Source organism: Blennius ocellaris (assembly GCF_963422515.1).
Source record: "Blennius ocellaris genome assembly, chromosome: 22".
NCBI classification, from domain to species: domain Eukaryota; kingdom Metazoa; phylum Chordata; class Actinopteri; order Blenniiformes; family Blenniidae; genus Blennius; species Blennius ocellaris.
This window is the reverse complement of record NC_137671.1, coordinates 5,541,363-5,612,475: the sequence shown is the minus strand read 5'-3', so window position 1 is coordinate 5,612,475 and position 71,113 is coordinate 5,541,363. Positions and strand designations below refer to the sequence as shown.

The window sequence follows — 71,113 nt, the reverse complement described above, 5'->3', positions numbered from 1 at the left end:
AACAACCCGCCGCGAAGTTATCTCGTCAGGTAATTGAAGCCAAACTTCTGGGTCGCTGGCTCTGTTTGCCTCCGACTTCTCCACCGCAAAAACAAAACAACCCGGCGAGGCAAACGGGGTGGGGGGGGGGGGGGGGGGGGGGGGGGGGGAGAACTGAACCTCGACGCCTGCAGAGGAATCCCGGGGACGCGCTCGCAACAAAGAAAGGCTGCTTTTCACATTAACGGCGAGAGCGAGATAATACGCCGGCAAACATCCTGGCTGTGCGGCTAATGGCTGAGCAAACGCTTTAATGATTCCAGCAAACCCCCCCCCAACCTGCGTCGTCGCATCAGCTGGAGCAGACGTGCGCCGAATTTAACAGAACAAAGATGTATTTCTAAATGCTCAACATAAATGAATAAGATGACTCAACCTCGGCTGCAGCTGCACACTGTTGTTCATGCTGACGTGACGTCGAATGATTTAATTTATGTGGTTGACACAAGGAATAAACATTTATTGTTTTGTGGTCAAATCTCAATCCAAAGCAGCCCCAAAGTGGTTTTATCCCAATGGACCAAAAAAATAACATTTTGATTGTTTATAGTATAATTAAAGAGTGAAATCAAAAGGCAATTCTCTTGTAAATACATATAATTGTAACCTATCAAATAACAATCAATCCTGTCAAAAGTAGAATTATATAATTATAGCTTAATAAAAACCCAAAGGTTCTGGAAACTATATATCTTGTTTATTGAGGGAAGCTGAGTTAAGAAATTTATAAAAAAAAAGAGCCAAAAATTGTATTAATAGAATTTATAGAAATTATTTTCTATTCATTCTATTTATCTTTTTTTTGGTTGTTGTTTTTTTTTAATTCATGTTATTTAAAAAAAAAGATAAATCCCAAAATCTTTTGGACAGACAAAAAAAACGTTTCTCCAAAAAATGTTTTAAGCACAAAAATGTATGTAATATAAAATCCTATTAATGTGCATTATTGAAAAGACAGTAGCAGGACTGGATTTTTAAAAATATATTTTCCTTTAATAACACCACTCCAAGATGAGAAAACACGTCCTGTTGCTTCATATAACAACATTTTGAATTCAATAAACTAAAATGTGTTTGGCACCGCTGGTATGAGAATGTTGAAGTGCGTCATCACTCTTTACAAAAGCTCACCGGCTGCCACTTTCCACTTCAAAACCTCCTCATTCGTCTCTTGTTTGTCGAGCTAAAATAAGATCCTGTAAAGGAACAGATGACCAGTTCAGCACGAGTTAAACAAAAGCTTCATAACGCGTCCGCACCGGAAACAACTCCGCCGACTCCCCGCCGGGTGAAGTTATTAGGTGGCAAATTTCCAGTTGCACAGACTTCAACCACGCGGTTTTTTTAATTCTTAGAGCCAACACACACACACACACACACACACACACACACACACACACACACACACACACACTGCTTCAAGTGGCTCAAGCGGAGGTCGATTCTCCGTCCCATGTCTCCTGCTCGGCGGGGGGTCGTGGGAGCCGCCGCCAGCGCCCTGAAGTGTTTTTGTGGTTATTAACGTGGGCTCTGCTGACTAGAGGCTCAAAACACGGACTGATGTTGTAACGGTGACAACAGAAACATTTTGTTCTGTCCTGCTGGTTCAAGTCCAAGGTGAAATGAGAACCGTTTGTCGGAACCAAATTCGTCGACACAACAAGCAGGGGGCGCTGCAGGAATGGTCTGGCATCTCGTCACGGGCAACGTGACGTTAGCGTTGGGGAACTTGGCGCAAACGCGCCTCATGGAGGCTTGAGCTTCTTAAAGTCTGAAGCTCTGTTGCCACGACGATGTGTCAAGTGAAATCCAGCTCGCTTTGTGGTTTTTGTTTCTGAAAAGTTTGGCATTTACACAGCAATGTTTTGAAAATGACTTGAACTGTCGAAACACTGAAAACAATGTAGTTTCAATGTTGAGCCACTAGTGGGTGCTGTTGGTTTTTTGTTTTTTTTTGGTATCGAAACCTACTGAGCATGTGCAGACGAACTATTTGCTACGATCATGGTGCGCAGGAGCAGGAGCAGGAGCAGGGTAACAGAAAAATTGCTTTTCCACGGAGACGGATGACTTTTGCGTCGTTGAATCGCCCAAAATCGAATAGAGTGAAGTGACACACCAACATACAGTCTCGCCTCGTGAACTAAAGGCTGGTTTGATGAGGAAAAAGACGGACGCGTCCATGCATGACGGGCTTAAAGGGATCAGCCAACGTCGACAGTTCCTGTATGTTTGCTGTCATTTTTGCCACGTTGCTCAGTTCTGTGTCGGTATTTTCTCTCGCCGTTTGCTTTATATTTCACACCTATTGCTGTAGCCAGACACACACACACACACACACACACACACACACACACACACACACACACACACACACACACACACACACACACACACACACACACACTGCAGCGATCCCTCACTCTCCCACGCACCAGCAGCAGCAGCAGGGAATCACCAGGGGAGAGGACGACGAAGAGCACACGGCCGTATCTCCCCGTCGAAACCGGCCAATCCGTCATCACATTTTTGCCATTTATGGCCTCCGCCCGCTCCGCCCACGGAAACCGACACGTGGACGTTTTCCGCCGTGGGTCAGGGCGCACGTTCTGCCCCCCGGCGGCGCACCGCCACGACGGGGGAAAAAACTAAACAAAGGAAAGCGGCGTTTAAAGGGGAGGGTAAAAGAAACGGCGCAGGCCGCGAGCACCGGCGGCAGCCTGGTCGCGCATCTGGAGGCGGAGCGCTGCGTGTGCTCGTTCGCCACTTTTCACGTGGCAGACAGGACGATCGTTATCAACTTGATCTAAAACCGTGGACAGGAACAGACGCAGACACGCCGGGACAAGTTCAACTCAGCTTAGGGTAGCAACCCGGAACCAAGAAGACGGTCTGAGTCCATCAAAAACTAAAGATTACCATCATTTTTTGTGAATATAAATACTTGGGGGGGGGGGGTCATCATTTATTGCGTTTAAAGGCGACTCTTTGAGGAAAGACCGAATTCCGAAACGAAGGAACAAAAATAGTGCGAAGTCACTTGTGTAAACGAGGCCTGACGCGCTTTGTCTGGGACTCGAGGATTTCCTGCTGAATTGAACTCGACTGCAACAATCACAATAAGTTAATCCGTCGGCGCATGTTGAAAACAATAGTTAACTCGGTTTGATCTTCCATGCTTAAATCGTTTTTTTGGGACCAAACTGGAGAGATTTTGCTCAGAATCAGATTGTGATGTGACGCCAACAGGAGGGTAATTTACGGTGAAATTAGGGGGGGAGGGGGATTTTCCACAGACGTGACTGTGGGCAGTTTTGTTTATCCTGGCAGGAGTTGTTAAATTGTGCACTTTGTCATTTATGGGCATTTTGTTGCAAGTATAATTATTATACTTTTTTTATTAAATTTTTTTGGTGCTTTTCTGTCGTCAACATTCTGACCCGCTGCTGAACAGGTTCAACATGATGTTGAATCAACAACTTGAAACACAATCCTTCATCAACCCGAGATGTTTAGTTTTTGTGTTTTTTGTTGTTGTTTTTTCAGTCGATGACTGGATTCATGTGGGAACTTCCTGTCTGACTCCAGCTCCTCTGAACTGCTTGATGCTAATTCCGTCCGAATGGCACAGATCCTCCTTCACTGACCATCTGAGATGAGAACAAGACGAACCTTTTCTGACAGCGAGTCAACAACATCGCCGAGGATAAAAATAAAGTTGATCAAATCAATAATCTTTTTTGGGGGGATTTTTGGACTTTTAGTTTCTGTTCATTTAAGAATAAAGAAGTTTTTTTTTGTTCACACGGCATCGACTTGACCGTAACAGTCGGGAACCTTTTGACCGCCATTTTCACGTTTTCTCTTGAAAACGTTACACCCTAAAATGCATGCGATCCATGGCCCCTCTTTCTCTCGGCCTTGTGCGAACTTGTGCACCTCTGGCCCACAAGGACTCCGTCCAAACTGTTAAACTTTGCGCGTGCATTTCTTTTCTTTCCCGCCCCCCACCTCCCTGTGTTCCCAGCTGGCTTCTGGGTCATTTTTATCCTGAGAAAAGCATCTGGGTGGTGGTGCTGTGGTGGAGCCAGATTACAGACCTCGGCGCTCCAAACCATGGGAGGAGACCTGCTGCACCACAGGCTATAGAAAGACGGCAAGACCGCACGTCTGTCATCAGAATGCGAACACTGCCTCGGGGGGAAGAAAGACTCGAACCCAACACAGAAATGACATTTGCTCTCAGGACATGAAGAAATCAGCTGATCTTCAACTTTCATACAAATCCATGCGTCCATTATTATTCTCTTCTGGGTGGTGTCCCTTCTAAACGTCCCCTTTGAGCACCTGCCACAGTCCTCTGGTCCCCGGTTTGAAAGGCACCGGTGGGTACTGTGCTGCCTGACCCCAAATCCCATTGAGCCGTGGGGCTGTTATGCAACACTGGAGCCGCTCCTGAATGCCAAGTGCGTCCCCTGCAATGGAAGCCCGGAGGAGAATGTGGGGCTGCAAAGTAGGATGAGACTGCATATTCATGAAGCTTGATCCGGAGATGCATCCCTGTGACTGGGACACACTTTGGATTTGTTCTCGTTTAATGAAAAAAGACTTGTGGGAAAAAAAACGCAACTGTGTCCTTCAATTCCTATGAATTAAATTAAACTTATTTTTTTTAAAACTCAAAACATCTGATGTCTGTAATTCCTCCTCTCATCTCAAAATGGATCAGACAGTTAATGACCTTCCTTCAAGGTGCGACTCTGTTAAAATATGAACCTTCGTGGCGGTGAAAAGACGCAGTTTACCTGAAAACACCTGCAGAGCGACTTACCGGTGAGCAGCTGGAAGCAGCGATGATCCTCGGTGGTGATGGTCTGATCAGGTGAGGAGGAATGAGGAGGTGGAAGTTGCCCCGGTCCCCAGATAGGGTAAGAAAGAAAGAAAAACGCTTTGCGCACAGCTGCGCACCACTGGATGGAGGAAGAGGAGGACCCGAGCTGGAGGCGCGCAGGGCGGATGAGAGGACGGATCCTGTCCGGGAGGAAGCGAGCAGCTCCGACTGGGAGTGAATGAGGCTCTAAAACAGAGAGTCAGTGGAAAGATACGGAGAGCAGCTGCTGGAGTTTCTGCCTCTGACCGGACTGCTGCCGCTGCAAGATTCACAGAGGCGAGACAGCGACACCCAGTGGCCTTCGGGGAGAACGCAGGCTTTTTCAAACCTGTGGCTCTTCAGTGTCTCCACGTTGCTTTCAAAATATGATTTTGTAAAGAAACTTTGTGTCTTAATTGTCTTTGTTTCATTTGATTGAACGTTGATTTTCAAAACTTGGTGTCACAACAAAGGTTTGCTAAAGATGGGTCTGAAATGAGTAAAACCACTCAAAGGAAAGTATGGGGGATAAGAAAGGATCGGGAAAGGGAGAAAATGTGAAAAATATGTATTTATAAGAAAGGGAAAATATGAAAATATAATTTTAAATGAACAAAGAAAACTGGAAATAAAATTTAATAAGAAAAAGGAAAAACATGTTATGATAAAAATTTAAATAGAAAAAGAAAAGAAAACGGTGCAAACCACTGATTTATATCTAAACAGGAATGAATTATTCTGTACCAAAAATCCCCCAGTCAATCATTGATTAGATTGACAGCTGTGGAAATATTTCACATTATAATATTTGAGTATAGAGTGAGAATAGAAAATATGTTTGTGCATTTAGTGTAGTTTTATGTGTAATTCACTGAGAATGAGCCTGGAAAGTCTACATTTTCAAGTTATGCGAGTTCGAAATCAAGTGATCTGTCGCTTCTGCTTTACCGTACTGCTCAAGTTAACACGCAACAGAAATCTGGAGGGTTGCGTGTTATTATGGACCATTACGGTAAAAGAGGCCGGAAGCACAGGGTGAAGAGCAGCCTTTCTATTTTTGCTTGATGCGTTTATCTTGATCATTACGGTAAGGCAGCAGGACGGATCCTGCCGTAGACGCTGAGCCTGCTGCTTTACCGTAAAAACCCGGAACAACGCTCCCCCGACTCCATCCGCAGCACCGCTCCTCCAGGCCGCGGAAGGACACTTGCGGGGCGGGGAAGCAGGGACGCGGCGAGTCGGAGGTGGACGCCGGCGGCTTCTCTGAATGCGTCGGCCGGGCAGCGGGACGGAGGAGCCGCTTCAGCCGACAGGGAGCCGCAGGAGCGAAGGATGAGTCGAGGAGGAAGAGCAGGAGCAGGAGGAGGAGGAGGAGGAGTCCTCTCCACGTCTCTGTCGCTGTGGTTCATATGGACGCAGCTGCTCATCACAGGTAAATCTCTGCAGCCATTATCTAAGAAACACGTTCCTGGAGCACAGACTCTCACCTTCTCAGTTTGCATCTGGCCTCAGATCCACACATTTGATCTCGCCTCTATAATCTGCTGGGCCCTCCCATCTCTAACATCTGAAACCTGATTGAAACAGGCTGAAATCCTTTCCAGAGAAAACCTCCACGAAATTGAAATGACAAACAAACGTAATGCCTGTAATGTGTATAACATAGATCAGTAAAGTCCCATTCTATTTCTGCATCTGGGGCGTCATGTCTTGGTGGAGCGTCTTTCTCCCGGTTTGGGGGGAATAATTACATTATGGGGGACGGCAGCCCAGGGTTTTTATTCCGTCTATAAAAAGTAGCATCAAACATAAACAACGCTGCTACAAGAAGTAGGAAAACATGAAAAGTGAGCTTCGGATGAGGCCTCGTGTTGACCTTTTGGAGGCAGGCTCGTGCTAGCCACCATGCTCGCCACCATGCTAACCACTCGGAGTGGGTGAAGCAGAACAAGCAGCTTTTCCTGCAGCTTTAAAAAAAATTAACTATATATTTACTAACGCTGTACAAGTATACATTAATTGAAGCACTTGCCAAGCTTAATATCTTATAATGATGCAATAATGTACAACTTCTAAAAAATTAACTATATATTTTCCCGGACGTCAAAATATATTAACCGTGGCATAGCTCAGTCGGTAAAGCAGTCGTCTCCGGTATGGCATGTCACGGGATCGAATCTGGAACCCCGAATCAACCCTAGCTTTTTTTTTTTATTATTGGTTTTTGATTTACATTTTTACCAAGTTTTACAAATATACATTAATCAAAGCACCAGACAGTCTTACTATCTTATTAAGATTTCAAATGTAATCTTTAAGGCCTGAAGCTAATACTAGCTTCAATGCTAATTCCATTGATGTTAGTGTTAACTTCGTTAGCTTCTATGCTAACTCCTTTAGCTTTATTTCTGACTTATTTAGCGTTAGTTCTAACTTATTTAGAACTAACGCTTTACAAGTATACATTAATTGAAGCACTTGCCAAGCTTAATATCTTATAATGATGCAATAATGTCCAACTTCTAAAAAATTAACTATATATTTTCCCGGACGTCAAAATATATTAACCGTGGCATAGCTCAGTCGGTAAAGCAGTCGTCTCCGGTATGGCATGTCACGGGATCAAATCTGGAACCCCGAATCAACCCTAGCTTTTTTTTTTTATTATTGGTTTTTGATTTACATTTTTACCAAGTTTTACAAATATACATTAATCAAAGCACCAGACAGTCTTACTATCTTATTAAGATTTCAAATGTAATCTTTAAGGCCTGAAGCTAATACTAGCTTCAATGCTAATTCCATTGATGTTAGTGTTAACTTCGTTAGCTTCTATGCTAACTCCTTTAGCTTTATTTCTGACTTATTTAGCGTTAGTTCTAACTTATTTAGAACTAACGCTTTACAAGTATACATTAATTAGAGCACTTGACAAGCTGATTATCTTATAATAATGCAATAATGTCCAACTTCTAAAAAATTAACTATATATTTTCCCGGATGTCCAAATGTATTAACCGTGGCATAGCTCAGTTGGTAAAGCAGTAGTCTCTGGTATGGCATGTCATGGGATCGAATCTGGAACCCCGAATTAACCCTAGCTTTTTTTTTTTTTTTTTAATTGGTTTTTGATTTAGTTTTTAGCAAGTTTTACAAATATACATTAGTCAAAGCACCAGACAGTCTTATCTTATTAAGATTTCAAATGTAATCTTTAAGGCCTGAAGCTAATACTAGCTTCAATGCTAACTCCATTGATGTTAGTGTTAACTTCGTTAGCTTCTATGCTAACTCCTTTAGCTTTATTTCTGACTTATTTAGAACGCATTAATTTGACCTAAATATTGATTTTAAAAGTATTATCAGATATTCCCTCTTCAACAGGTCAGTGAAGTATACATTAATTAGAGCACTTGACAAGCTTATTATCTTATTATATTTACAGTAGTCTCCCGTAGGGCATGAGACGGATCGACTCAGCCGGTGGCTAATGTCAGGAATAAACCCTACCTTTTTTAATTTTTTAAATTTTTTAATAGGCTTATTATCTCATTAGCTTATTACGATTACTTTGTGTGTGTGTGTGTGTGTGTGTAATTTAGTTTTTTAACCTTTCATTTCCCAGACAAAACTGGCCCCTTGTTAGAAGCACGAGGCCTGTAGCTATGTTTTCATGTTTCATGCACAGCTCGGTTGGTAGAACAGCGGTCTTCTGATTGTATGGTTCTCAGGTCAACGCTCTCCTCTGACCGTTCATGTGAACCACCATCACTGAACCCCAACATTTAACTGATCGAGCCGTCGTCTCGCAGTCTGAAGGTTCTGGGATCGACAGTCTCCTCTGACTGCCGATGGTCACCTGATTGTCTTTTCCTTTCAGAGTCGTCGTCTGGAGAACGTTCCCTGCCCCGCCACTCTGCCCGTTTTCCTCCATCTTTCTACCATGAGCAGGATGACCGCGCTCTGCTGGAGCTCCGCCCGCTCCACCACCATGAGGCTCACCAGCAGCAGCAGCAGCATCCCGCCAGGTCCTTGGAAGACCTCGTCCCGCATCTCACCGGGAAGCGAAACCTCAACCTGCCCAAAGTGCGACTGCGTCACGACGAACAGATGGAGCAGGGTCCTGTGTCAGCACGGTACCTGGTCACAGTGGTAAGTGGGCCATTGCTAAAAAAAAAAAAAAAAAAAAACTGTTGGAGGGAGATTGAATGAGTAAATATCCTGACATTTCTATCAACCCCGAATCAGCACAAGTTATTTATAACGTATAGAAATTAAACTATTCTTGCTAATTTGCACCTTCCTAAAACTTCAAATCCTTCTCAAATAAAGGTCGTGTAGATTTAAGTTTCATATTATCTGTTTTTATGGTTCATGTATTTTATACACTAAAGGCAATAAAACTGCATAATAGTCCTGATCAGCTTCTTCAGATGTAATTTTAAGCTGTCTAAGTTGACAACAATTTGCTCAGCCTTTTCCGAAAGAAGTCTTAATTAAATTAAATTAAATTAAATTTGTCCTGTTTTCACACTTTTATCCTTCCATTTAGAGATTACATTACTGATTCCAGATTCTTATATCACTTGTACTTCGGTTGGAGCAGAGACTTCTCTAAACTTTGCGTTTGGGAGGTAAAAAGCGCAGCTCTCACAATAAATACTTTGTCTCCACTTTGACTGACTAGATATATTTAGCATTTTGCTTCCATCACATTTTGAAATTCTTTTAAACAAACATGCATGGGAGGAAGTAATATGTATCTGTAAATAATCATAACTCTGGATTTAAAACAATCCAGTATGGCGTTCCCCAGGGATCCATCCTCGGGCTGCTCCTCTTTTTCTTGAATATAAATCATGTGGTAAATCCCTGGAACATGTTACACAAGTGTTTTACAGTCGTCAATATGACAACGACAGACGACCAGCTTCAGCGTGTTTGAAACAGTCTCAGGAGGCCCTACTGTTAAAATGCTGTCGGACATGTTGGCGTCGTTCTGTGTGTACAGAAATAGTCCCCTGATCCTAACAGGAAGTGCAGCAGGATAATAGTATTACCTGTGATGACCAACCAGGTGTCGGGATTGTATGTAAGCCAATCAGAGATCAGAGAGTAGAGGAGGAATCGCTGTTCATTCAGAGAAAATCCACCATGTGTTCAGGTCAGACTTCTGCTTCTACGTTTCTGTTTCAGTTTTTCCTCCCTGATTCTAATTTATACGTTTACATTATCGCCTTCAATCTATTTCTACCCCGACCTTTTCTGTTTCTACTTCTTCAGCCTCTATTGTTTCTTGTTCTACTGTTTCTTATTTACATTTCAACTTGTGTTTATTTGTTGTACTTGAAATGCTTCTGTTGTTTATGGTTCTTCTATTGTCCATTTCTACTGTGTTTTTTTTAAATTACACTTTTATTCAGTTTTTTTTCCCAGAGCTGATTTGTTTTATTTGTGTTCAGTTTCATTTGTTATTTGAAGTTGTGAAAAATTGCTTCAAATGTAATATTTCAGGCCTGAAGCTAATACTAGCTTCAAACTCCTGTGATCGTTAATGTTAACTTCGTTAGCTTGTATGCTCACTCCTTTAGCTTTATTTCTGACTTATTTAGCATTGGTTCTAACTGATTTATCTTCAATGCTAACTCCTTTAGCGTCAGCGCTATCCTGTTTAGCTTTGGCGCTAACTTATTTAGCTTCCTGGCTCTGGACTCTAGACTACAGCTCAAACAGAAGATTTGTTGTGTTTTGAGTGGGGTTTTTTTACACTGAAAACGGAACTTTTTGAAAACTGCTTTCAAGAAGGATTCAGTGCTCTACATTCTTGAATTTAACAGGCTTCTCTCAGAAAGTGTACATTCACCACACCATTTTATTACATACAAACAGCGCCCACGAGTGGTCCAACAGGAAAACTACATTGTATTCTCTTGTACCGCTTTTTGATCTGGGCCGTGCCTGAGCTCCTCTGCCAAACTTTCCTTCAACGAAAACACAAGACCGAGATGCTTTTGTCATATAAAAGCGTCCTGACTGACACTTTACGTCTCTTACTTTAGTGTTCCCACACAGTGGCCCCCCTTCATCTTCCACTCACTGATGTCGCCACCTGCAGGTCAGATATGCTCCAAACGTACTGAATTTACATTAAAAAAAATAAAAATGCTTGATTGAGAAAGCAGATTGGAGGTCAGAGTAACATGTTGTGGCTTTCTTGGTGACAGTTTGAGTGATTTTTGTGGTGTTGACAGATGATGTTTGTTTTGTTGTCAGTCTGAGGCAGAAACAGTGAGTTTGCAGTTTGTCTGCTGCTTCCCTTCCTCATATTGAATTAGACAAACCTTTCCTGTTCTCTGTCCTGCTTGAGTCTTGTTTCCACACTTGATCCGTGCTTCTTAAATGTGGTAAATGTAAAAAAAAAAAGAAGTTCATATTCAAATCATGCAGGAGATTTAAAATGCCCTGTGTACTAATGTCGCTGAGTCATTCCTTCCATCTGTGTACTCCTGTTCATGCTATCCTCCATCTTTGTAGTCCTGTAGTCACGCGCTTCGTCCCAGTTTTCCCAGCGTACATGGCGTTACCGGCGTAAAGGATCTGCTCGGCCTTTGTCGGACCAAACGTGTGTCTGGACGTCTTTGACTGTGTCGGTCATTGAAGTGGCGGAATGTTCTGGACTCCTACGCCCTTCCTAATGAGTGTGTGTTGGGCTCATCGTACCCGTTGCGCTGGACTGGTCACGCACTCCCAACACGGGAATATTCCAGCTAAAATGCTTTCAAACTGCTTTCATGGACACAATTTTTCCATCCATGTCCACAAAGCATCCGTCCAAACGTGGACACTCTCTGCTTCTAAGTCTAAATCCCCGTCTGACGAAAAACTATTGATTTGAAACCAAATCTGAGATCATTGAAACTGGGTCTTGAACCTTTTTTGAAACCAGATCTGAGAGCCGGTTTGACCCCAAGTGTGTGTGTGTGTGTGTGTGTGTGTGTGTGTGTGTGTGTGTGTGTGTGTGTGTGTGTGTGTGTGTGTGTGTGTGTGTGTGTGTGTGTGTGTGTGTGTGTGTGTGTGTGTGTGTGTGTGTGTGTGTGTGTGTGTGTGTGTGTGTGTGTGTCCCTTCAGTACGTGGCGGTGGACGTGCGCAGGTTGAACGTCAGCGTTCTGCGGTGGTTCCGCCGCGGCGTGGCGGCAGCGCTGGGCGTCCCGGCCGCTCGCGTCCACATCCAGCATCTGAATGTGAGTGTTTGAGCTCCACGCTGCTCCCTTTTTTTTTCGCAAACGGAGGTGGCGCCCCGCTTTACCATGGCCTCCTTCCCGCAGGAGGAGAAGAACGGCATCGAGCTCTTCGTGTCCTCTGACAGGCCGGGCGTCACCGAGCCGCGCGGCGCCGAGGAGGTCATCCGGTCACTGAACGTCCGAGTGCTCCATCGCCACCTGGGTCACTTGGGCATCACCGAGGTCTCCACCGAGGTGAGTAGGAGATTCTCCTGGAGGCCACGCTCAGCACAGACTCGTCTCCAATGATCCAGACCAGCAAAATAGTGTCATAAGAAACTTTACATTTAGACTTTCAAGTGTTTCTTTGTTGCAGCTTTGACATTTTCACTACTTACTTGGTGGTTTTGCTCAGTTTTGCCCCACAGGCCTTCTGTGTGACACCCCCGCTCTGAACTCTGTTGCTTGTGTCTGTGTGCAGAAAAACGTCCTGCAGGGGGAGCCCAAGGACCACGTGTCGACCCGAGAGGGTTTCTACACCATCATCCTCTCCTTCACCGTCTTCATCATTGTCATTACCTGCCTGATGGTAAAAAATACAACAACTCTGATCCACGTTCTGTTTTTAACATGTAAAGCAGTGTGTGAAATAAAGTTCTGATTGATTTTCCTTTATTCAACCTGAGCCTTGTTTAAAAGTGGAAATCAAACTACTGCAGCAGGATTTGCATTCACGAGCTCACATATTTAGCTGAATTCACTTTGATTTTCTTAATTCTGCACGGATATATTTGAAACAGAAGCTCATTTAACTCGAGGGAAATGGAACAGGACGTCCTGTAAATGTTTAAAAGAGGCTTGTGAATGTGTTTACATAGATCGGACGCCAATATAATATTGAGTTCGTCCAGAGCTGTTGAGTTTATTTTGAAGGTCCAGAAGCTGGGATAGAATTGTTCTAGTTAGTAGAATTGAAGATTTGTGTAACTTGAGTCGTTTGTGCCATTTGTGTTTTTTGTTTTTATTCAATAATGTGAGAGTGAAGGCTTAAAGGCCTAAACAGCAAGGTTAACAAATTCTATCAAAATGAAATGCTCAGAAATGGAACTGTTGAATTGTGAATATTTGCCATAAAGTTATTCATAATAGACTTTGTAGTGTCAAGGACTCTAGTCTTGTACTGATAGCACAACTGATTTTAAAAGTATTACCAGATATTCCCTCTTCAACAGGTCAGTGAATGTTCAGATTCAGACATTTTCCCAACTCTTCATCTTAACTTCTGCGTCTTGTTTGCAGGTTTTGTTCCGACTGAAGGAGAAGGTTGAAGTTTCTGACAGACGGCACAAAACTCTTCCCCCTGACCTCCACCTGACCCCGGCAACATGCTCAGACTCCGCCCACAAGTTGAAGGGCACCCAGGTGAGCCAGCAGCACCGCAACGGTTTCCAATTACACCCATGAAGTCCTCATGCTGACGCCCCCGTCACAATCCTCCAGGTGGTGATAATCGGAAGCATGGTCCAGGCTCCGCCCCCTCCAGCTGTGGCCACGTCTTCTCCACAACAGCAGCCAATCACAGCCTGCCGCCACCCAACTGCACCCGCCGCCCCTCTCAGGTGAGCTTCGGCACTTCATCGCAGAAACTTTTTCCCTTTTATACAAGTGCTCATTTCTTAATTTTGTCTGCTTGTAGCCCCGCCCCCAAACCTGCCAGCAGCTCTGACTCCGCCCCCCTGCAACCCGTTGTCCCAGTAACGGCCGGTCAGGAGCTGAAGCCCTGCCCCTCACCTTTCAGGATGAAACCTGCTGCAGGGCTGCAAGAACGGTCAGTTTATTGTGTTTTTTTTATACAACTTGTACCGTGCACATAATACTCAAAGTAACTGATAAGTTTTAGTAATTGTTTGGGAACTCAGGGTATGAATTTGTGGGGGGGAAAAAGAGAGGGAGAAGATATAACATGTGTCCTGCTGAGGACTGTCAGCTCTCCAACGTGACACAGAAAGACACAGAAATTACGACGTGAAGTCAATGAAAACCGGATGAGAAGCAGCAGGAGGCGTCGCGGTCTCACAGGAGCGGCAGACGGCGGTGACTAGCGCCCCCTCCTGGAGGGAATTCAGCTGGAAGAATGTGTCTCAATTGATTCAGAACCCAGTCGAGAAGACCACCTACTCACGTCGCTCGGCCTGCTGGAGTTCCTGTGGAAAACACTTTAGCAAAGCACTCGCAAATATCTTGGCGCCGTCAATTCTGGGAAGAGATCCACGAGATCTGAGAGGCGATCTTTCAGTGTCTAAGTCGTGTGTCTTTGTGATTTAGATAGATGTAGTAGCAGAATAAACAGTCAGCAAAAGTTTTGCATTGAAGAGGTTGGTTCCAAATAATCACACAGCATTAGATAAACCAACTTGTCATCATTATTTTGTGAGAAAATAATAAAAATGCATCTAAATTAACAAGCTATGCAGAAGAGTGGTGCGTGTGTGTGTGTGTTGGCGTGCGCTGGTGTGTGTGCACGCCACAAATGGTACGTGTGCGCGTGTTTTCCTCTCTGGACTGAAGCCAGTCAATAATCAGACAGAAAGGAAGTAGCAGCATCCTCACAGGAAAGCAGCGAACACGTAGCGACGGCGATGCCGTATGAATCCGTTTCAAAATAAAACCCAATCGCGGTGTGTCCGGATGTCATTTTAAAATGTCAAAATTAAACGAAGCAAGTTTCACACTGTTTTTCACCTCTGCTCTCTCTCAGACGAGGCTCTAATGTCTCTCTGGTTCTGGACATGTCAGCCCTCGGCGCTGTGGAGCCCCTCAGTGTTGCCATGGTAACGCCCCGGGAGGCGGTGGCACGGGAGTACCTGCTGTCTGCCGGTCGGATGCTCACACGCCAGCAGCTCCAAGACGTCGTGAAAAACACGCACAGTCTGCACGTGGAGTTTGCAGTGAGTAGAAAAGTTACTCGCTATCTGCTACGTAAAAAAATAGTTTTTTTTTATTACATTTCACAACGTCTTGTGATTCTGCCAGGAAATCCCGATGAACTTCATCGACCCCAAAGAGCTCGACATCCCGAACCACGGCACCAAGAACAGATACAAGACCATCCTGCCCAGTGAGTTGCGCCGCCGCAGCCCTCGCTTCCCGCTAAAACCAGGAAGTTGTTTTACGACGTGGGCGGGGCCGAGTGTCGGAGGCCAAACAAGCCCGAGGATGGTTCACGTGGAACCTCCCTGATCCTTGCAGAACAGTGCGTTCCCAGTCCGGTGGAGGCTTTTACGTAACCGCCAGCACGGCGTTTCACTTCACGGGGCTCATCCATAATGGGCCCGTCCACTTCCTTCCTTCCGGCCAATCAGGAGAAAGGAATGCTCTCTACAAGCTGCCGTCAATCAAACGCCTTCCTGTGTTCCAGCTTGAGTGTTGTCTTTGTCAAGTGGTGATTGTGAGGTGTGAGAGGGTAGCAGATTACCGCCATGAACCTGATGAGGCAAAACGAGTTTTTCTAAAACGGCCTTAAATGTGACTCCAAACTGAAAAACAACCTGAAACTCTATTAAAGGCCAATTGAAGCAGCTTGAAACCAGCTCATGCAGACGACACAGATTAGAAGAGACCTGAGAGCACAAAATCTTTCAACAGCTCGGCAACTATTTTCTTTTTCTAAATCGTATTTCGGTTGCTTGGAGGGATGAAATATTAATTTTTGTCCCCCTATTTCCCATTTCCTGTGTCCTAGACCCTCATTCCAGAGTCGTCCTGAAGTCAAAGAGCTGCAACGACCTGCTGAGCTCCTACATCAACGCCAACTACATACGGGTAACGCAAGAATTGCGGCGTCGTTGCCGTCATGGCGACAGAATACTCAGTGGTGACTCAGAAATGGAATCATTGGAATCAACAGTTGTTTTAAGAAAGTTTTTTTTTTTTTTTTTATGGGCACCGTCCGTTTGATGAGCATTTTGATCCCTGATGACTTCCCATACAAAAAGTACCAATTGTTCCCCAAACCGTTTAACTCCAACAGGGTTGCATCTTAATGAGGTTAATCATAATAGTCACACATGCACACAGCTGCAGAAAAATGAATTTAATGAACGCTTAACTGGTCACGCCGATGAATTAATATAAAAATTCCAAGACGTGCTCACTGGAGGAACCAAAAGAACCCGATGGAAAATACACACTGAAGGAAATGCAGTGAGGTCGCTCTACCCTGGACGCGATAATCAGACAATATAAACAAAGTAATGATAAGCAGCTTCGTAGAACTGCTTATCAAAGATTGTGAACGCACGGGCAAGTTAACCCAGAGATATCCCAGGTATGTTAGTCTTGCTTGTGGTGGTTGTTGCTGCTACTGTAGTTATCCCAGTGGGGATGGTAGGGGGTGGGAGGGGGGGAGCTCTGGGTGAAAGTGGGACTCCCAGACTGAAATACAATGGCTTCACTTCCTGTCAGGAAGCTCCGAGTGTTTAAACTGTGTGTCCCGACAGTACATACCACAGCCAAATATAGAGTCCACTGTGAGAAACGGCACATCAAAGCAACCGAGATCTCTGCCATTAAATGGCAACGTTAAACACGATAAGTTAGATTTTTAATTTTTTTTTTCCTGTTCAGTTCGTTCATCGAACGCCCTGCTGATGCCGCCGTTTTACTGGCTCCCGCTGCAGGGTTACCTCGGCGGAGACAAGGCCTTCGTTGCCACTCAGGGTCCGATGGTCAACACGGTGAACGACTTCTGGTGGATGGCCTGGCAGGAGGAGGCGCCCGTCATCGTCATGATCACCAAACTCAAGGAGAAGAACGAGGTCATTTCACCGTTTGGAAGAACAAAGCTATGAGGGGGAAAAAAGACTGAAAAGGGGGGTGAAAAACAGGGTGTGAAGCGGTTGAACACAGGATGCAGAACAGTCTGAAAAATGGGGCGTAAGCAGACTAAATAGCAGGTCAGAACAGCACAGGCCAGGGTGTAAAACAGGCAGAAAACTGGGTGTAAAACAGGCTGATAACGATGAAAGCAGGATGTAGAACAGTGAAAACGGGGTGTTAAATAGGTTAAAATCAGGTCTCAACAGCTTGAAAGTGTTGGTAAGATGGGCTAACAATCAGTGTCAGTAGTTGTCGAGGTGTTGTGGAAGTGTGTGTGCAGCGGGTGGAGGTCTGACCCTCTGAACCCGCCCTCCGTCTGCAGAAGTGTGTCCTGTACTGGCCCGAGAGGAGGGGCATCTACGGGCGGGTGGAGGTGTTGGTCAGCAGCGTCCGAGAGTGTGAACACTACACCACCCGCAGCCTCAGTCTGAAGGTACTTCCTGTTCCTGTTCCAAGTCCCACGTCTTCTTGTGCAGTCCAGCTCACGTGTGTGTGTGTCTAACCAGTGTGGGAATCAAACCCGTGTGCTGCAACATTACTGGTACACCTCGTGGCCCGACCACAAAACGCCCGACTTGGCGCTGCCGCTGCTGCAGCTGATGGCCGATGTGGAGGCGAGCCGCCAGGCGGCGCCTGCCATGGGTCCGGTCATCGTCCACTGCAGGTACCAAACGCGTACAGTCAGAGCACACCCGTCCGAGTCGCGGCGTCACCCACAATCCCTCTGTTGTGTGTGTGTGTGTGTGTGTGTGTGTGTGTGTGTGTGTGTGTGTGTGTGTGTGTGTGTGTGTGTGTGTGTGTGTGTGTGTGTGTGTGTGTGTGCGTGTGCGTGTGCGTGCGTGTGCGTGTAGTGCTGGGATTGGTCGGACGGGATGCTTCATCGCCACGACGATTGGCTGCAGGCAGCTGAAGGAGGAGGAAGGGGTGGACGTGCTGAGCATCACCTGCCAGCTCAGAGCCGACAGGTGAGAGTGTGTAGCCATGGCAACTGACTAAAACGGGATTGTGTGACCATGGAAACCGGATCAGCATGTGTAACAATGGTAACTGAATTACAGGTGATTGTGTTCTTGTGAAAGCACAGAAACTCGATCAATTGATGATTGTAAAGATGTGTAACCATGGAAACTTGATCCGAGTGATGATTGTAAAGATGTGTAACCATGGAAACTGGATCCGAGTGATGATTGTAAAGATGTGTAACCATGGAAACTGGATCCGAGTGATGATTGTGAAGATGTGTAACCATGGAAACTGGATCCGGGTGATGATTGTAAACATGTGTAACCATGGTAAACTGGATCCAGCAGGTGATTGTGTACATTTGTAACCAGATCAGAGTGGAGATGCCTGTGTTGCCATGGTAACTGGACAAGACAGTTGAGTTTGTGTATGTGTGTGTGTCTGCAGAGGGGGGATGATTCAGACCTGTGAGCAGTACGAGTTTGTCCATCATGCCCTGAGCCTCTACGAGGCCCGCCTCTCTGCAGAATCTGTCCAATGAGGAGCCGCCACCGTCTCACCGAACCAGGAAGCCGAGGAAAGGTGCCGGCAGTGGATCTGTCGGGAGTTTTAAAAAGCTTTCGGGCTCTGTGAGGTTTTTATTTTTGATTGACATTTTCGTAGGCAGAGCCTGCAGCCAGAAGCAGGAATTGGTCGGTTTCTTCTCCTCCTCCTTCTTCTTCTTCCTCTTCTTCTTCTTCTTCAAACATGTACAGATGGCGTTTTTCTCCTGTGGACAAACACTAATGTGGTGGAGGGAGGGGTTTTAGTCCTGTTTACTAACGCCGGTCCAATCTGTCTCTTTGGATTTTACAGTGCTTTTCTAACATGGTGTCGGAAGTCGACTGTTAGCTGGTTGCCCTTACAGTTTTGTGTGTGTGTGTGTGACCTCAGCACGCCCTGTTTCTCTCTGTAATTAGCCTCAAACACACAAAAAAACACTTTAATTTTAAAGGGAAGATTTTAACAGACATGTCATAGCTGCTAGAAATGTTTATTAAATGTCTTGGAAATTACAAAAAAAAAGACCAAAAACTCTCCACTTGGATCGGGTTTCTTTTTTCAGCTAATCGAGCACATTTGTAATGCTACTTTCCGAAGCTATCAAATAAATGCTAATAATGTTTCTTTATGAGTTAGCAAAGTAGCTGGAGGCTAATATTAGCTTTGGTGTTTCAACTGTATGCTTCAATGTTCATGTATAGACCTTTTAAGCTACAGGTAGCCGCTATGCTAATGTAATCTGTTGTTAAAGCAATTCATTCAGCTGCTAATCAGCAAACCTGTCACTGGTTCTGTCTCAGAATTGTGGAAGTTGTAGTTTTTAGATATTAATACTAGTATATTCTGTTGAAACAAGAATGAATTGGAAATGGCTGAGGAGGAACCCGAACCTCTCAATGGTATGGTGAAACTTTCAGAATCGCCAACGACGTATTCAAAGTGTCTCAGCCATATTTTTTTACTTGAACTACACTCCGTTAGCCTTTTAGCTCCCCTCTTTGTCCAGCTTGGTCTGAGTTTACAGATGTTAGCTGTGTCATATAATCATACAAATATATGATATGTAGAAATAATGTTGCTTTATACCAAAAATGTGAACGATCGAAGTCATCACATGACGTATATATTCTGTTCTCTGGTGACTGTAATTTTCTTGTGTATCAAAGTAATAATATTTATTTTTGTACTGTTTTTATATGTTTTCTTGATGTCCTTAGACAGCAGTGTGATATTTATCCTGATGTGGTGGCGTTAGCTGTTGGTGCTAAAAAAAAGAAAAAGAAAATAATAATAATAGTAATAATGATAAACCTTTCTGTCAGAATGAATGATTTCAACAAGTTATAATCCGAACCAGTCAGCCACAGTCTCATTAGTTTGGGTGGTGCAGCCTAACTGTGCCTCCTGTAGAGTCGGCTACGTCAGTAATGATGAGAGACCGGGACTATATTATCTTTTATTTTAGTATTATCACTTTATTTTTCTAACCATTCCACATTTTCTACGTAATTACAGGGAAAGGTGAGGATTTTATTTCTTTGTCATCACAAAGATGTTTGGAGTTCCTCAGGGATCTTTGCTGGGTTGTTTGCTTTTTAGTTTTTTTTTTACTCAATGTTTGAATTTGTGCTGTCCCTCACCCTAACCCTCTCACACTGTAGTTTTTTTATTTTGTTTGTTTGTTTTTTAGCTTGATTATTTGGAAAATGTCTTTTTTTTTTTATTAGCTAAATTGCATTCTGAATTTTTTTTAGTGTGTGGACACCAATTCAATTTTCAACATCTGTGCGACCTGTATTATCGTTTCCATGGCGACAAATGTCGGCAAGTTTAATGCTCTAAGTAACCAACAACTTGAATGTGTACGCGAGGACGCGCGATAAACAAACTTTTCGGAGGTTGTTCTCAGCGATAAGTCAGATGAATCCCATGAACACGTCGTGACATATTTTTGGTCATCTTAAATATTTTCTCGATCACGTCTCATCAAGTGACCAGTCACAGATATGAAGAGAGAAAACCAGGCCAGCTCCTCTCCGAATGTTCCTGCGTCGGCTAACTGAGACGTGTACAGTTTGTGTCAAAGTGCTTTTAAAAAATCTGACGTCAGGCGTCCACAGATCTCAAACTCAAATCCTGCTGTAGATTTCCTGCGGCGGGATGAACGTGTCGGAGGACGATGAACTTGCATACGAAATATTCCCCTCCTTGAGTCCGGACCGGCCTTCACAACAACGCTCACTGCCTCTGACGTGGTATTGTGTCTGTACAGCAGGGGGCGCTCATCATGTCTGTGAAGCTGAAAGGGACTACAAACCTTTTCCCCGATGCCACTTCAGATCTGAAATGTGATTTATTTCACTCGGATCGAAACACTAAATTATATATTTTCACGTCAGACGGTTTTCAGTCTTTTGACGGAAGAAAATCGAAATATTTGTTTGGGTTTCTGGCATAGGTTCATCTGAATGTTCTCTATTATCAACTAAAGTTGCTCCGTAAAATTTTATTTCATTTGGACACCACAAACATGTTACAAATGTGGATTTTCTCTTGGTTTAGTTATTCCCTATCATAACAAAAACAAAGTAAAGTGAAATATGTTCTCAAAAATCTGAATTTGAAATTAAATATTTCACTTAAAAAATTGAAAGAACATCAATAAAAGGTCATGTTGAAAAAGAGAAAGTTATCACCTATTTCTAAAAGGATCATCAGTTCTAAAACGCAAACAGATGTTTAGTCCAGTTGAAGGAAAACTTTGAGGTCTCTTGAAACTTGCACGGTACACGATGCCAACCTGTGTGAGAACGTTGGAACTCTTCTCTGTGTGGCTTTTTAATGTGATATTAATCAACTTGAATGTTGTAACAGTCCTGAACAATAGCCACCGAGTAGTGCTGTAACCTCATTATCTACTCCAAATACGTCTATGTTGTTTCCTGTGATCTGCTCAATAAAAACACTGAACATGAAAAAATATGGCGCTCACGTCGTGTGTTTGATCTCTCGTAGAGATGGAAGCAAAGTGCCAGCTGGACCTGCTGAAGACAAAAAGGTGAGAAACGGGACGTATCAAGTGAAATGAAAGGGTTAGGGTTGATATGTGCCTGGGCAGTTTGTTAATGTTGAATTATAACGGTGTTTCACGTGTCAGAGCGGATCCACTCTAACAGGGCAGCTCCTGGCCGGCCGCGGTGGATCAGAGGGGTGGCCTGGCGGGGACTCGTGTTGTTCCTCGAAACCGCCGGTGAGCAGGAAGGAAGGAAAGAGGTGTGGGCAACTAAAAGCAGCTCCGAACTATTGAAACCAAAAAAAAAACAGTTTGACCTTTGACTCGTTGCTTCAATTTTATCCAACATTTCAGCCTCAAAAGAGAAGTCTTGGCGGCTGGAAGAATTAAATCCATCATCATCACCCACTGCAAACGAGAGACCACCACCAACCACCAGAAATGACCGTCAACAACTCGCTATTACTGCAAGCTAATTGAAACCATCAATAAGCAATAGAGAACACCACTAACTGTCAGAGAACACCACTAACCACGAAAGACCACCCCTAATTTCCACAGACCACCACTAAAAGCCAAGACCAATACTAACAATAGGAGACAACCACCCACCCAGCTGAAACTACGCCTAACCACCAGTAACTACCACTGAAGGCCAGACATCCCCACTAACAGTCAGAAACTATCACTAACCACCAGAGATTACCAGAAATGGCAAAAAAAAAAAAAAACAATAACCAGAGATCAACATGAAAGGCCAGATATCCCCTCCAACTACCAGAAATCCCCACTAAATGCCATACATTACCAGTAACAGCCAAGGTCTGTCCAATAACAACCACCGATCATCAACCAGAGTTCACCACTAATTACCACTAACAACCAGAGTTCAACAACAACCAGAGCTCAACACTATTTACCACTAATGACCAGAGAGCACCAGTAATGACCAGAGGTCACCACTAAACACCACTAACGACCAGAAGTCACCACTAACAACCAGAGATCACCAGTAATGACCAGAGGTCACCACTAAACACCACTAACGACCAGAAGTCACCACTAACGACCAGAGATCACCACTAACGACCAGAGGTCACCATTAACGACCAAAGATCGCCAGTAATGACCAGAGTTCACCACTAAACACCAGAGATCACCAGTAATGACCAGAGGTCACCACTAAACACTACTAACGACCAGAGGTCACCACTAATGACCAGAGGTCACCACTAATGACCAGAGATCAGCACTACCCATCATCAGACACCGTCACTCACTAACAGGTTTCCACCACGTCACTCCTGCTTTCCAGGTTTGACAGCTCCACTTTTATTTAGTTGCTGCTGTTAACGCCTCAGAGACAGTCTCGATATTCAAAAAGTTTGACTTGTGAAAGCCCTCCCCTCCTCCCCTCCCCCTCCCCCTCCCCCTCCCAACTAATCTTCAAACCTCTAATAACCATCAGAACAATCATCAAACCTCCAACGATCTTCTGAACAACAAACCTGCAGATCATTGATGTCTGCCTGCGCAGGAATCAAACACGGTACTATTTTTACCCCCCGACTCTGTTTCTCGCGTCTTTTCTGCTCAGTTATTTATAACCTCCATATCATCACCGTCCTTAACATCAGCGCCGTCTCTGGATTGAGAGTTCGAGAACGTGTGCGGCAGTTTGGGTTCCAGTAGGACCGGCAGGAAGTTGGCGTCGGTCCCCGTTAGCAGCACTTCCTGTGAGGAAGACGGAGGCGGTCCAGAGACAAAGGAGGGTTTTGGAGTTTGGAGAAGACAAATCTCGGAGTGTGAAGCCCGGAGGACGGACAGTGTGGGGTGGTCTGTGACTCTGAGGAACCAACGGGGGACCGAGGACAAAGGTTTTTTTTTTTATCTTTTGGAATAAATCAAACATCACACCGGGAACGTTTTCTCTGCTCTCGTCTCAGATCCAGGAATCTTCGTCGGGCCATAAGACAGAGGGGGGATCAGGCGAAACTGAGAATCTGGACCTCAGGTTGAGGATTATGGTGGACTTTTTTTCTGTCAAAGGATCCGAAGGAGGAGCAACATGCTGAAATGTAAATTGTGGCCCCTGCTGTGCCTCCACGGCTTCACCTCCATCACACTGCTGATGGTGCTGCAGATACAGGTCAGTCAGAGGGACACTGTTTCTAATACTACAGTTCACTGCTACACAGCGAACTGTAATACTGGCAGGATTACTTCCATACAGTAATACAGTCTTACTGATTATAATAATGATATCACATTGTAATATTAGAACGCTCTACTGCCACTTTACTGTAATACTGTCATATTATCATGCCGTCCTCCTAAAATACAACAATACCTCACTACAATCGTACTGGACCATACTAGAATAATATCAATTGAATCCCATTTAATACAACCGTCAGCTCAAGGCACTTTTACAGAGAAAAACCCAACTGTTCCACCATCGGTCCAACGTAAACTCCCCTTGAAACGGTTTAAAACTTGCAGGACCAGACTCAGAGGTGGGAGCGTTCTGCTCTTCTGGTTGGAGGATAGGAAGAGAGAAACGGATTGGACAAATAGTCTGGAAAGATTGAAAGCCAGGTTCAGGCAGGGGGTGATGCAAGCAGAAACAAAGCAACAGACTGTCAAAACAAAGTCATAAATCTGGAGAGAGAAAGAGACAGAGAGAGAGAGAGAGAGAGAGAGAGAGAGGAAGAGAGCACAGACTGCAGGAGAGAAAATACTGAAATACTACTTTCTTATTGTAATATCATTATATAGTCATATTATTGCACTACACTACATAAAGTGATGCTGACATGACGTACTACTGTGTGTTGATGTTGCTTCATTCTGGTATCACTTGTTATTATAGCATAATAATATCCAGTATTGCCATAGTCCAATACTATATTACTGTATCCAATGTAGTGCAATGTTAATTTATCATTTTTTTTCCTCATTAGTTTTTTACATATTATTATATGTCCATATATACACAGTTGACGTATTAAGTACCCATATCCCACATCACTGCTGTGGTGTGTGTAATCGAACTGATAACACACACACGTTAATCATGTGTGACAAATACTAATATTTATTCTCAACGAAGCTAATTTCTTATTCTTACGCTGTACCGATTTAACCACACATTTCACCTCCACGTATACACACACACATTCACAATGCAGGGTCTGTATTGTAAAAGTGTGTTCCCAGCTGCCTTCACATCATTTACAAGCTCATTTGCTTGTAAATCTGTGTATTTTAGGAGTTCAGAAATAGTGAATTGCCGTGATCCTGGTGGGTCTTTTCCGGAAAAGTGTTTATCTTTGCTGACGACTGAGATGTGTCTCGAAATGAAAAGCAAAACAAACTTTGCTGCATCTCGTATGTGTTGTTTACATGACGATGGTGCCACTGAAATTGCAAGTTTTTGAAAAGCAGCTCTACCCAAGAGGTAGAACTTTATCAAACAATGCTCTGATCCCGTGTCCATGGAAACGGAGTGATTTGTAACGGACGCGTGATTGCGTTACAAAAACAACCAAACAGCAGCGCCCAATCGTGGCCCAACTTAAGAAACGACTTCTCTTTCAGCATTTCTGCCGTTTCCATGTAAACAGATGTCGTTTTCAAAACATTGATGTTTAAATGTGGGGAAAAATGTCACTAAAACAAACACGATGTGCAAATGAAGCCTTTTTCTCTTTCGTTCTTTACACTTTCACTGCTGTATATTCTGAGGTGACCTGATTGTATTGTGATTTATAATGTTTGTAAAAAATATTATTAACCATTATTGTAATGCAGTGATTCTGGTTCAGACTGTAATCTATATTAAGAAATTCCACTTTACCTTAACAAATTGATATCCAGAATTAGAATCTTTACTGTCATCGTGCCAAAAGCACCATAAGATTACCTACTATCCCATTCAGCAGTAAAGTAAATAAGATATAGATTTATGGACAGCTTGAGACAAAGATTAGAATAAATAGAATATATAAAAATAAGTACAGCACAAGGAATTTGTTATTATAAAAACATAAAATAGGGAATCCGCTATTAAGAAAAAGATGAAAACAAGGAATGTACATTAAACTCACCTGAAAAGATAAAGGCCTTCTTAATGGATGTGTATTTTTCTTTCAACCACACCGTGAAGATATTCCATTTTTTAATTTCTATGAATATTTCTATAGTTTAGTTTTTTTTTAATTTGAATATTCCTTAAACCATCTGAAACGTTTTCCTGCAACTTTGTATATGAAGATTTACTTCAGTTGCAGTTACTCCTCTGTGTTGTGTGTGTGTGGAGATTAATGTGTTGTGTGTGTGTGGAGATTAGTGGTTTGTTTGGTACTTCAGTGTATTTTGTAGAACGTTTATATTGTGTGTTTTGTATTTTGTTGTGTTGTGGCTCTATAGTTTATTGAATTGTATGTTTGTAGATTAGTGTTTACTGTTTATAGTTCAGTGTTTGTCTGTAGTTTATTGTCTTTTTTTTTTTTTTTTATACTTTTGTAACCATCGTTCTTTAATTTGTTTTTCCTCACAGCACACTCGCAGCGCCGCAATCACCGATGACCTCGGGCCGTTCGACTCCTGTAACATCTCCGTGACGGAAATAGCGTCGAGCTCGGACTCCATCACTCTCAGGGTCACCACGCCCGGACGCCAGTGCTCCTTCAACGTCACCTCAGCAGGCGCCGGCTCCGCCCCCTGCTCCAGGTCCATGGGGGAGGAGGAGGAAGGGGGAGGGGCAACACTTCCACCAACCAACGAGCTGCAGGGGGAGCGGCTTGACAAGGTCTTCACCTGTGTGCTGGGCCACCTGCAGCCCGGGACCGCCCACCTGCTGCGAGTCCAGTCGAACCACCGCCAAGAGGAGGCCAACATCACCGTCTATACCCGTACGTACAGAGAAAGATTAAATAGCTAAATCTAAGGATTTTGAGCCAAGGACAAAGATGTTGCCCACAATTCTCTCACAATTGTTATCTTTTTTCGTCTGGCACAGACGAAAATCTCCGCAGGGTGTAGCGGGCGTCTCACACACACACACACACACACACACACACACACACACACACACACACACACACACACACACACACACACACACACACACACATATGATTTCAACACCCACACAATGAGCACTCAACAATTAGTATTTGTGTTTTTTTGTGTGCTTTCTTGCTCGCCTGCCGAGGCCGAGTCTGGCGGCTCACACTTCCTGCCTCCATTGTTTTCGGAGTAAGGGCGTGACGGAGCGGTTGAGTGCGTCTCCGCTTCGTGTGTGTTGTGTTCAGAGGAAATGGGACGTCTGTTCCCCTGGTTCCTGCAGTGAACTTCAGAGTGGTTATTAAGCCATACCATTTGTGTATGTGTGTGTGTGTGTGTGTGTGTGTATTTGTTTCAGGACCGTCACCCCCTACTGGTCTGGTTGTCACCTCCAGGTCTTGCCACGGGCTGAGTCTCAGCTGGCTCGTCGGAGCTGGAATGCAGCGAAGCCAAATTCAGCTCAGAGACCACACCGGGAGTACGACTGTTACACACACCAGTACAAACACTCCAAATTACACACAACCATCCGGAGTCTGACTGTCACACACATAACACAACAGAAAATACAGCTGGGTTATCACTGTGATTCGATGCTCTCGAAACTCTTCACTACCTTGTCGCACGCACGACAACAAACAAACACAACAGTGCTAAAACTGTCAGATACACACAGTTGTGTATCTGACTGTCACACACTGTGATGCACACAACATGGACAACAACGCCCACCACAACCGCCCTGAGAGTTTTGATGGCCATGTCTCTGCAGCTCTGCTGAGAAACAACACGCTGGGCAATACAACACAACATGAGCTGAGAGATCTGTTGCCAGGGCGATGGTACAACATCACCGTGGTGACGGAGGCTGGAGGGAAGGAGAGCAGCTGCACCATCGAGGCCCAGACAGGTAGGCCAGGAGGCGGAGTAAGGGGGTAACGGGGTAAGGGGGGGGGGGGCTGTTAAGGGAAGTAGAAGAGGATAAGAGCAAATCTATTTTCTCCTCCTTAGCGCCCTCGAGTGTCTCCAACATCACCGTCATCAAGAACAACAGTACAGCCTTGTTGTTGTCATGGCAACAGCCTGAAGGCGACGGTGATGGCCTTACCGTCTCGTTGTCATCCAACGGGACGGCCGTCTGGGAGACGGCACTGCCGCACAACGCCACCGAGGTCGCCATCTTCCAACTGACACCCGGCTCGGCCTATCTGCTGTCAGTGGCGTCACGGAGCGGCGAGCTGATCAGCCAATCAGAACTCACCGTGGAAACTGGTTAGTCCGTTTTATTTACAAAGATACAGGTTCCCCTGGCAGTTCGTCATCCTGTACCTGCGTATCGTCTGCAGCCCCAGCTCCGCCCGCCCTCCTCTCCCTGTCCCCCTCCGGGGACGGTGGTCTCCTCTTGATGTGGTCGCCCCCCGCAGGCCGCTGGAAGAACTACAGAGTGTTTCTGTACGACGGCCCTCGGCAGATAGTGAGCGCAGCCGTCCCGCCAGATGCCCTGAGCTTCAGCTTCGACACGAGGCTGCTGGCCGCCGGGGAGCGCTACAGAGCCGTGCTACAAGTGGAGAGCCAGGGAGGACTGACGGCTCAGAGCAGCAGAGAGGGAGCCACAGGTCAGGGAAAACATTCTGGGATATGTCGCGCCATTATTTACTTAGTTTTTTGTTTTGTTTGTGTTATTTTAGTTTAGTTTTGTTGTGTACCCACATATGCAAAAATCAACTGAACTAAAGTACAGCCCTCTTCCCCACTGTAGCTCCGCCCCCCGTCACCGACCTGCACATACGTCATGCAGATGAGACGTCCCTCAGCGCCATGTGGAGCCACGCCCCCTCGGGGTCGCACGACGGATACTCTCTGAGCATCAGCTATGGTAACCATGGCAACACCCGCCACACTCCCGCGTAGACGTCAGTGTGTCGGCATCGACGGTAACCCCGCGGCCGGTCTCCTAGGTAACGTCACCATGGACACCAGAGAGGTGGATGCCAAGATGAGGGAAAATACTTTTAACGTTCTCACACCTGGCCGACGTTACACCATCACCGTGGCAACCAGGAGCAACAATCTGAGCACATCTGTGTCCGTGGAGGGCCGAACAGGTGGGTGTGACCCAATCAGGTATGGGCCAAGATCTGACCAATCAGATTATTGCATTATTGCACAACATTCTTCTGTCTATCAGTGTTGTCTTTTTTTTCCCTCCTTCAGTTCCCATGGCGATACGAAGCATCACTTTGACCAGCGTGGGAGTTGACAGCCTCAAGGCATCATGGGAGAAACCACCAGGTGACCTGGAGTCGTTCTCTCTGACTCTGCTGCAAGACAGGTGGTTCGACGAGCTGAGCACAATCCGTAGCAGCAATTTGAAACGAGTTCAAACGTCTGTCTTCTTATCTTTCTTTTTCTTCTTCTTCTCCTTCTTCAGCGTCGTACTCCACAACTACAGCGTCCCAGTCACTTCTTCTTCTCTGCTGCTCAGCGGTCTGACACCCGGCGCCCTCTACAAGCTGCAGGCTGCCACCGTCAGTGGGGAGCAGCAATCCGAATCCACCAGTCTGGAGGCTCGCACAGGTTACTAGTTTTTTTTTTAATACTTCATCAGACTTAAATAAAACAGGGATTCACATTTTTTTTTTTTTACTTTTCCATCCATTCTCGCTCAGTGTCGCTGCTTGGAGTCACTGAAAATGCAACTTTTTGAAAACGCTCCAAGGCCGTCTCTGTGTAAACAGGGGAAAACACAAATCCTCTGTAACACTGCTATATGCATACGTACCTGCAGTAGTTGTTGGGCCCAATTTTATCATAATAGCAATATTTTTTGTTCTGAGTAAATTCAAATGTATGATTAAAAACAACGCATTGGTTGATTTAAAAAAGAGAAATAGATACAGATAATAATGAAAATTTAAAAAATTCAATGAAACCTAAAACAATGTCCAATGGATCCACATCACATTGAATATAGTAAATTTTGAAAAGCACTTAAAGAAAACAGAACTAAAAACTGATATAATTTTAATGAAAAGTTTAGTTTGAGGTGATTAAACTATGAAACCTAGAAATTAGATAACACTGTGAATCAATTGTCTTTCTGGTCGTGTCCATTGTGATCCGGAAGTCAGAGGAACAATGAAGAGTTATATAAGAGTGTATATAAGAGAGGATTCTGTTGTTCCCAGCTAACAGGAAACAAAACAATCTTCACGGAGTCTGAGAACATAAAGTACTCTGAAAATCAATGGAGACACAACTGGTGTTAGTCTGACTATTAACAACAATTAACTTCAGTTTTCTCCTCAAAATGTTCTTCAACTGGTTATTCTTCAGTCATCAGGTTGATGCTGTTCTACTGAGCTCCAGCAGGTGAAAGAAATTCACACTCCAATTTAGAGTTTAGGTTCTGGTTTGAGATCGAGATTCTGGTTCAGGTCCAGGTTCAGGTCCAAGTTCTGGTTCAAGTTGTGGTTTCGGCCCAAGTTCACATTCTGGTCGGGGTTTGAGCAGCGATGTTGGAGGTGCATGTCCTCAAAGGGTGATGAGATAAAATCAGCCTGAACAATGAAGAGAAATTCAGGAATGTTCCACACAAACACAAAGGGCTTCCTGCACACACACACACACACACACTGAAGCGCTGTCTCAAAGGGTCCTCAGAAGCCTGTCTGCCTTAAAGGTCCCCACACAGATAGGTGAACAAACACACTCTACGCCCTTCCTGCTCCCTCCAAGAGTCCCGGTTATTTTCGGGCTGAAAGCCAATCAGCATCCATCAGGGAAAAAAAAAAAAAAAGAACACAAAAGCTTTGCGGCAGGTCCACAGCCTCCGAGAAATAAATAAATATCACTGTTTTTGTTTTGCAAAGGTTACAAATGTCCTGTTCTGTTACTTTCAGCACCCGAGTCGGTCTCCCAGGTAACCATTGCTAATGGTGGCCGGGCTGATGCCCTGCAGCTCTCATGGCGCCCTGCAGGGGGCGTTGTGGACAGTTACCTGCTGCGCCTTCAGGACGGCCGGCGTACTGTCCACTCACTGGCTGTTTCCAGTTCGGTGCCGCCCGAGTGCTCCTTCAGCTCACTGGTCGCCGGGCGCCTGTATTCCATCGTCATAGTAACGAGGAGCGGTAACATGGAGAACGTCACCACCGTCCAGGCTCGAACGCGTAAGGATGCACATGTTTGTTTACATTTGTATTCATTTTCTTCTTTTATGTCCATCATTAAATAATAATCCTCTATTATTTTTGGTTTTTTTATGTTATTACAGAGCCAGCAACAGTTCAAAACCCAACTGCAATCCACTCTGCAAGAGAAGGTTTCCTCAAAGTGAGCATCACCAAAATGAACATTTTAAATCACCCTTATATGGTGATATCTGTATCATCCTCAAGCCTGGGTTCTCTACTGGAGGCCTGGAGAGAGTTTGAAGTTTCTGCAAAGTATCTTAGCTTTTCTTAGGCCTGTGCTCCTCTGGACTGAGGCTGAGGCATAGGCCGGCTACAAGGGTCTTTATATAATTTGGTGACATTTTCTGTGGAAATTTCAACATTGACCGATTGGCCTATAAAATCAGTATTGGCATTGTTTCAGCCAGGAACAGCCAGACCCAATAGCAGTTGGAACAAAAGACCTCTGTGTGTCTGTTCAATCCACAAGGAGGTAATCTGAACCAACAGTGAATGGTCGTACCAATGTGCTTATATTTATATACAATGTCTATGACCTGATTAATATGATTAATAAAGTCCGATATAATCTAATCCAATCTAATAATGGTTGGACTGAGTATCGAACACACATGTGGTATCAGAGACCTTGTTGTCATTACAGTTGTAGGGATGTGGGTACATTTATACATGAGTCATGTATGAAATCGTATATGTACGCATGTTTACATGTGAAATTTAAATCATTGTCATCAAGGCACTTTATGTGACGTGTTCAGGTGTACTGGCGTCACGCTGCTGGAGACCTGGACCATTATGTGGTTCTGATTCGATACAACCACAGCGTAGTGCAGAACAAGAGTGTGTCCGCTGGAAACAACGAGTGCGTCTTCTCGTCTCTGACGCCGGGCCGCCTCTACACCGTCACCGTGGAGACGTGGAGCGGTGACCTGGTCAGCAGTGTCTCCACTGACGGCCGCACCTGTGAGTCAAAGTCGTGGGAGTAAACCGCAAGATTCGACTCGATGAACGTCCATTGATCACTTCCCGTTTCTCCTTCAGTTCCTGCAGCCGTCAGGAATCTGTTGCTCGCCAGCGCAGGTACAGGTGAGCTGAATGTCACCTGGAGTTCCGCCCCCGGGGACGTGGACCACTACGAGGTGGGCTTTTTCTTTCTTTTTTTCACACACACAATTTAAATGAATAATAAAAATGTAGATGGAATAATAATAGAGTGTCATGACTGTCTGTCAATCCATATTCTCCTCGGAGAAGTTGTATAGTTGACAGTCGCCCACAGTAGCAATCTGATTTTGTTGTCCATACGAATGTTACGCGTACTTGATATTGTCAACGTGTCTCATAACAAAAACAAACAACAGCACCCACTAGTGGCCTGGAATCCTAACTACCATAATTTTCAGCATTTCGGCCTTTTCCGTGTACATGGTTCATCAAAGCCGGTGACCGACGGAGAAAGTTCCCGCCTAATTAAATAGAATAGCTGGACACCGCGCTCGGAAAATTCCTTTCAAATTCAGAAAACGCCATGTCCTCTGCAGCTCACGCTCCTCTTCAACGACTCGAGGGTCGTTCCTCCGCTCCTGTTGGGCAGCGAAGCTGGACACCACCGGCTGACCGCGCTGACGCCGGGCCGCCTCTACAAGATGGTTGTGTCCACGTTCAGCGGGCCGTACCAGCGGGCGCAGTTCACCGAGGGCCGCACAGGTACCAGGGACGACACCCCCCCAAGGCTCATGTTGATAACCCTCAGAAGGTGAGAAGCTCAATGAATAATCTTGTGTTTTGCTCTCAGCTCCCAGCACAGTGAAGAACCTCCGTTTGGAGCCCGAGCCGGGACTCACGGAGTCCTCCGCAGGCCTGAAGGTCTCCTGGACCTCTGGAGACGGAGACCTGGACCTGTATGTGGTGTCTCTGAAGACCCCAGTGAGTGCGGCGGACACTTTTAGTCGTAACACTGGGTGTAAAAATAATCTCTTAGTGGTCATTATTAACCCATGTAGCGCTGATCCTGTTTTCTGTGTGAAGCTCAGACGAGCTTCAAAAGGTTGAAAGGGGTTTTTAATCAATGAGTACTTTTGTCAAACACATCATTTGCGTCTGTGTAACTTTACCTGAGGAAAAATATGAAAATACGAAGATGATGAAGATGAAGGAAAGGATGTTGAGGGTGAGGATAACGAGCATAAAGATGAGGTTGGCGAGGATGAGGGAGATATGGTCAAGATAAAGAGGACAAAAATGGGGACGATGAAGATAGTGAAGGATGAAGATGGAGGAGAATGAAGGTAAGGAAGGTGAGAATGACGAGGTTGAACATAAAGATGAGGATGATGAAGATGATGACAGAGCTAAAGATGAGGAGGCGAACAAATATTTTCAGTGCCGAAGATTATAATCTTGATTTAAAAGCTTTAACCGAGAGAATATTTTTCATTCGACACAAACCCGAAAGTTTGGTTTGTGATTCTGACAATTCAGGATGACGTCATCATGGAAACGCGTCCCGTTCCCAAACACGTCACCACGCTAGACTTTATGGACCTGATCCCAGGCCACGCCTACTCCGTCACCGTCCAATCACTGAGTGGGAAGCTGACCAATGGCGTCACAGCTTCAGGCCGAACAGGTTTGTTTCTAAAAGCAAAAAACATGTGATAAGTATTGCATAAATTAAGTTCTCATCCATTGAACGTGCGATAAGAGCCAATCGGTTTCTGTCCTGCAGCTCCGGCCAGAGTCACGGCGCTGCAGGCCGATAACGACCACACCACCCACAGCCTCACCGTCAGCTGGGAGCGTCCCGTCGGCGTCTACGACGGCTTCAGCCTGCAGCTGTTGGACGAGGCTGGCATCGCCATGGTGACCCGCACGGTGGGCGGCGAGCGGCACAGCGAGCAGGTGGAGGGCCTAACATCGGGGAAGTGGTACCGCGTGAAGGTGGTGACGCTGAGCGGCGGCGTGCCGTCGCCGGACGCCACCGCGGAGGGGCAGACACGTGAGTTGAACCCCTCGTTGGTCAGGTCGGCGCCGTCGGTCGGGACTTCCTGCCTGAGGAGAGTATCTGTGTTCCAGGCCCGGCTGCCGTCAGGAACCTGACGCTCGCTGCCGCCAACAGCTCCTCGCTCTCCTTCTCCTGGACGCCGTCGGACGGACACGTGGACGTCTACGACTTGTCGCTCTACAGCGTCACCGACCCCTCGGCCAATCACAGGCAGAGCTCTGCCCAGGACAGGAAGCAGCATCACCAGGTGGGAGGAGGATTTGAAGAACTGTTCCAGACACGTGCTACGGTTGCAGGATTGTGTGTGTGTGGGTCCAGTAGCTGTCATGCTAACACGTCAACGCCGTGTGTGTCAGATTGTTGGGGAGCTGGTGGATCTACAGAAAGTGTCTTCCAGCACCAACAGCTGTGAGTTCTGGGGCCTTCGAGCAGGAAGTCTGTACCGTCTGCAAGTGGTGAGCTGGAGTCGAGACATGAGCAGCGACTCGTCTGTCCTCGCCCGGACCGGTCAGTGCTTCTAGTTGACCTCCACACATTGTTCTCATCTCTTCTAGCATGCGTTGGGTATTATACTGCCTCGCCTCGCAGTGTGGTCTCCTCGGTAACCAGGGTCAACAGCTGATTGGCTGATTTCCGTTGTCTGTCTTCAACAGTTCCGTCCCCAGTGTCCACTCTCCAGGTTCAGAGCTCAGAACGGACAGACAGACTGACGGTCAGCTGGGAGCCAGCAGGGGGCGCCTGCAGCAGCTACCAGGTTCAATTCAGTTGCAGTATAGCGTGTATAATCTTAGTCACGGTTTAAATGTGAGTCAAAATATCCAAAATGACTTTCTCTAACCAATTCTTGATTTTCAAGAAAGACATTTGAAGACGTGAAGAAATGTAAAACAGGTGAAGACATGCGACTCTGTCTGGTGTGTCTCAGGTGGTGTTACACGATGTGTCCGGGGCCACGCTGAGCGCTCAGACTCTGGGGGCGGAGCAACGGGCTCACACGTTCACCGGTCTGATCCCTGGTAGGCTGTACCATGCTGAGGTCATCACGCACAGCGGGGAACTGACCAGTAACGTGTCGGCGTTTGGACGCACTTGTAAGTCGAGTAAAATCTGAGGAGAGCGCTTGCTCACAAAGTGACTTCGATCACTAATTTACTCTGATTACTCCGTATTCTCATAGCTCCAGGGCCGCCCACTCACCTGTCCGTCAAACAGGGCCTGGCCAACGACAGTATAGAGCTGTTGTGGTCTGCTCCCGCCTCCGGCGACTACGACAACTTTGACCTCCAGTGGAGCCCCCCAGACCGCCTGTCCGTCACCGCCACGCAACTGGCCGGCCGCATCGTGGGCGGCATGTTCCCAGGGCGGCAGTACAACTTCACAGTGAGGACGGTCAGCGGGGGAGGGGCCCGGGAAGGACCTGTGGTCAACAGCCAGCCAATCCAGAGGAGCGTGCGAACGAGTGGGTGGAGTTTGTAAAAGTGGCATTTATCTTTCTATCTTCATGAGGGTTTTTGTGTGTAAAACTTTTAACCTTGTCATTGTTCAGTTGATTTATACTGAGTAAATCAAACTGGAATGAGGCTGAGTGTTTATAGCAGTGATTCCCAACCGGGGGTACGCGGACCCCTAGGGGTACGCGAGGGTATTGCAGGGGGTACGCAGAAAGATTAGAAATTAGCCTACAGTATCCACACACACAAAAAATTTTTTATACTATATTATATTGTATTATATCATGAATTTTAGTAAGGCTATACGTTTATTTTCCATGAGTAGCAGTTCGTCCACAGTGATTGTAACACTACAATGCACATAACATGAAAAGACTATAAAGTGGCGCGCTTTAAAAAAAAAAAAAAAAAAAAGGTTCGCGCACGATTCGCGAAGCTAGCTAACTCTAGCTGCATACCGACTGTAAACATGGATGCATGGCTAGGCAGGAGTAAACGTCCAGCCACCGCTACTGCTACCGTCGCCTCGGACGCAGGCACAGGGGAGCCCAGTGAAAAAAGGAATTATGAAAGACTTATGAAAGACAAGCAAGCGCAAGTGTCTCATTAAAAGGTATGTTTTTACACTCACAATAATTGTTTTATTTAAATGAGCAGTTGGATAGATAGACAAAGGGTTAAATATAAGTACACATTAAGGCGAATAATCACACACGAGAGAGGGGGTACTTTTCACATGGAAACCAGCTCAAGGGGTACACTGGTCAAAAAAGGTTGGGAACCACTGGTTTATAGTATGTCACAGGTGTAGTATGTATGTCAGCCACATGGTGGCAGCATAATTCAGCCTTGAGGTTTCATCACTCCCTGTGACTGTGTAATGTGGCCTTTCAAAGGGAGGGAGAGGAGAAGAAGAGATCCAGGTCATTCATAAATAAAACTGGCCCTGTCCCTCTGAGAGTCTCTGAGGATCCCAGAGTTGCCTGCTCACAGACTTAAACAGGACAAACATGAAAAGATTGGAGAGAAAAAAAATCATCACAGTTTAAAGTGAGAAACTGAGAATCATGCGCCTGCTGGAAACTAACAACCTATAAACTGCAACTGAAGAAATGACCAGACACTAACTGTCTTGATCACCAGCCACTGTGATTTACTGGTTTCTAGTTGTCGATTATAGTGTTACTATTTATCCACAAAATTACATTTACAATCCCTTAGGGTTCCACTCATAAGAAATGAGTCACAGAAGCTTTATACCCCAGTGACTCTATGATAAATTATCAGCAAAGTTTCTTTAAGCCTTTGCAGGTGTGGCTGAAAAGAGGACAATGCGACAGAGGTGGAAGAATAATGCTGTCGTTACTTGGTTGCAGATGTGCATTGGTGGTAGGAGACAATGGATTTTTCTAATGGCGCTAATGAAGTGTGGGGATTTTACAAGGGACTCTGGCCCAATAACGATTGAATCTAATTTGTCACGGTTTAATTTATGTGGCCTGTGTGCAAAAGGAGGCGGTGTTGGTGGAGATGGACAGTTGTGTGTCATCGGCGTAACAGTGTCATTTCAAGCTGTGATTATCAACGACGTCAAAGAGATGGTGGAAGGAGAGAGGGTGATGAGATGTTCTGGATGGCAGCAGTTCAAACAGGGAGTGATCAGGGAGGGACGTGTTGTTCAAAATGTCCTGTGCTTATTTGAAACAGCGCCAACTGTGCTGGGAAAAAGGCAGCCCAGCTATTTTCTAGGTCACATTGATGACTCTCTGGATACTGACGCATCTACAGCCCATCGGGATGCTTAGTTTCTACGATGCAGATGTAAAATGACACCAGCGGACTGTGTCCGTCACACCTTCCTCAATGTGGACTCACAGGCAGCAGAGGTCTGCCAGTCCCTCAACGAAGTCTCCACTGATGAAGCAAGTTGTTTCCTCTGCACCGTCCAATCAGCCGCTCCGCCTCGCCCCTGTCGGCAGACCAACGTGACTGTTTTAGATTTATCAGGAGTTAATTAATCCATACAGGAGGCTGGCCTGTGATTACAGTCATTTATCAAATGAAGGTTATCTGATGATGGTGGTGGGAAGGTGGGCGTGTCTTCAGAGGGAAGGAGAGGTGCAGATTATAGAGAGGAGATGGAGGATATAGGATCTTGGACTCAAATCTGTAAGTTTAATTAAAGACGCAAGCATGAATATGACAAACCTCAATGTCCTCCCGCTCGTCCCCAGGTCCAGCTCCTCTGAAGTCCATCCACTGCTTCCCTCTGTCGTCCTCCGCCCTCTCCTGCTCCTGGTCCCCGCCGCTCACCGACTTCGACTCCTACGAGGTCGAGTGCCGCCGCCACGACGACGGGGAGCTGATGTCGGCGCTGAAGCTGGCGGTCGGCGTCACAGCGGTGACGCTGGACCACCTGGAGGCGTATCGGCGCTACTCGGTGACGGTCAGGGTGTCGTCCGCCGGACAGACGAGTCCGCCGGCGACACACGCCACCACCACCATGATTGACAGTGAGTCTGGGAATCGCGCTTACAAAGACACGGTGTCCGTCGTGGTGTTGATTGACGGGTGATGATTGACCACGCAGGTCCCCCGGTCCCGCCTCCCACCGTCCGAGTCAGCGAGAAGTCGTCAAAGGTCACGTCGTCCTCCATCCTGTTCCGCTTCAACTGTTCGTGGTTCAGCGACGCCAACGGAGCCGTGCGATACTTTGCCGTCGTCGTGGCCGAGTCCGACGGTACCGACGCCAAAGCCAATGCTAACACCGACACAACAACGCTAGCCTGGTTGAAAAAAACTTCCCGTCATGGTCTGAAACTCGCTCCTCCACAGCCAACGAGCTCCTGCAGCCGGAGCGGCGCCACCCTCTGCCCTCCTACCGCGACTACATCGGCAACGCATCCATACGCGCCTATCAGACCGCCTACTTCCCCAGCCGCTGCCCGCAGGAGGCGGAGTCTGCAGCCGCACAGGTAACCAAGACAGTGCCGAAAGAAAATGACTCAAATAGAAACTAGACAGACAAAATGTGACTGTCTTTCAGGTGGTGGAGGTGAATTTGGGGGCAGGAGGAGACCGGCTGGGCGGAGCTTGTGACCGTTACAATGACAATGACCATTTCCTGAGCGACAGCTACGGAAACTTCTGCGACGGGCCACTGAAACCCAAAACTTCATACAGGTCTGTTTGTGTCGGATAAGAAGCGTTTTTCTGTGTATTGTCTGTGTTTTGTTTTCATTATGATTAATAATTATTATAATCCAATGATTTATATTATGTATTTCAGGGTGTGTTTTGTGTACTTTTGTTTAGTTTGATGTGTATTCTCGCCTGTATTTCAGTGTATTGTTTCGTGTCTCTCCTGTGTTCAGAGTGAGTGTGCGAGCTTTCACTAAACTCTTCGATGAAAACCATCGTGAGTTTGTCCGGCCTCTCTACACCGACACCTTCCTGTCGATGCCAATCAGGACACACTCAGGTGAGACGCTGAAGCTAGCCTCGAGTTAACCTGAAGCTATCTCGAAGTTAACCTGAAACAATCCTGAAGTTAACCCAAAGTTAACCTGAAACTATCCTGAAGTTAACCTGAAGCTATTCTGAAGTTAACCTGAAGCAAGTCTGAAGTTAACCTGAAACTATCCTGAAGTTAACCTGAAACTATCCTGAAGTTAACCTGAAGCAAGTCTGAAGTTAACCTGAAACTATCCTGAAGTTAACCTGAAGCAAGTCTGAAGTTAACCTGAAGCTATCCTGATGTTAACCTGAAGCTATCCTCAAGTTAACCTTAAACTATCCTGAAGTTAACCTGAATTTAACCTGAAGCTATCATGAAGTTTACCTGAAGCTATCCTGAATTCAACCTAAATTGTACCTGAAGTTAACCTAAAGCTATCCTGAAGTTAACCCAAACCCGATATTTTCCCCTCTCAGACTAAACCTGTGTTGTTGCTGTGTCAGAGCCTCTAGGTGGCGTGGTGGAGGGTCTGAGTGCCGGCATGTTCCTCATCGGTGTGATGGGCGCAGTCGTCTCCCTGCTGGTTTACCGACAGCGGCTTCGGAAAGTGTAAGTAACAACATAACCATGTAACAAGAAAACCACAGTAACAACATAACCAGATAACAATGGACCACAGAAGCTACATAACCATGCCACAACACTGTAACCACCTCGTAACGACGGGAATTCACTGTCTAAACAGGTTTTACTTCCGGATTAAAGTTTGTTTTCCACTCATACGCCATGGTTGTGTGTGTGCAGTGCCGTGCAGGAGAACCCCGTGGTGCGGATGAGTATGTGGAAAGAAGTTCCTTCCTCTGGGATCTACGTGGGCGTCAGAAGGTGAGCGACCGGGTTCAGATAAGATGTCGCTGCTCTCTGCTGCCCCCTAGTGGTCTCCCATCAGACGGAGAACTTGATGCATCCCCCTGTGATTTTCTTCATACGTATAACCAGAATTTAATTTTTCTTTTTACAGTAACCGGCGGGTCACGAGGTAAGACGCGCTCTCCTTTTTTTTATTTTTATTTTTTATTAATTTTCTATTTAAATGTGAGTTTCATGATGTGTTTGTGTGTTTAGCCCTATAAAGTCTTGTCACTTCGAGTCCCACCTGAACAAGCTCCAGGCCGACTCCAACTACCTGCTGTCTGAGGAGTTTGAGGTAACAAACCTCCCATCAACCTCATGTTGGGTAAACAAAGAAAAACACATTTTAAAAAAAATCTCAAGAGAAAATTTGACGCTTGTTTCAGGATCTGAAGGACGTCGGCCGGAATCAGACGATGGACGTTTCGCGGCTGCCAGAAAACCGCGGGAAGAACCGATACAACAACATCCTACCCTGTGAGACTGAGATCCGTTCTCATAACTAACTAACAAACCTCGTACGGTGCAATTATTGCCACTTTGAGTTGTATTGTCGTCTTTCTTCTTGGCCTCATTGAGCCTCTTCCTGCCTCTTGCAGCCACTTTAAGCTCCGTTTTTAGATTTCTATTCACGTCTCTGAGCCTTTTTCTACTTGCTTTTAGCTTCTCGTAGCATTTTTACTGCCTTTCAACCTTCGACAGCTCATTCACTCGTTCATGTCGTCACTCGTTCACTATCTCCTGTGTTCATTCGCTCCCTCGTTCTTTCATTCTTTTACTCATTCCTTCCTTTTTCATGCCAGACGACTCCACCAGAGTGAAGCTTACTTATTTGGAGGACGACCCCTGCTCCGACTACATCAACGCCAGCTACATTCCGGTATGAACGCACACACACACACACGCACACACACACACACACACACACACACACACACACACACTCTGACCCGCCTGCCCACCTTGTGCAGGGTAATAATTACCGTCGGGAGTACATCGCCACCCAGGGGCCGCTGCCCGGCACAAAGGACGATTTCTGGCGGATGGTGTGGGAGCACGGCGTTTACAACGTCGTCATGGTAACGCAGTGCGTGGAGAAAGGACGGGTGAGTCCGTCAGGCAGAGCAATCCTGATCCCTGAGGGGGCGGGGCTCGGCTCTCACGCCGCTCTGGCTGTGTGTTGCAGGTGAAGTGTGATCAGTACTGGCCTGCAGACCGGGAGCCGCTGTACTACGGAGACCTGGTCCTCCAGATGCTGTCCGAGTCCGTCCTGCCGGAGTGGACCATCCGAGAGTTCAAGATCTCCTCGGTAACCTGTAGTTCTAGATTGACGCTTCAGTTGAGGTTCAGCTGCGGAAAAACTGAAGCAGGGTTTTGAAAGTTTATCCGTCCCGTCTCTTTAAACGTGAACCAGGAGAGCGGCGGCGGTTACCCCCGGGTCCTGCGACACTTCCACTACACCGTGTGGCCGGACCACGGCGTCCCCGACAGCACGCAGTCCCTCATCCAGTTCGTCCGCACGGTCCGGGACTATGTGGACCGCTCACCCAGCACGGGCGCCACCGTGGTGCACTGCAGGTGGGTCCATCACGGTCCCGGGTTCCCTCTTCAGGCTCAGATCCTGCTTCCCGTTCAGATTTCCTGTCCCGGTGCACGTTCTAATTTTAGCACCTGATTGGTTTGATGTCGTCCTTTCAAGATTCTCACTCATTGTGTGTGTGTGTGTGTGTGTGTGGTAACAGTGCCGGGGTCGGCCGCACGGGGACCTTTGTGGCTCTGGATCGAGTTTTGCAGCAGCTGGACTCCAAAGGAACCATAGACCTGTATGGTTGTGTGTTCGACCTGCGGCTGCACCGCCACCACATGGTCCAAACCGAGGTGATGGAACAGTCTGACTCCTGAGTCCGACGGCGCTCCAGTTGGAGTTCCGCTGTAAACCGTGTGTGTGTGTGTGTGTTTCAGTGTCAGTACGCCTTCCTGCATCAGTGTGTGCGAGACGTCTTGAGAGCCCGGAAACATCGCAGCGAGCAGGAAAACCCCTTGTACCCCATCTACGAGAACTTCAACCCCGAGTACTGCCGAGGTACGCAACGTTTTGGTCAAAATTGAATTCAGTCCGTTTAAACCTGGTTGAAGCTGGTTTGAAGTCCTTGTTCGTCCGTTTGGATGCCGTATCATTAAAACATAGACTTCCTATGTTCCCCGTATTTGCCGAGCGAATATAGCTCGGAAACAAATATCACATCCTTTGGCCTTCAGTCGCCCCAGTGAGACTTTAAGTAAACATAATCAAATAAATGAGTCTGTAATTCTTCCACGTCCGGAAGCTCGTACCTCACAGCCTCCTCATCGACTGCAATCAGGTCCTGTGACATCCTGCCGGTGTGCTGGTCCTGTCATTTAACTGCATGGGAACATATGAGGGAAAGAATCTCCTCGTGCTGAACTATGACTCGGCATAACACACTCTGCCTTAGCAAACTGGACTATGGCTCATCATATTTAAGTATGACGCAGCATAATATACCCTGCTTCAACAAACTGCACTCTGACTCATCCTACTGAACTATGACTCGGAATAATGCACTGTGCCTCAGCAAACTACACTGATTTGTCATATTTAAATATGACTCAGCATAATACACTCTGCTTCAGCAACTTGGCAGTGTGCCTCAACAAACTACGCTGGCTCATCATACTGAACTGTGACCCAGCATAATACACTGTGCCTCAGCAAACTGCACTGTGACTCAGCAAACTGCACTGTGACTCATCCTTCTGAACTACGACTCAGCATAATGCACTGTGCCTCAGCAAACTACACCGATTCGTCATATTTAAATACGACTCTGCATATTGCACTGCCTCAGCAAACTGCACTATGGCTCATCATATTTAAGTATGACTCAGCATAATACACTGCCTCAGCGAACCGCACTATTACTCATCCGACTAAGCAGGACTATGTCCTGTCGCACAAAGTTGGGATTCATGACTCCACCATAACTCAGCATATTGCATGATGAGTCAGGATACTTGAACCAGACGCTGCATGACTCAGCTGTTTGTGTCTCCACAGATTTCATCTACACTGGACATTAGAGAGTTGATGACGGCCATTGGACATTCAAAGGAAACTGGCCTCATAGAAACAGAAAAAGTGAATAAAAGCTAATGAATCATCATTTCAGTGAATAATCGCACATTTCAGTCAACTGAGTTTCAATTCTGTTGGTTTTTTTCAAGACTATTATGCCGGATTTAAATTGGAATCGATTGAATGAGGCTCACATACTCTCTTGCTTGTGTTTTTCATTAAAAGTAAGCTTTATAAAAGGAGAGAGTAGTGTTTATGTGCCGAGTCGTCCTGCTGAAGCCACATTATAAGCTCTGTATTTACCTCACATGTTGCTGTATGTAAATATTTGATTTCCAGGCTTAAAGTGCATATTTAACCATCAAATGACAAAATAAAAACAAAAAATCCAAAAAACCCCGATGACACATTCTGAATTTGTCTGATTTTAAACGAGTTACCAACTGGGTGCTGTGATCATTATTGCCATTAATTATAGCATCTGACGTTTGTGTGACTCAGTTTGAAGGAAATGATCCTGTTTGTTTGTATTTGGGAACAAAAGTTGAGACTTTGTTTAAAATGTTCATGCAGGTTTGACCCGTTTCTTTCATTTTTAAACTTGGGAAGGTTAATCAAACTAAAGCCACAATAAAAGTAAGTGATCGAGGAAGAAAGGATCAAAGAAAGGTCAAACAGCAAGGAGGGTTTATTTTAAAGATTTATATCAGGCACAATCGTTTGTGGTTAAAACAGCCGAGCGGAGGTTACACAGAAATACAATGTCGTCTCGAGCTGCTCTGCCGCTACAGCGAAGCCAACACTAAAGACAAAAATCTGAATGGAACTTCAGTAAATACGATTAACGTCACGGAGAGTGAAATCCAACACTTTGTGTCCCTGTAGAGAAGACAAACAGCGTTTAGTTGCTACAGATCAGCTTTATGGCTTCATATAGAAAATCTAACGATAAATCTATGGTAAAAGTTCATCTGAAATAGAAAAAAAAAAAATGCTACAATGGAGCTACAGTCTCTTTGGAGTGGATCAGAGGGAAGTACAGAAAACAGAAGAAGGTTTTCCATTCATGTGGTTCCTCGGCATTAACACAAGGAAAGAATAACGTTTTCAACGGTCTTCAAGAGGAAATTATCCTTTACAAGACAAAAAAATACACCCAAAAAAATCTTCAATTTCCTGATGAGTTCACACATTAAAAATTAAAACGACGCCACAGATATTCTAATCTTTACCAGATAAAAGTGATTGTTTTATGCAAAGTTTTCCTACAAATAAATAAAACTTTTATTGTACTTAAAATCTGCCTAAAAACCACCCTAAGAATGTAGGAAGCGAACGAAGCACAGCCTGATTAGTCCTGTAATACCACTTCGTACCAGCAGATGGCGCGGTGATGAAATGAGCATTATATCTAACGTGACAACTTTAAACTGTGATTCCAGACTGCTACGTTGTGAATGTTTTTTCTTTCCATACGTCCTCGTATCGTACAAGTTCCCCCTTCTTTCTTGTTATTAACGTCACGACTGAGCTGAAATGTGTTTTGTGTGTCTCCTTGACACCCCGACAAACCTGCCGTGTGTTTTGAGGGACTGATAACATGGCTTTAAGTTTCTAAAACTATCATCACCTTTGTGCACATGTCCGGGTTTCTCTTCACATTCAGGGAGGTCACAGAGCTGGAGGGTCGGATGTCGAAAGTTAGAGTCAAAGAGAGAGCGAGCGAGAGAGAGAGAGAGTCCTGTTTACACGACGATTCAATTGTAAACGCGTTTTTGTTTCAGAAAAGCTTCCCGCAGCATTTTCAAAAAGTTCAGTTTTCGCTTGGGAGCTCCAGATTGTTTATTATCTGCGTGTGATTGTACTCCAGTACAAATACCTAATTACTGTCAGATTGATTTAACGATGTTTCTCGTATCTGACTTTATTTTCTCGCTCCAAAGTTTAAAAGAATGACTACCTATTTTGTTTTTTGTTGTGTCTTTTCAAACAGTCACAGTGATTTCTGCCTCTTCCTGACAGTTTTCAGTTTCTCCATGTGACTTTCAGAATATTTAAACTACTTTTAAGATGGTTTCTCTTAAAAACAAAAAACAAAAGTTGAGAGGTGAGGGTTGCGTTTTCTGAGGTCACTTTCTGTTCCCTGACTTCCTGTTTGGAGATCAAAGTCTGCCGGAGATGTAAACTCTTTTTGGATCTGATCTGAGTTTTTGGTGGAGCGGGACGAACCGCCGACTCGGCGTCTCCGCCGGCAAACCGTGCTTCCTGATCGCGGTCAGTGCTCACGGTCGCGGCGCCGCACCGGCACGTCGAACAGCGGCGAGGCCGCCTCGGGCTCGGCGTCGGCGTCGGCGGGCGCCTCGCTCCCCGCCGCCTTGGCGACGGCGCCGCGTTCGGACGGCGAGGCGGCGGGGGCGGCGGCAGACAGGTCCCGGCACACCTCGTAGGAGCACTTCCTCTTCTGCAGCGCCTCGGCGCGCGCGGCGAGCGAGCGCGCGCAGACGGTGAGCAGCACGATGAGCGTGCCCAGCAGCAGCGACACCGTCGGCCACAGGACGCAGTGCAGCAGGACGCCGGCGTCGTGGGAGCGCCGCCACAGCACGTCGTCCGGCCTGCAAACGACAAGATGGGAGAGTGAGTGAGTGAGTGAGTGAGTGAGTGAGTGAGTGAGTGAGTGAGTGAGTGAGTGAGTGAGTGAGTGAGTGAGTGAGTGAGCGAGCGAGCGAGTGAGTCTCACCTCCTCTGTTGGTTGAAGAAGCAGGTGAACGACTGACTGTTGACTTCTTTGTTGAAATATTCTTCCCACCACATCACGCTGTCCCTGTTCTTCTGGTTGTCTCGCTCACATGGGGGAACGTAGGAGCACTGAGGGGGGGTCAGGGTAGGGGTGGGGGGGGACACGCCAAACTGAATCATGTGACATTTCATATTTCTCTCTCTAGCCTCAGTTCCTGCCACAGAAAACAAACATCCCCCCCACAGCAGGATGCTGCCACCGCCGTGCTTCGCTGTCGGGGTGGTCTGGCCCTCTGCGCCGCCGGGTTTCCCTCTAAACGCGACACGGCCGAGCCCAACGCCCTCATTTAGCTGACGGTTGTCAGGATGGTGTCCGAAAACAACGTGGGTATAAAATTAACAGTTGGGAAAGTTTTTGATGAAAGTCTCGTCTGATGAGAAGGGACATCGTCTGTAAAAACAAAACAAAACAAAACAAAACAAAAACCAGGTCCCGCAGGATGCCTTCCTTCCCCTCGGCTGTGTCTCAATACCTCGTCCAGGAAGATCCGGAACAGAAGAGACACATAAAACAAGGAAATCACCCCCAGAGTCCTGAAGCCCCTCCCACCACAGGACACACGTGGTCATAAGACTGAGTAATACGGATCATGCATGGATGTCGTCCACCTCTGGAGCTTTACTGACTGCTGATGATGATGATGACGACCGGATGATGTAACATATTGTGTAAACGTTACAGTTAATGACGCGGCCGGAGTTTCTGTTTCTGTTACAGTTACAGGTTAATGACAAAGTTACGCTTGCTGACGTTATAATTAGTGCCGAGCAGCTGAATGTCACGTCAGTCATGAGGCCTGCGGGCAGCGGGACTAACGAGTCACCACCTACAGGCCGCAGCAGCCTCATTACCACACACACACACACACACACACACACACACACACACACTGAAGCAGAGTCCCACCACCAGGTGAATAGCAGCTCTGAGATGATGTAATGATCAGGCGAGGAAGAAATCTGCTCGGATATAAAAAGTATCAATTCAGCAAATAACTTCTTTGTCCTGCTGCGTAACTGCTCACGTGCGACCGTCGTGTCACGTCGAGGGTTAAAGTAGACCCGCGTCATCCAAACCCCCCACCCCGCTCTCCACGCTGTCACATCACCCGTCGCCATGGCGACAGAGCAGCTTCGATGATGCGCGGTCTCTCCTCTATATTTACTCTGTTACCATGGCGACGCCCCAGACCGGGATCCTGCTGCCGGTTTTCATCTCCGCCCCACAACGAGGGGGGGCCCCCGCCACGAGACGTCTGGACCCCGTAAGTGTGGAGGTGGAGGAGCGCGACGACGCACCTTGGGGTTGAGGACCAGCTGCTGCTCGTCAAAGTGCAGCAGGGCCACCGAGTTCGACTCCGAGTTGTTGACGAAGATCTGCAGGCACGGATACAAAGACGTCCCCCGACAGTCCAAGCCACAGGTGAAGACGCACTCGAACATCTCCTCCGGACGAAGCACGGACACCACCTGAGGAGGAGGAGGAGGAGGAGGAGGAGGAGGAGGAGGAGGAGGTAAGTACTAAACTTACTAAAGAGTATGGAACAAAAACCTTCCCAAAATATGGAAAGCTTCTTCAACACAAAAACGTCTTCTGAAACCTGGACACATTGTTGTTGTTTGGAAGTCGTACCTTCACCTTACCTTACCTCTTTTTCTTAAAAAAACAAAACAAAACAAAACATAATTTTCTCAATTTTCACCATTTTGACCATATGGAGGTCTTACGATATCCTTACTTCTGTTTTTTGTTTTTTTTGTTTTGTTTTTGTTAATGAAATCCATCAGGGCTGCACCCATACCGATACTCTTAACTCATAGAATGGCCACCGATACCACTTTACGACACACTTTCTACTACAACCCTTCCACTGCAAGGCGCCGGTGGGCAGCAGTGTGGAACTAAAACTAATAAAAACTAATCCCGGTGCATATTTATGTCAAGCAAAACTCTGGAGAGGAGGGGTGGGGGGGGGGGGTGGGGGAACATCTACCGCTCACAACACAACTTGATTAATCATTTGAAATCCCAGCACGGCGCACAATTCTTTTTGTGTCCCTTTTTAACCTGTTGTTATTACTGCTTTTTTTTTTTTTTGTTACAAAGATCGCTTTTTCTCAAATGCTGACGCCGACACAGACCAACCTGCTGGACCTGCGGAGGACGTCCACAGGAGAGGCAGACAAGCAGCTGAACGACGACTGTGTCACACATGGGTGATGAACAACGTGTTTATTAAAGCACTGATGTTGTCAGACTTATAGATACGGTTAGATCAAGTCTTTGTCCTGCAGTAAAACGTACAAGATTAAACATACTGAGGAATGTTGTTCAAATGACAGATCGTGTTGGAAAAAATTCTAAACATATTCCAAATAAATGTGTATTCCCTTCCCTAAAATCCATCGTGATCTCAATTTTGTATGAACACAAAAAAACATGTGAACAGCTTGATATGATAATACAAACAAAACGTGAAATAAAATGATGTGAACACAACAACACAACATGTAAGACCATTAAGTGATATTTGAACACGATGATGCAACAGAGCAACGTGTAAACATTAGAGAACACCTGATGGATAATGGTAAAAAAAATACACACCAATTTTAGTACAAATACAATCTGATGTTGGTTCAGATATACGCCAATGTTGCCAAACATACACAGAAATGTTCATACAAATGCAGACAGATGTTGATACAAATGCACACAGATGTGAATGGAAATAAACACTAATATTGGTACAAATACAGGCAGATGTTGATACAAATACACACAGATGTGAATGGAAATAACCACTAATATTGATGCAAATACACACAGATGTTGATACAAATACACACAGATGTGAATGGAAATAACCACTAATGTTGATACAAATACACACAGATGTTGATACAAATACACACAGATGTGAATGGAAATAAACACTCATATTGATGCAAATACACACAGATGTTGATACAAATACACACAGATGTGAATGGAAATAAACACTCATATTGATGCAAATACACACAGATGTTGATACAAATACACACAGATGTGAATAGAAATAATCACTAATATTGATGCAAATACACACAGATGTTGATACAAATACACACAAATGTACAAAAACACACGGGAACATCAAGGCCAGGGGGAAACAAACTCCTCAAAGTGAAAGAAAATAAGGAAAAGTACACATCGGCACTATGACAGAGTACTTTTATTGACACGCGAGTAGAAACTCGTTTTAGATATTACACCTTAAATGTTGTTAAAGTACATTTTCATCCTCCACTCTCGGTGTCAGTGATCAGAAATACTTCTCATCAATAAAGTACCAAACAAACATACGAATACTTTCAGATCAGGTGGTTGAAATACTGAACGGCGGTTCCGACACGGAGCGTCGGATCCGCCGTCGTGCGCCTCTGCCCCCCCCCCCCCGGTCCTCCCCGCTCCCCGTGCCCGGGCTCACCGTACAGTTGGCCGGCTTGCTCTGCAGGCTGTGCAGCGTCGGGCTGAGCCAGCAGAAGCCGAGGATGAAGAGGCTGAGGATCCCGCAGGCGATCAGGAACAGACCCAGCCGGATGCTCTTGTCCTCCGCCTCCGAGTACTCGGATGACACCCGGATCTTCGCCATGGCCGCCCGCGGACTCCTCCGCCGGCTGGGAGCGGAGGATGGAGCCGGATGAAGGGAGGAGGAGGAGGAGGAGGAGAGAGGGAGGGAGGGAGAAGGAGGAGGAGGAGGAGACAAACTGTTGAGTTTATACAGAGTGTGTCGCCTTCATTTCATTTCTCCTCCATCATCCATCATTTTCATTTGTGTTTCACCACAGCCACCTCCTCCTCCTCCTCCTCCTCCTCCTCCTATCCCTGGTTATGTTACAGAGGAACAAAATGATTCTTAAACAACAATAATAATAATAATAATAAAGGTTCCAGTTTGGACCAACTATTTACTCCACCAGACCCATAAAAGTATCAGCTCCTCCTGATTTGTCCCCAAAAGCAATGACTTTGAAAAAGACTCTTCTCCTTCTCTGATTCCAGAACTTTCCTCCTTCCACTTTTTCCTCCCCATCCGTCATAGAAAGTTTCCCGTCCACACGGAAACGTGTCTCCAGGTGACGTCATAAAAACTCCTCGAAATGTTGTAGTAGTACTAACAAAGCTCCATATGTCGTACATATGCCAGGGTGATAGGTGGCGCTGTAACACTGGCACAAGAACACACCCAAACATAGAGAAGAAGACAGGGAGCATGCAGAAACGAGAAATCATGATGTTGCCCCGCCCACACTGAGATGTGGGCGGGGCTTACAAACGCACTTTTTGGAGCTTCCTTTAAAAGTAACCATCAGTCCAGAACGGTCCTAAGATTCCAGAGGCTTTCCGTCAGAAAGGTCCTTCTGGGAATCGACTGTGGATTTAAAGAAATGAGAAGTCGGGAGTTTCCAGAGAACTTGCTGGTTTCTGACACCGTGAAGAGTTTGAATCTCTATTGGCTGATCGTCTCTTGACAACTGTCGGAAACACAAATGAACTTCAGACACTTGGAAAAACCACATTTAAGTCAAATAACACTTGAAAAGATGTTTATTTGAAATCAGAACACTTTGGGGTCTTGCAGGGTTTCGATAACTCAAATCCATAACGAGGAAGAAGCTTGCTAAAGGTGAGCGGAACGATTTAAACTTTAAAGTCTGGAGAGACACGACTGGTGTGTGACTTTTTCTGTTATTCTAAATGGTACACACAAGCACACAATGAAACGAACACACTCAAAAGTGTCCGTCCTCCTGTGGACACGGTCTGACTGCAACCTCTGCACTGAGCAGAGGATGGGTTTTGTCCTGGATGAAGCTGCAGCTCACGTCGTCCCAGAAACCTCAGGAGGGCAGGCGACAATTTCTAGAGCAGCTGCAGTCGATCCTCACGAGATGCTTTTTTATTAGAAAAAATAAATAATAAAAAAAATTCACACTGCAGCGCATCGAGAGCCGCAGACTCGTGAGACGGTTCGAAACACCCGTCGACGCCACGGCAGGAAGCCAGGAGGGGAGGAATCGGTGCTGATGACACTTCCTGGACAATTCATCTTGGTTTCCTGTCAGACGTGAGAATGATCTGGAGTCGTGAGCGTCGACGGTGGAGAACGAGGAGCTGTGTGACACACACACACACACACACACACACACACACTGGAGAAGTTGAAACCTTTGTCTCGGTCTCTCCTCTGGCTGCTTGTTACAAACTACAGGAGCTAAGCTTCTTAACAGAGGGGAGCACAAACATGGCCGACTGTGTGTGTGTGTGTGTGTGTGTGTGTGTGTGTGTGTGTGTGTGTGTGTGTGTGTGTGTGTGTGTGTGTGTGTGTGTGTGTGTGTGTGTGTGTGTGTGTGTGGTAACCCGAGACCTGCAGGGGGCAGCAGAGTGCGCTCAGCATTAGTAATCAGGGAGGCATGTGGCAGGATTATTATCATCTGTGCAGATCAAAAGATTACAAATAATAACACACACACACACACACACGAGAGAGCAGCTTTTTCGGAGTCAGATGGAGGGAAAGAGAGCAGTTGCAGTCAGAAAGTACGCCTCTGCACACAATCACAACAAATCAATGAACACAGATACGTGAGAGAGAAAAAAGATGGAGGAGACTCACTCGAAATGACGAAAAACACACAACGCACTCACACAGCGCCCCCATGTGGACAACCTGGAGATCAACATTGCAGAGCGAACCGGGGCCAAAAGTCTACCGGACAAGACGAAATCTATGGGAAAAAAAATCGACGACACAAAACATGGAAGGAAAGAAAACAGAACTTACCCCCAGCGAGAGCAGGAAACGGGAAATGAGCTGAAACTCGTCGTGTGGTCAGGGCGGCAAACAGGAAGTGAAGGAGTCTGGAGCCGAGGTTGGGTTTCATTAGCAGAATATTTATTTTTGTCCTAATAAAACACTAGCTGCCATATTTCAGAAAACAGCCCATGGCCAAGTGCCTCAGTCCTCGTCCAATCACGTCCCCTCACACAGCGACTGGGGGTGGGGGTGGGGTGGGGGGCGTGTCCTTGGCTTTTCGCTGCTGCTGGCCCCTGTCGTCATGACAACCGACTCCGACAGACGAACGATGTGGGTCTTCTGTCTCCATGGTAACGGGAAATATTGCCTTTAATGTGTCTGCCAGTAGAGGGCCAGGGGTGTGTGTGGGGGGGTCTAAAATGTTTTTTACAATTTGTCTTAAAAAAAATAAAATAAAAAATGCTGCCTGGTACCGATGAATGGATCTTAAAAACAAACAAACAAACAAACAAAAAAAATGGCCGCCCATTGTAGGAGACGCCCAACATGTTACCTCGGTAAACTGAAACCCTCAGGGTGAATTTCACCGAATGACTGTAACTCCTTCACGTCTTTTGACATGAAATCCACGGATTTTCAGCAAAAGGCTAATTAGCCGAGCTTAGCATGGCGCGGCGGGGACCGCGGGAATACTGAACCAAGCTAGAAAGTCCTCGCCAAACAAACGATGCGCCGATATAAATGTATCCAGAAGCAGGCCAAACCGTTTCCAGTGGTTCCCCATGCTAAGCTATGCTAATCCCCTCCGGGCAATACTTTTAGATTTGGCATCGTAACCATCTGAATGTCAGAGAAGTCGCTTGATTGGTTTGACTGTCACTGGGTAGAAAACAAAGAGTCTGTATTAAATACAAAGCCGCATGTTGAAGCTGATAAACTTTGCCTGTAAAATCAAATGTTAGCGGAAACCGCGAGAACCTGAACAGACGCGAACGAACATCTTTGAGTCTGTATGCGAAGCTGGGCTAACTAGCTTCAAACTGTTGTTTTCAGATTGATTTTGCCTGTTGGGGGACCGGAAACAGCAGGAACCGAGAGTGAAATTAACGTATAATTAAAAAAAAAACAAAAAAAGAAAAAGAAATCCAACATAAAATGAACAAGAATATAAAAAGAATTGGATAAAAGTGATGTGGCTGAGATGCGGTGCCAGTTCAATGTCATGTTTATGAAAGAGCAGTGGAGTTTTTTTGTTCTTGTCAACAAATCTAAGAGTGAATTCAACTCAAGTTACTGAGAAGATGAATCAAATACTTTCGTTTTGAGGAATAAACCTGAATAAGTGGAAAAAACCTTTGAAGTGTTATTCTCCTGCCCAGAAAATAAAAAATACCACCGTGTTGTTTTTGAGTTCAAACGCTTTAAAAGTACTTCCTTAAAAGTACGTGCAAAGTTACAAAAGATTAAAAAATTGTAAAATGCTGTAGTGGAGCTTAAAAGGTGGATTCTTCCAACCACAGGAAAACGTTCTTGTTTATCAATAGTTTTAAAACGAGGATCAGCTTATTCATACAAAAATAAAGTGTAAAAAGTGTTAAAAGTGCTCCTGTAGTCCTGAATCAATCAGACGCTTCTCCAGTGTGTGTGTGTGTGTGGGTGTGGGTGTGTATGCATGTGCGTGTGTGTGTCTGTGGTTTGTTGACAACAACAAAAATACCCTTTAACTTAAACATTAACATCAACAAAAATGTTTTTCTTCTTTTATTATAAAACAGTGCTACAATGTACATCACTGTCATCTGGCCTCCCTGTGTGTATGTGTATGTGTGTGTGTGTGTGTGTGTGTGTGTGTGGGTGTACATGTACGTGTTGTGTGTGTGTGTGTGTGTGTGTGTGTGTGTGTGTGTGTGTCGGGGGGACGTAAAACTTGTCCCTCAGAAAAAACACTTGTAGATTTTAAGACTGAACAGAAAACAAGAATGGCTTGTTCAGATAATTGAACATGCTCCTGCCTGTGTGTGTGTACGTGTGTATGTGTGTGTGTGTGTTGTCAAACAGATCAACCAAACCAGGAAGTGTGAAATAAAATTAAAAAAAAAAAAGATGAGGTAAAGAAGAAAATAAAATGATGAGTCTATTGGACGGGAGTGAGCAGTTATCCTCATCCTGAGTCCTGATAGGCCAGATTCAGTGTGGGCGGGGCAACCTAACGGGCGGTGAGCCAGGAGGGCCAATGGCAGGCAGGCAGGCAGGAGGAGGCGGAGCCAATCAGAAGGCCTGTTGGGCAGGATTGTAGTTGAAGGTGGAGGGAACATGAGGTCTCTCTTCTAGTTTGTCATATTCCAGATGAAACTCCTGAAAACGACCAGCAGAGGGAGACAATCTTCATCATGACCTTCTACATCATCATCATCATCATCATCATCAAGTTCATCATGTATATTAACATCATTACGATGATCAGTATTATATTAGTACATTGTCTTCATCACACATTACTTTCATAATCAACACCTTCATCATCATCATCATCATCCTCATCATCATATTGGTACATTGTTGCCATCATCATGGTCGCCATCATCATCTTCCTCGACATTACCATAACAACCACAATGAGTATCTTCATCAACACCACGATCACCACTGTGATGACCACCATCATCATCATCATGATATTAATCTTCACTTTTCAAACCAACATCGTCATCTTCATCATAACGTCATCATATTCACACGTCATCATCGCTGTCCTAAAAGTTATTGTCCTCATCATCATGGTCCTCACTGTCATGCTCATCATCATCATAACTGCCACCCCAACCTTCATCATCATCATCATCACTACCATCATCACTACCATCTTAACCATTCTTCATCATGGCCATCATTTACATCGTCTTCATCATCACCTCCTTCATTTTCCTCTGCATCATTGCGATCGTACATCCTGACCATCATGATCATGATCTTGTTTCCTCTCAAGTCAACCAAGGACAACAAAGGGTAGGGTAGGGTAGCCCCGCCCCCGCCCCTCCCCCGCCTCACCTTCGCCACCTTCCTCCAGTTGAGGCAGTCAAAGAAGTAGTAGGTCCCTCTCTCGTAGGCGTTGGTCTTCAGTGTGGGCTCCATCCCCGGAGCTCTGGTGATCCATACCCGCTCTTCTTTGTGGTACCGCCAGTCCCTGTTGAACCTACACACACACACATTCATATTAGTGAAGCTGTGTGACTGTGTGTGTGTGTGTGTGTGTGTGTGATGTGTGTGTGTCTTACAGCTCCACAGCAGCCAGCAGCTGCAGCAGGTCTCCTCCGTTCATGTAGTACAGATAGAAGAGCAGATCTTCTCCGTACCGAGACAACTTGATGGCTGCTAACTGCAGGAGACACGGGGCTCAGTTACAGGAAGTAATCCTCCAGCACGGCGTCAGAGTACTGAGAGGCAGTGTGAATGAACCTGTACTTCAACAGAGCAGAGTGAGTTGCTGGTACCTTGTCCCTGATGTGGATGTTGGTTAGATACTCTGAGGGCACGTGGAAGTCTGCAGGAACACACACACACACACACACACACACACACACACACACAGCTGTAACTGGAGCTGATCCTCTCAACAGTAACTGCTGTGATCAAAGCTGGATTAACCCCCCCCAATCACCCCTCCTCCCCCCTCACCGATGTCTTGCGGTCGACAGGGAGCCGACGCCCACGGAGAAGCAAACTTAGGATATAGATTCCTGTCGGAGAGGCAGAGAAACACACAGTCGTCATTTCACTGAAACATGACTCGGCGCCTCATCAGTCCCCCCCCCCCCCCCCCCCCCCCCCACAGTCGCAAAGTGAAGCGAAAACAACTTCACGTCTCGTGACGACACACACTCGTTAACGTTCATCTCAAATCTGCAGGATCTCCGTGGCAGTTTTCCGCTGCTGTACAGTTCCCGCCGTCGCGTCAAGGTAATAAGATCTGAATGACCGTGATATTCACTGACTTCTGACGTGTGCCCGTCTGTGAAAAATTGGTTTTGACTGAACATGAAGTCCATTTGATCTTTTCCTGCTGGGCTACGATCCAAATTAAAAGGGGGAATTTATGGGAAAAACAATCACTGAGTGGCCAATAACAACAGGAAGTCCAGAATCGTTTTAGATCCAGTCAGCAGTGTTTCTTTAACTGAATAGAGCTAATCAAAAATGAAAATTATGACTAGAGAATAGAGTGGAAATAAGATATAAAATCATTTGAATACTTGGATTGTTCAGCAGATCAGTTTGCATAGCAGGGAGGAAACGGCAGTTCACGGAGACCTTGCATTATGACATGACTTTTTGTGATGGCGGTTATTTGGATACTAAATTCAACCGGCTTTGCAAAGTGCTTAAAAAGTCTTCTCCAGAGTCACTATTTACTGAAATGAGTATTTTCAGGTCCAATCGGAGATTTGCAGCAAAAGTTTGAAGAAAAACTGTGAGTTCTATTCAGGATCTATCGGAGGATTTGAGAGAGGACACTGTGCGTGTGTGTGTGTGTCATACTCGGGGGAGTTGAGGTTCAGGCCTAGCGTGGTGAGGTCTGAACCCAGAGCGAGATGCACCATGCCCGGATCCGTCTCGGCCGCTCTGATGAAAGTCAACAGGCCAATCATACCGAACTGGTCCGTTACCATGCCGACGGGGATGTTGGTGACCCTCCCTGTGAAGCACAGACAGCAGGTCAGTGACGTTTGCGTGTGTGTGTGTACGTATGTATGTGAGTGTGTGACGTGTCTCACCGTCGGGAAGCACCTGGATCCCTTTCTTCTGCTGGTTGTTGTTGCTGGGGGCGGAGCTCTTGTCACCAGGGAACTTTGGACCATCGGTGCTGGAGCTGGACTTTCCTGAGGAGGTAACACTCTAAACGACAGGAACATGGGGGAAAAAAAAAAGACCTGTGAGTTACAGCAGAATGGGAGAGAACTCGCGCAAAGGGAGAAAAGGTGGAATCGAACCGTTTTGCTGTCGTCGATGGTGCTGGTGGGGTCTTTAGTTTGGTAATTGGGCCCGGGAAGAGCGGGGAAGTCCTCGTTATGGATGGAGAAGTCCTGAGACTGCTCACTGGACGGCTTGGTTACCATGCCGACTGGAAGGAAGCGAGGGTGGGGGGGTGTCAAACTTCCACATACAGCGTGTGTGTGTGTGTGTGTGTGTGTGTGTGTGTGTGTGTGTGTGTGTGTGTGTGTGTGTGTGTGTGTGTGTGTGTGTGTGTGTGTGTGTGTTACCGTAGGGTGCCCGACCGGCCAGCGGGTTGAGCAGCGGCGTGGGATTTGAACCTCCGTCTCTCCGACTCCGATCAGCTAACGCAGGGAAATCCGACAGATCCAAACCCGTGACGTTCTCACTGCCGTCTGCACACACACACACGCACACACACACGCACGCACACCTGTGAGCACGTCAACCCCCCACTGGACCGTGATGTGCCACAGCAAGATGAGCTGGTACCTGTGCCATTGAAAATGTTGTTGGAGAGCGAGTTGTTCATGTTGTAGCCCGGATTCCTGTTCACACCGAACCCCGACATACTGAGACACACACACAGAAAATAATAGCGACGATGAGCGCTGACGTCACTCAGGTAAACCGTGACATCACTCAGGTGGGTTGTTACCTGTTGATGGTGAACGGCTGCCTGGCCTGCTGCTGTTTGGGCATCCCGATGATGCTCGGCGACGACCGGCTGGGACTCCCCAAACTGCCGCTCCTCCCGCCTCCGATTCCCCCGACACCGCCGCCGCCTCCCCGCTCTCCGCCGCCTCCCCCGGCCCCGATGCCTCCCGCCTGCCCTGTCGGACCCCCGACCTGCTGACTGTGGTTCATCACACTGCTCCTCATGGGAAGGATCCCCCTGAGAAATACGACGGGGGGGTGAGGAGAGGGCTTGTGACAAAGCTGTGTGTGTGTGCGCGTGTGTGTGTGTGTGTGTGTGTGTGTGTGTGTGTGTGTGTGTGTGTGTGTGTGTGTGTGTGTGTGTGTGTGTGTGTGTGTGTTTTACCTGCTTGGCGATGGAGGCGTGTTACTGTGCGACGACATCGGACCTCCTGATTGGTTTAATCCGCTGCGAGTTAACTGAGGAGCTGTGCTGCTGTTCAGCGCCCTCATGGGGAAACCCAGCGCACCTGCATGTACGCACACACACACACACACACACACACACACACACACACACACACACACACACACACACACACACACACACACACACACACACACACGCACACACACACGCACACACACACACGCACGCAAACACGCACGCAAGCACGCACGCACGCACGCACGCGTTACTTCTGGACTGTCCAAGTCTGGCTTAGGAGGATCGGCTTAAACAGATTTATTTTAGGGAATTACACGGTGAACAGGAAGTGCATGAAACAAAGTGAGTGCGCAAAACTGTGATTCTATAATCATGTCAAAGGAAACAGTAATCAGACACACAGACAGACACACACACACAGACACACACACTTACTCTGTGGGCCATATAAACTGGCTCCCAGCTGTGACAGCTGCCCCGTGGAGGAGGCCGAAGACGACGATAGCATCTGCACACAAGAGGACACACGTTATGACACCACTTCCTCCCAAGCCGCCTCAGGTGACCTCTGACCCCACCCCTGTCCCAAAGAAGCCGCTCCATAGAGGGGAAGCTGAGGAAGAGCATTCAGTCGTTCTGTTTACAAATACGTATTTATCTTTAATCACGTCGTTGTGCAGCAGAGTTGTCGAAGGTTTTAACAGAATTAAGGTTAAAAGAGTAAATGTGTCTATGAAGCCCCGTTTACACAAAGTGTTTGGGTGTCAGAGTCACTGAAAACACACCTTTTTGAAAACGGTCTGACTCCATCTTCATGGAAACCGGGGGAAAACAAAACTTTTATCGACACGCTGATAGCGCGCATGCACCCCACAGTCGTAGTAAATAGTTCTTCTGCACATGCACAAGTAGATGGACTATAACAACAATAGCTGCATTGTTTTTTGTTTTTTTTAAATGTGTGCCGTGTAAATGCAAAAACGCAAAGAAATGACCCATTTTCACTTAAACGGCTGTGGAGACGGAGCAACGGGTCAGGGACAACTGAGCAGCAGGTGAACAACAAGTCAGCGGGAGGCCGGAGGGAGACTCACGTCTTTGTCGGGGCGGTGAGGGGGGAACATGGACTGCTGGCTGTAGTAGAGGCTCGTGTCGTCGGCATAGTCGCTCTCCACCCCACCCTCCATGAACTTCTTCCTGTTAGCACCAAACATGCCGCGTGTCACCTGAGTAAAAAAGGGGAGAAAGGGAGGAGGTTATTCAGGTGAGCTGAGTGCCTCTCACACCTCCAGCCTTAATCAAACAAGAAATGTGAACACATGCCGTTGTTCGCCAGGTTTTAATTATGGATGATATTAGTGTGTTTATCATGTCTGAAGGTAGACTTCTGTCTTTAACTGAAAGTTTATGTGGCTCAAAACATTTTTTATCAAAATCAAAAAACTGTTCGACAGGCTGTTTAATACCACTGTAAGTTTGTTTGGACAAATATCACCGGCATGTAATCAAACACAATCAGTATTGACGATAAACAGAGTTTAAACCAACAAACGCTGGTTTCCCTCCTTCACAGTTTATTCCCATGTTTCCCAGTGCACCTCTGTGCATCACTGCATCCGGACAGCGTCACATTATCATAATACTGAGACTCACAAGTTAAAGTTCTTGCTGCTATGGTCCAACCAGGTGGATCTCCAGCGTGCAGCCCGTGCCCAGCACATAGACTGCAGCAAACTGAGAAGTTAAACGCGTGTCTGAGAGCGCAAACTGGTCATTTATTGACGAAAGGAGTCAACGGCTTGACAAAGCTAACGGTGCACTGTTAGCCGCACAGGCTAACGCTAGCCGAGCTAATCTGCCGATGGTGGTCAATAAACGCACAATTAAAAGAGTGGAGCTCGTATCGCGGGAGGGAGCAGGTATTTGCTGCTTGGTGTTCCCTGACTGAGTCCGTGAGAAGCAGCAAAGCCCCGCTGCAGCCCTTGACAGGTTGTGGACTGTCCGGAGCTAATGCTAAACCCTTAGCGCACGGAAGCTAATTGCTGCCTCCATAGGAATACATGGGTTGCTCGGACGCAAGCTAACACGCTAGCATTGCAGCTTCACGGCAAGCGAAAGCCGGGACAGGTGAAATGTTCTCCAAGTCTCATTAACAGTGTGACTACGGGGCTGCAGGCGGAGCTCGGACCGTGCACCGGGCAGGGTCCACCGGGTTGGAGGGACCGAGCGGCGGTGTTTGTGTCCGGGTTCGGGCCCGCGGAACCTCCGTTACTCCCTTCCCCCAAAACAACAACAAAAGCACCGCGACGCGGCCACTGCAGCCGCCGAGCTCCGCGGCCCGGGGCCACTGGGAGCTCCACGGGAACAACGTTAGTTTCAGTCGGGGTTTAAGTCGGTATGAAATTTAACAAGTATAAAGAATAAAAGAAAAACTGACCGCATCAATCCGTGAGCCCCGGTACAGTCCAAGATGGCCGACATCTCCTCCACAGTCAGCGAGGATGCTGGGACGCCTCTCAGCTCTATTCTATTCTATTCTATTCTATTCTATTCTATTCTATTCTATTCTATTCTGTTCTATTTTATTAATTATACTTTATTCTATCATGTTCTGTGCTATTGTGCTCTATTTATTCTACTCTATTCTATAAGGTTCTGATCTACTCGATTTTATTGTGTTTTATTCTACTCTACTCGAGTCTACCATGTTCTATTGTATTAAAACATACTCTAATCATCGTGTTATATTCTATCAAATCAAATTCTATTAAATATATCATGTTCTATTTACATTCTATTGCATCCCATCTATTCTATTCTATTGTATTCTACTGTTTATCCCCCCCCCCCATGAATCTCCATTTGTTTTTCTCTAATATTTAACTATAATAAATATTGGAGAGGCAAGTTGAACCGATTTCACTTCCTGATTCCACTGTACTCTACTGCCCAGTCATCTTTTCATGACGATACTGTACTTAACTTTCCTTTTATTCTACTACGAGTCCTTTAATTTTGATTTGACATTAGTTTTTTGTGACAAAATCATTTCATAGCACACAGTTTATAATGTCACAATAAAACATCTTTGGCAACATTTGAAATCATATTGGCACGAATAGAGTTTCCACAGAATTTGAGGCCTCAACACATTAAAAATGTAACTTTATTTCAGACTTTAACATCAAACACGTTACATGATGCAGAAATGTGAAAACCTTTACAAAAATCATCAGGTCCTGGTCTGAATAATGGTAAATACATTTAAACTGATGAATCTTACATATGAATGCATTTAAAATTAAGTGTTTATTATAATACATCTATATGTTTCACGTTTAGACTTAATGTCAATAATGTATCAGTCACACTGCAGAATAAGTTCATGTCTTAAGGTCATGAACTGAACATCTCATTCATTCAGGAATTCGTCCTCTTTACAGATTTTACAACTGTTGTTAATTTATATCTGATGTTCACTCTCGTAAACTCCTTTCTTGAGTTTCATTGGTTATTACAAGCTTAAAAGATACCAGTCTGGTCGACGTGAATTGTGTGTTCCTTTGTTGCCAGCAGTTTGTAAAACCTCTGGTGATCCATGGCTTCTCTGGATATTTTTTAGCTTTTTGTTTAATGTTTTTATTGCGCATTTTTATCAATTAATGATACAAATATTTTCAATAATGATATGTGGTATTGGAAAACATCTGCTATATTGCCTTAAAATGAAAAATGTTTCCTCAACTGTCTGTAACCCCATCCTAAGTGAAGTTTTAACAGCTGGGTTGGTGAACCGTGTAACACAGATGCATTCTATTTTGAAAGGCCTTTTGGCACAATCTCCATTCATGCGATCGATTGGAGAAAACGAGCGCTTTCAATAGTTCAATGACAAACGATGTCTGCTGTGACACGATAGGGGGCGCCACAGGCAAGCCAGTGAACGTTTCACCAGCACCTCCAGCTCACGACTCCATCCATGTGTACATTCTTCCCCGGGCAGCATTTGGGTGAACGTCGCTCGTGTCTCTTCACCATCCTGGTCACAGTGTTATTATTATTATTTTTAAAGTTCTTAATGTTTCTCAATTTCTAACATAGTTGTGCTTTTACTTTTGTAGGTACCGTTGAAGTTTGTGCAATAAAGTCTTCGTCTTCTATTGAGAATCGCAGACACCAAGGGGGCTACAACCTATGGCGGGCATAGCAGCAAGCATCACACCACAGGCAGCACATCAGCCTCTGCTCATCTGGCGCCCTTTTACTACTGGGGAACTATAATTGTTGTGAAAACACAGTTTAACACACATTTGTCGCTGGTGGGTTTGAAGGTTTCTTTCTTTCCATTTTAATAAATGTTTTTCACCGCCTTTTTCCATCTATTCTTGTCTTGTGTTTTCTCTTCCTCTGTACTTCAATGTTCCTTTGGAGCACTAAAGATCACGGTGGGTGGGTTGTCAATACTATAATACAATACTATATGACTTGCAAGGAGATAATTCTTCATTTTGTTTTTTCATCCTTTCAATTATGCAGTTTTTTTGTATCGTTTTTTCCAGCCGAACTGAGCTGTTGACACTGAGAGAATACATGAATAAAACCTTTAATCTATAAGGAAATAATGGAAAAGAACAAAACTTCGACTGTGAATTTCTCAAATTACCACAAATCCGGTTTCATGGTCCGTAAGTTCACTGCTTTTCAGTTAAATGTGGTCGGGCTCTGATGAAATGAAAGGCTGCAGCACGTCAGAGTTACTTTCACTTTATTTCATGATTCTTCTGCATATTTTTTTTTTTTTTATCAACAAGTGAACAAAGAGGTTTTTACTTCTGTTCAAAACACAAAGTAACACGAAAGAGGACGGAATCGAACACTGAAACCACTGAGAGGGTACACACACAGGTCACACACCCTGAAAGTTCGGCCACTTCTCAGCCGTTTTGGCAGCGTTTAGAGACACACACACACACGCGCGCGCACGCACACGCACACACACACACGCACACAAAATGCTCTGCAGTGTGGTTAGAGGCTGGTTGGGGGTGGAGGAGGAGGGCAGGGGCGAGGGGGGCGGGGTGGGTGGGGGGGCGGGGTGGGTGGGGGGGCAGTTTGTGCCTCACGGTTTTAGTTTTGATTACAGGTCTTAACTTTGATAATCTCCACGTTTGATTTCCTCCTTTGAGATGTCAGAACTGCAGCGTCTTCACCGTTTTCACTGTTTTCGGCCGTCAGTTTGTAGTTTAAAGGAGGATTTGTGACGCGCACGGACAGACAAGTGACATTAAAGCAGGAAATATCCCCATTTTACACAGCGATCATCAGACGAGATGACATCACCAACACAAAACCAGATTAAGACATTGGAACCATAGAGATATATATAAGTAAACATATACACATATATAAGTAAACATATATACATACCTTGAGTCTATTTATATATGTCTATGAGTTATATAAGTCTATTAGTCTACTTATATCTGTCTATAGTTTGAACTGGCCTGTCATGATTCATCATATGTGCAAGTCACAGAAAATTACAGTTATTCATGAGTTAGTTCACTAGTTACTACAGATAAAAGGTAAGTAATCACTTGTGCCAGTCATTTCATTGCATTTTCTTTTACAAAAAGTAGTGGTGCTACTCTGCAAGTTACTGCAGGTTGAAAGTAACTAGTTGCCTGGTAAGGTTCCTGTGTGTAGTGACACGTCTGTATTATGGCAGTGTTGCTGGGACACGTTGGCGGAGGCGTTAGCTCTGTGCGCTCGGCCTGGTTCGCTCATTAAATTCACATGGAGTTATAAAATATAATCTGAACGGTAGCTGAAGTTGCGTCACTCAGCGGGAGGACGTTGCTCTGTAATCTGGATGTTCGCTCTTCTTGAAAAGAACAGATTTATCAACTAATGACATCGAGAGGAAGCAGCAACAAAACAGCTGAGATAAACTACCAACATGCAGACAGACGCGTACAGCTCTTAGGAAGGGTAGCTAACTGCTAGTTAAGCATGCTAATGCCACAGCTACTGTGGATTCAGAGTACAGTAGCTAATGCTACTAACAATGGGACGTGTTTCATGTCGCTATCAGGAGGACTGAGTTCGTTCGGGACCAAAAACGCTCCTTCCCGTGAACAGGAGTTTAGTCTAATAGTAACTCAGTGTAAAGTGAAAGCTAACATTGGGCTCAGTGAGCAGGAAGAAAAACAGCAGCTCTGCATTTGTTTTCACCTACAACAGAATTGCGCTGAAGCCCCGTTTACATGTTTTCAAGTGAAAATGGAAAAACTTTCTTTGTATTCTTGATGTTTGTTTACATGGCATTGGTGCTCAAAGCCACTGAAAATGGGACTTTTTGAAACTCTGCCATGGTAAAAATAGTTGTTCTGCGCACACGTGAGTAGCAAGAACAACAATGGCGGCCTCCAGAGTGTCATGGCACTCAGTCATATTCTCCTGGGATTTGGTAGTTTTATAGTTGAGTCACTCGTAATTGCAATACAACTTTGTTGTCTGGCCACACGAATGTCTGTGTTCCCAATATTGATCATGTTCAACACTCAAAAGCACCCTCTAGTGGCGTCATATGCTAACTACATCGTTCTCGGCCTTTCTGCCATTTCCGTGTAAACAGACATTGTTTCCAAAATAAGTTGTCGTTGTAAGAGTGAAGCTTTTGTTTTCACTTGAAATGTTGTGTAAACGGGCCCCGAAACTTCAATAACCATGAGTCAGGTATTTTACTAAGGTAATCAATTACTAACTAGCTACTGATATGTCATATTTTTCATATTTCTGTTGTTTTCAGATAAACCCTGTTGGAATATTAAAATACTTAGTTTCTTCTTGTGGTCAGTGTGTAATTAAATGCTTTCACTCTGTGTTCATTCATTCTGAGCTGAGTTTAGAAAAGTTACAGTGACTCAGCACTTTCTGCCAGTATAAATACGCATGCTGATATGTTTCAGAAGGAGGATCATTGTCATGCTGTAACAGGGTGTCAGTCAGTCCGGGATAACTAAAAAAACAAAAAAAACAACCAAAAAAACCCAAAACAAAACAGTTTGAGTCCTGCTCAGAGTCCATCATTACAAAAGCGTTCACATACTTTGGTCCATCTCTGTCTGTGCTCGAAGTTGCCGCCGCTGATTGGTTGACAGAGGTGAACAGGTGAGAAACCTGCCGAGTCGTGAGAATCCCTGAGAGGCACAAACTGAAGCACACGGAGTCCACAATGGAGGACGTCTACACGGAGGGGCGGTCGGTCACTGAGGTATGTGCAGCTAAGAGGAGGGGGGTAAGGCCGGGCCACTCCCATCTACACAGCACACAGTTAGCGGGGCTAGCATGGTTAGCAGCTTCCAGGAAACACGAAACATGAGTGAGCAGAAAGAAAAGTGGCAGACGGGGCAGACTGTAAACCGTCAAACGGCAGCGGGAGGTGAGGTGTTTTTAAAAACCTCTTCAAGCTTGTCGTCGTCATCACCGTCTATCAAAGGTTCGTGGTGGTTTTGTTTGACATAACAGCAAGTTTGTAAACTGCTTATTTGAGGGTTTACAGCGTCTCCGCCCGTCTGTTGGAGCCCAGGTACACGCAGACGTCTTCATGCCACGTCATGTAGGTCCACTGATATGTAGGAAGGAAACAGGCCACACAAGGTCCAGAATGGTTCAAAACTAGGACTCCAGTCCCTGAACTTGGATGGAGGAGACCCAGACAGCTGAAACGTCCTGATGCGAACAAAGGGACCCTGAAAGCATCTCGCTGCTGGGAGACTGGTGAGTATCTGAGATAGACTATGGCTTCATCATCCCCGCAGGGATGCCAACGGGCCTTGGGACGCATCGCCTGGTCTGTCTCGCTCCGCTTTACAAAAATAGAAATCAGGAAATTTACAAAAATAAAGCAAAGAGGTCGTCCACATGACAACTTCACACAGATATCCAGAGATATTGCACAGCGAGGATTTTCCTCTGATAACAAGTAAACCACTGACACCATCCGTAGAAAAAAAAACAACAACAACAAAAAAAACACGCCAAGACGCTAAAACCATGAAAAGTTGCATCGAAAGTTTCTTTTTTTTAATAAATCCAGAGAGACAGCAGCTCCACCGCAGATCCTCCTCCATCAGGCGGAGAATTCCTCCGAGTCCTGCTCCGAAAAACACGCAGGAGGAGGAGGGGAAGGAGGAGGAGGACCAGATAGAGCGGGAGGAGGAGAAGGAGCAAGAGGAGGAGGGCAACAAAGAGCGAGAGGAGGAGGAGGAGGAAGAGGAGGAGGAGGAGGAGGAGCAGGTGCGTGGCTGGCAGGTTTCCAGTTGAAGGCACAGAGTTCACGATAAGGTGGGAGGATATGATTGTTGAAGCGCAGCAGCAAAGGATTGTGGGAGTTTCCTGATGGTCGGAGGGCCGACGACTCTGCAAACACACAAAGAAACAAAACCATCAGTTCACCACTACACAACAGCAAACTACGCAAAACACATAGCAGGAAGTGCAAGGACAACAGAAGTGGGTCTACTACTGATCCCTGGGGAACACCACACAATATTTTGATTGATAGAACAATGTTAAGCGAAACTGAGACAGAAGTTTAGACATAAAGAAATCAGGATTAAAGGTACAACATTAAATTGGATAGTATTAGGAAACACTCCATTAACTTCCGTTGCTATGCAGATGATACACAAATCTATTCAAACTTGAGGTTTTTCTTGAACATAAAAGTCTGGGCGAGCCGTAATTTTCTTCCGATGAACTGATGAAAAGAGAAGTTAATACATTCGTCCCCAAAACATCCAAATGAAGAATTAAGTAAACAAATAACACTGGCTGGTGTTACTCTGGCCTCCAGTACCACTGTGAAGGACCTCAGAGTTATTTTGGACTTATCCTTCAACTCCGGCATGAACTAAATCTGCAGAACTGCTTACTTTCACCTGTAAAGTCTTTAAAACCATGAAGATGTTGGCTCAGAGTGACGCAAAGAAATTAATCCATGCATTTATCACTTGGGGACCAGATTATTATAACTCCTCATTATGAGGGTGCCCAAAGAAATGCTTAAGGAGTCCTCAATCAATTCTGACAGCAACCAGCAGGAGAGATCACATCACTCTCATATTGGCTTCTATTCATTGGCTTCCTGTAAACTCCAGACTAGAATTTTAAATCCCTCTTTTAATTTGTAAAGCTTTTAACAACCAGACTCCATCATATCTCAAAGAGCTGTTAGTCCCATATTACCCCAGAAGAACGCTTTGTTCTCAGGCCACCCTGGACCATTTTCTAGTAAAGCTGCTGTAAGTTTAGCGAGTGCTGGGAGCTTCACTCCTCTCGCTCTACAGCAGGAAGCCTCCACCTCGGAGTCTGGTTCTGCAGGTTTCTCTGTTTTAAAAAAAGATTTTTTGATACGGGCCAGGGGTTCTGACATCTACTTCTGAGTTTCAGGTGACAAATCAAGCTATTTTATGTCATTCTGCATATGGGTCTGAGGAGGAGGAGGAGGAGGAGGAAGGTGAGGAATATCAGGAGGTGGTGGAGGAGGTGACGGAGGAGGATGTAAAGGAGGCAGTTGCTGCATATGCTGGAGGATTACAGTGATCCAACTTAATGCCTCATACCGTGCAATCATTCATAACTACAGCTCACGCGCGCGCGCGCACACACACACACACACACACACACACACACACACACACACACACACACACACACACACACACACACACACACACACACACACACACACACACACACACACACACACACACACACACACACACACACACACACACACACACACACACACACACACACACACACAGTAAGAATAAATCTAAAAAGGTGTAAAATGGGTCAGCATTTCAGTTTTTTTCAGTGTTTCCAGTGTAAAGCGACAGTACAAGTAAAAACTATGGCAGCAGACTGACTGACGGTTCTCTCCCGCCCTGAGACAGACTGCAACCGCTTTCTGTCACGGCTGCAGAATAAAGTCCACTTTTGTGAACATTAGCAGGAGTAGCTGCTTGTGTCCTGATGGTAAACACACTCACAGTTTACAGCTTCAGTCACACTCACACGGCATCAGCACACACAATGTGCAAACACAACACAAACATTAGTTCATCTTCTGGACTGAACCAACAAATCACAATTCTGTCTGACACTATGTTGATGATTCTATCTATCTATCTATCTATCTATCTATCTATCTATCATGTTACTGCAACACACTTTCATAGTTAAAATCATATTTTTATAGACACCATTTTACAGGTGCATTTCATCTGCTAGAATAGAATAATGCAGACAGTGTTGTTGATGCGTCACACATCCACCAGATGGCGCTGTAGGATTTCTGCTCTGTTGAGCTGCGGGGTTGCTTGTTTTAATTTATATATTTCTCTCTCTCTCTCTCAATATATCAATATATCAATGATCAAATAAAACAAGCAACCCTGCAGTGCAACAAGCAGAAATTTGTGTGTGTGTGTGTGTGTGTGTGTGTGTGTGTGTGTGTGTGTGTGTGTGTGTGTGTGTGTGTGTGTGTGTGTGTGTGTGTGTGTGTGTGTGTGTGTGTGTGTGTGTGTGAGTCACTGCTGATTCTGTGAATCTTCACACTAACCTGGAGGGGCTTGTTTTCCTGTTTAGTCCCCCCCCCCCCCGTTTCTCTGCTGTCAGCTCTAAAACTCACACACATTTTCATTTTGTCTCTTTTTTTTTTGCTTCCACCCCTGATTGTCAGTTATCTCTCATTGCCATGGAAACCGCCTCCCACCTCACCCCGGCTCCGACAAAACAAAAACGACAAATCCTGAGTTAGCGTTGTGAGCTGCGTGGCCCGGAGCATCCTCTGTCCTCTGAAAGTCATCACACCCGACCAGCTAATCCAGTTAACCAATTACATAGCTGATGCCAAAATCGAGCTAAAATAACAAAACAAAACAAACAACAACAAAATGTAAACATGTGCTTGGACAGAGAATGAAGTGGGCCATAACGATAAGTCTCTACTTCACCTACAAACAGTAAACAGACTAAAAGGAGTCAGAATTGCCGCTACAAACAGGTAGAAATGTGGTAAACAAGCTTAAAGAGATATTTTAGGCTCTGCAGTTCCAGTCCTCAGTGTCATTTAAAATGAATTAACCCCAACCCTAACATGATACGCATCTTTTTTTTTTTTTTAATTAACCTTCATTCAAGCATAAAACTACAGGATTGTTCCCTCACTGTCAGTCTTTGGCTTCGTTTGTGTGAATTCTGCTGCAGTTCGGTTATTGTGTGCGGAGAAGTGAGAGCGTGTGAGGATGGAGAGACTCAGAGAGGCGTGTGATGGATCAGCTCATCGCGAAGCTCGCGCAGCCACCATGTCAGACTTTTTCCACTCAGATCTCTGCAGCTTTCAGAATAAATAAATAAATAAATTAAAAAACCCTCCGCGGTTTCTGCATATGATGTCACATCTGAGGTGGAGGAGGTGTTTGTGTCAGCGGAGACCCTCGCTGACCCCCGGCTGCGAACGCGCTCAGTATTATGTGCTTAAAAAGGAGGCAGCAGATAAATCCCAGGCGGAGGCTCAGGAACACATTTCAGAGCACGGAGCAGAATCACACTCTGCTCAAATGTGGACGCATCAACTCGCGGGGCCCAAATCTGTTTTCACACCCAGCCCACATAATCCAGGGCCGGCTGGCTGCTGGGCAGCATGGAATCATGGGAAATGTGAGAGTGACAGGCGGCGCAGACGAGGCCTGCAGCTGTCATCTCGCTCTCCGTGCTTCACTCGCATTCCTTCGGCTTCCCACACCGGCTGCTTCCACACTACCTTCATCGACTGACGGTGTGCCACAAGGCTTTGTTATAGGCCCCCACTCTGTTTACACGCTACGTCGGGAATAATTCGGGTTTCTTTTTTTGTTAGTTTTTTTTAAATAATTTTTGTCATCTCAGTCCTGGAGCATGAATGATTGCAAGGGCGACACAATTCAATTCAATTCAGTTGTATCATTTTATGCAACAAGTACAGACTGTTAGACAGACTATACAAGTTCTAATGTGGTTCCACAGACTCTCCTCCTGTAACCTTTTGACACTAATCATGTTTATATTGCGAGAAATGGGCCCTTGGTTAAGCTCCGCCCACAAACGCAAACCAACCAGTCGCATTCATCGACCAACTGTCTGGAAAAGCTGACTCGGGACATTAGCGTAAAACTTTTGTTGGTTTTCCGCGCTATTTAAGACATTTAAGCAGCTAAAATGGTCAAAGGATGTGCCTGGGGGCTCATGCAACGGCAATGCAAAGTAAACAACAGAGTTTATTTTATCCCGTTTCCCAAACAAAACATTGACAGATGCCTCCTGTGGATTAAGCCGCGTGGCAGACCACACAAACTCAACGCAGCAACTATAAAGAAGGACGTCTACATTTGCTCTTTGGCGAGGAAAAGTCTTGTATAATCTCAGCAATCTGGCCGTATGATATCAATCACATAATGCCAGCAACAATGAGCTTCCTTAAGCTATCCGAGCTTGCAACAGTAACTGAGGGGGGGCTTAGCCAAAGGTCAACTGGTCTACCGGCCATTAGAAATGGGGACTGGGGCTCCATGTGGCCATTCACCTGTTCCTTCTGTCACTCTTCATCTGGTCAACTGAGCAGTAACTGTCTGAATGAGGGTCACACTAAATCATACAGTCGCCACAATTACTCAGTTACTGAAGAGGGTTTTAAGAGGTGCAGTACTCATGTGAACGTCAATCCTTCACTAAGATGTATAGTAACGTGCACTGAGACAGCAGAGGGTCAGGCCTGTGTCTCCCTCTGGTGGCGGGAGTAAACGATGGCACCAGTAATGTAATGTAATTCAGTGTAATTGATTTCTGAGGTTTTAAATGGGCTGGAGCCTGATAAATGTTTCCAGCTAAGAGAGCAGCTTCAGTGTGTCCAGCCAAACAGATCACTGTACTGAAACTAACCAATCAGATTAATTGAACTAAGCCTATCAGAGGGAGGATGAATGAACAACATGATTAATCAGGAAAACCAAGAAGAAAATGATACAAAAAAAAGGAGATACATCAAGAAAAGAAATTTGAAAATACATTAAATTTAAGACAAATTCAATGAGTTATGTGAGAGATATTAAAAACGGTCATCTCTGACAATGGATGTGCAGCTGGGCTGTGAAACCAAAAACGGCCCGGTGTGATCCATGTCAATAAACTCGACACCGACAAATGTTGTGTTCTAAAACAAATAGGTACCCTCCGTCAGTGAGCGAGCTTTCGCGGCTGCACTTCATCCACTGATGGACGTTGTCAGTGTTCTTCAGTTCACTGGCACGCTGACAGCAGCTCCTTTGACTGAAAAAATGTTTTTCTGTCTAATTGCTAGACTTTGTGGTCGTACCAGGGGCTTATTGGGTCGTCACGTGGGCCAGATAGGACCCTGTGGTAGGCCGGTTTCGACCGCAGCTTTGAGTGGAGCCTCATTCACCACGCTGACATCAGAGCGCCGCGGGCCGTCATCGTAACCACGTCCTCCACTATAAAGCTCAATCAGAGCAGTCGTCCTCTGATTGGCTGCTGAGCCTGAGGCCCCACCCCTATCCTATGCTCTGGTTACTACAACACACACACACACACACACACACACACACACACACACACACACACACACACACACACACACACACACACCAAGACTATAAATAAG

The 71,113-nt window shown here is 45.7% G+C and overlaps 5 protein-coding genes across 5 annotated transcripts in view; 2 read left to right on the top strand and 3 right to left on the bottom strand.

Moving 5' to 3' along the window:
• The window catches only part of rerg (RAS-like, estrogen-regulated, growth inhibitor), a 33,688-nt gene extending 28,609 nt beyond the window's left edge, over positions 1-5,079 (bottom strand). The window contains exon 1 of the mRNA XM_080518669.1: positions 4,871-5,079. The gene's annotated coding sequence lies outside the window, so the exon portion shown is untranslated. The remainder of the gene's footprint in view (positions 1-4,870) is intronic.
• ptprr (protein tyrosine phosphatase receptor type R) lies at positions 4,893-18,512 on the top strand (the record flags this gene model as incomplete). Its single annotated transcript, XM_080518571.1, has 17 exons — positions 4,893-4,921; positions 6,088-6,341; positions 8,790-9,061; positions 12,038-12,151; positions 12,236-12,385; positions 12,612-12,719; positions 13,430-13,552; positions 13,631-13,749; positions 13,827-13,958; positions 14,889-15,078; positions 15,164-15,248; positions 15,873-15,952; positions 16,810-16,947; positions 17,331-17,441; positions 17,515-17,672; positions 17,860-17,973; positions 18,419-18,512. 17 exons carry the CDS (start codon positions 4,893-4,895, stop codon positions 18,510-18,512), a joined length of 2,271 nt encoding a protein of 756 aa, XP_080374697.1.
• Positions 18,513-23,343: 4,831 nt separating this feature from the next.
• On the top strand, positions 23,344-43,107 carry ptprb (protein tyrosine phosphatase receptor type b). The gene is made up of 40 exons (XM_080517959.1): positions 23,344-23,676; positions 26,089-26,443; positions 26,956-27,075; positions 27,370-27,507; positions 27,609-27,869; positions 27,944-28,213; positions 28,357-28,473; positions 28,556-28,702; positions 28,812-28,929; positions 29,029-29,174; positions 30,500-30,766; positions 30,871-30,929; positions 31,549-31,753; positions 31,832-31,929; positions 32,332-32,497; positions 32,586-32,716; positions 33,272-33,419; positions 33,519-33,788; positions 33,866-34,041; positions 34,151-34,301; positions 34,448-34,548; positions 34,720-34,885; positions 34,972-35,253; positions 37,480-37,758; positions 37,836-37,985; positions 38,081-38,220; positions 38,292-38,428; positions 38,620-38,726; positions 39,206-39,311; positions 39,507-39,587; positions 39,724-39,741; positions 39,828-39,909; positions 40,001-40,091; positions 40,418-40,494; positions 40,586-40,720; positions 40,801-40,923; positions 41,029-41,192; positions 41,357-41,492; positions 41,577-41,697; positions 42,694-43,107. The coding sequence occupies exons 1-40, from the start codon at positions 23,596-23,598 to the stop codon at positions 42,714-42,716; spliced, it is 5,943 nt and encodes a 1,980-aa protein (XP_080374085.1). The 5' UTR covers positions 23,344-23,595; the 3' UTR covers positions 42,717-43,107.
• A 1,879-nt stretch (positions 43,108-44,986) lies between these two features.
• LOC308146667 (calcium-activated potassium channel subunit beta-4-like) lies at positions 44,987-49,145 on the bottom strand (the record flags this gene model as incomplete). Its single annotated transcript, XM_080518570.1, has 4 exons — positions 44,987-45,323; positions 45,449-45,576; positions 46,807-46,977; positions 48,981-49,145. The coding sequence occupies 4 exons, from the start codon at positions 49,143-49,145 to the stop codon at positions 44,987-44,989; spliced, it is 801 nt and encodes a 266-aa protein (XP_080374696.1).
• Positions 49,146-51,427: 2,282 nt separating this feature from the next.
• LOC308146780 (CCR4-NOT transcription complex subunit 2-like) lies at positions 51,428-59,866 on the bottom strand. Its single transcript, XM_080518701.1, has 15 exons — positions 59,822-59,866; positions 58,479-58,610; positions 57,820-57,892; positions 57,343-57,466; positions 56,959-57,195; positions 56,793-56,872; positions 56,570-56,695; positions 56,300-56,430; positions 56,084-56,204; positions 55,848-56,004; positions 54,987-55,048; positions 54,803-54,852; positions 54,587-54,687; positions 54,360-54,504; positions 51,428-53,666 (listed from the first exon to the last, which is right to left on the bottom strand). Exons 2-15 carry the CDS (start codon positions 58,596-58,598, stop codon positions 53,580-53,582), a joined length of 1,614 nt encoding a protein of 537 aa, XP_080374827.1. The 5' UTR covers positions 58,599-58,610; positions 59,822-59,866; the 3' UTR covers positions 51,428-53,579.
• Between the last annotated feature and the right edge of the window lie 11,247 nt (positions 59,867-71,113).

Coding starts and splice junctions, on each gene's coding strand:
- ptprb (XM_080517959.1), top strand. CDS start 23,596: ATGCTGAAATGTAAATTGTGGCCCCTGCTGTGCCTCCACGGCTTCACC. Junction 39,312..39,506: donor CGACAGCGGCTTCGGAAAGT/GTAAGTAACAAC, acceptor GTGTGTGTGCAG/TGCCGTGCAGGAGAACCCCG. Junction 40,721..40,800: donor AGTGCGTGGAGAAAGGACGG/GTGAGTCCGTCA, acceptor TGTGTGTTGCAG/GTGAAGTGTGATCAGTACTG.
- LOC308146780 (XM_080518701.1), bottom strand. CDS start 58,598: ATGTTTGGTGCTAACAGGAAGAAGTTCATGGAGGGTGGGGTGGAGAGC. Junction 57,893..58,478: donor CTCACCGCCCCGACAAAGAC/GTGAGTCTCCCT, acceptor TCTTGTGTGCAG/ATGCTATCGTCGTCTTCGGC. Junction 54,853..54,986: donor CTGTCGACCGCAAGACATCG/GTGAGGGGGGAG, acceptor GTGTTCCTGCAG/ACTTCCACGTGCCCTCAGAG.